Below are 70,357 nucleotides of genomic sequence, written 5' to 3'. Positions count from 1 at the left end.
CCCGGCTGTTACGCTTATTTCTTCGTTTCACACGCAAAGTGATCTCAGGATTTTACACACCCCGCACAAAATGGTGGAGCGGCTCCTTTAAGACGCCCCCCACACCCCCAGTAGCACGGAGAGGGCGTGGCTTGGAGAGACGGAAGGCACTCAGGGGCCCGAAGCGCGTCCGGGGTTGAGTGACAGCGCTGCGGCCCAATCAGGCGCGGAGGTTGAGGAAGCGGGGCGGGCCTCCCGGCGGGAGCGCTGCGGCTCCAAGGGAAGCGGGGGGGCGACCGGCGGCGACGTGATTAAGAAGTTTGACCAGAAGGACGAGGAATCCGGTCCGGGGCTGGCGGCGGCGGGGAGGGAGCGGGGGGCGGGCTCAGGGCGGCCGTGGTGGCAGCGCCCTGAGGGGAGCGAGCGTTCGGCCGCCCGGCGCGGCCCGTACCGGCCGCTGAGGGGAGTGGCGGGAAAAGCCGCTGAGAGAGGAGCTCCCGCCTCTCCCCGTGTCCGGGCTCCCCAGAGCCTCCTCTGGCCCTTCAGGATGGTCCGCGGGCTGCGGGGCCCGGGGGTGGGAAGCAGTTCCTCGCCTCCTGGGGGCCGCGGCGGGCGGGCTCTTCCCGCCCTTTCCGTGAGGACATAAAGCTACTGGAGAGTGTCCAGAAGAGGCTGCGGAGCTGGTGGAGGGTTTGGAAAGGAAGAGATACGAGGAACGGCTGAAGTCACTGGGTTTGTTCAGCCTGGAGAAGACTGAGGGGAGACCTCACGGCGGCTGCAGCTTCCTCACAAGGGGAGGAGGAGGGACAGACACTGAACTCTTTCGTGACCAACGACGGAACCCGAGGGAAGGACAGGAAGATGTGCCAGGGGAGGGGCAGCTTGGACATAGGAAAAGGTTCTTCACCCAGAGGTGCTGGGCAGTGGAGCAACTCCCCAGGGATCTGGGGCTCTGGAGCTGGAGAAGAGGAGACTGAGGGGTGACCTCCATTCATGGTGATCAGTATGGAAAGAGGCAGTGTCAGGAGGATGGAGCCAGGCTCTGCTGGTGACAACCAGTGACAGGACAAGGGGCAATGAGTCCAAACTGGAACACAGGAGGTTCCACTTAAATATGAGAAGAAACTTCTTCCTGGTGAGGGTGGCAGAGCCTGGCCCAGGCTGCCCAGGGAGGTTGTGGAGTCTCCTTCTCTGCAGACATTCCAACCCGCCTGGACACCTTCCCGTGTAACCTCATCTGGGTGTTCCTGCTCCGGGGGGATTGCACTGGGTGAGCTTTCCAGGTCCCTTCCAACCCCTGACACTCTGTGATTCTGTGAGGTGAAGGGCAGACAGTGCCAGCCCTTGGGGTACCCTGTGTTTTGAAGGCACCACGGGAAACAGATTCTTCGTGGGGCTCTGGTGAGAACCATCCCCCGAGGAACATATTTTGGTGCTGGGGCAGGGAGGAGTGTGGACAGGCAGCCCGGCCCCTGGGTCCTCTGCCCTGCTCGGGGAGGGGAGGTTGTTCCCTGTACGATGGGCTCAGCACTCCTGGGCTCACAGGAGATGTCACCACCTCCAGAAGCCATCTGCTGTTCCCAAGGCCACCAGTGCAGCAAGTCAACATTTATTTGATGCAACCAGTCTGCTACAGCCAGTAATCCTGTGTAAAATCGATGGAAATTACCACTGTGCTTTATTACAATGTGCCATATAACAACCAGGCATGACAAATTCCTCTGTTTGCCCTGTGAAATCACATTTGTGGCACTTAGATTGTGACGTTGTTGCATTGCAGAGTAAAATAAGAGAACTGGAAAAGGAGGTTGAGATTTTACAGGATGCAAAGGCGATCGCGCAAGAAGTAACTACTGTTCAAGCAGACGGTGCTATGAGCTGCAGGATAATGCAGACCGGCTGCTGGCATCTATTGCTAAGGAACAAAAGGAAAAATGTGCCAAAAGTGAGTTTTTGTGTTCTCAGGTTTGTACTCTTACCACAAACCACACTTGGAATCCCGAGGAATGGGATGGAAATATTTGGAGTGGATCCTCAGACTCCAATATTGAGTCTGAACTTGATCCTGACTTAAATGGCAGGGAGGTGGCGGGAGCACAACCCCCCATACAAATGATGCTGCAGCAGGAACAAGCAGATGAGGGGGCGGATCGCACATACTCACTCTCCGAAGGAGTTAACGGCATTTTCAGAGATCTCTCAGCAGACAAGTGGGGAAGGAATTCCGGCACAGATTTTGCCAGCTTAGGATAGTGGAGCTGTGTCTATCCATTTATCGGCAGATGAGCAAGATTTCTTAAGCCCTATAGCCTATGGTGATCAGATACAACAACGATATGCTCAGCTGCAAACTGTCAGAGGTCCGGACAGGCAAGATATTATTGCACCTACGCTATATCAATGTTTGTGTGCAGCAGTTTTAACAGCATACGCTGTGTTGTCCCGTGGAAATTGGTGCACAATGGAGGAAAGTATTGATTTAGATTGGGGTGGTGTATGTATTGATTATGGATCCGATTCGGACAGGGTAGCAGTGCCAAGTGCTACAGGTAATGCCCGCACTCTGGCAAATGCCTTGAGGGGAACTGGGGCTGTAATTTCAGGACCCTCTGTTTGGGTGGTGGAGAATGGAAATCCGGCAACACTGAGCAGAGTTACAGCACAGGCGAGTGTTGGAGCGATAAAGGACTCAGCAAAACAAGTCGATTCAATGTGAATCACGCCAAAGCCATTTATTACAGAAACAAGCCTCCTTATATATGCAACTATATTCTAATCACGCGTCCATGCTCCAAGCATGGATTCGCTAAATGAGTATCGTGGGCTGTCCGTGCGCTGGAGTCTCACTGATGATGCGCCCGATGATTCACGCCACGCCACGCCCGCAGATTGTGGAACGGCCCTCTTTCTCACAGCAGGTTCTGTTCTCAGCTTCCCAAAGCGGCCTTGAGATTCCTTTGAGCCAGACTAATTCAGCAACAGATCTTTATCCATCAAAACCCCACCACAGGCGATGAGAACACTAGTGTGGGATGACTTAGTACAAGCTGGTATCCCACCATCAGAAATAAGCGGGATCATACCATCACAAAGTTTTTGCCGCTTGTAAAAGTTTATGCTTATGCAAAAAAGCCAACCAGCCCCAGCCCCCCTGCCCACACTGCACCCCCCCTCCACCCCCCCTGCCACCCCAGTGCGAGACCAGTTTGCCTTTACCTGGCAACAAAGCCATAGACTTGCCGAGTATTGTCTCAGAGATACAAACACGGTCCCTCCGTTTGCCACCAGATGATAGTAGCTGATACAGCACTATGGTCGGGTACTGTTACTGATTGCCATGATATTGATGATCTGTTGATTGTGGCAGCATCACAACAAGAAACTGAAGCAGCCGCTGAATTTTTGAAGGTGCTTTTGCAGGACAAGGGCTGGGCAATTACTCTGAAGAAAATGCAGGGCCCTTGTGCTACCGTACTATTTTTAGAAATAGTTTGGCATAGGCAGTTTAGAGAAACACCAGCTAAAGTACAGCACACAGTGCAGCAGCTTTCTTACCAGCTCTAATAAAACAATTACCTGCCTTTTTAGGATTTTTAGGGCATTGGAGAATTTTCATCCCTACATCTCCTGCGGAGGAGGAGTCCCCTTGTGAAGGGTTAATAGCAGAGCACAATAAAGTTGATTCATTTGAGTCCCAAACCAGTAAGAAAGCAGATAATGTGACCTCTGCTGAGCTGCACGCTCAGGCTCTAAATGTGCATATAGCTTGTGGACGTGGATCAGCTTATGCTGCACACGCATGGGACACTGGTCACAATCAAACCCCTTCGCTGTTGTATACTTGTAGAACATGCTCACATCATTGTGCTGCTTGTACACAGCTGCATTTAAGAGCATGGGGAAAGGTAAAACGCTGTCAGTGGGCCTTGAATACCTGTCAGGTTGATTATATTGGCCACGTACCCCATCTAGGGCCTGGCAACATGTATACACTTCCGTGGATACAGTGTCAGCACCAACTACAGGGGAAATGAAATTATTCCCACCAATGCATTGTGAAGTGGGACTGCAGCCTATTGATCTAGATGTAAAAATTCATACGACTCCAGAGAATGCTGTGTGGTTTTGTACCCTGACCTCCTCCTATGTTACATCCTTTGCTAACATCAGATTCTCGAGCTCCTGTATGTCAGGTATCTTCAGTGAACACCTGTGTTTTATCTAGAGGAGACAGCTCTGGAACAATGTTATTGGTGTCAAAGACTCACCATCCGACTGAAGTCCAATCTGAAAAAGTGCAGGCCACGACTTTCCAGTCTGTGTAGGCAATGAGCCCACAGCAGGTTGTTAAACCCAGAGTGACACCAGCTGACGGAGCTGGAGCAGCAGCGTGTGTATTACTGGAAGGTGACATCATCTCACATCTTTGGAACTAATGCGGCAAGTGAAACCATCTACTGATAATGCCTGGCTGAATAGCTCGTGTAACTCCTTGGCAAGATGAATGGGACACCTGATTATTGCAGAAATATGTTTTTTCCTTTTTCTGTATGTGTTTATTGTGTGCCCCTGTAAATTGCTCTGTGCTACACCTCACAAGCACAAATGAACAACGCTGGCTTCGTTGGCCCCAGCAGAAGCAAGAACCTGAGCGAGGGGGTGGAATATATGGGGAGATAGCGAAAGATTTGGCAAGGTGATTAGTTAAATGTAAATACACTCCAGTGACTTGCACCTGCCTGTAGAAAGGGATCACACAGACACTTTTAAATTAGCCAGTGTCACACGCTGCCTGTAAAACATCTCCACCTACAGACACACTCACCCATCCTGCGCAGCACTCAGAACCTCCTCATCCACCACAGCTCAGGTGGGAACAAAACGAATCCTCCTGCTCTCCCCACACCGAGAGCAGCCAGTTTTCCCTGCAAGCACAACAGCAGCTCGTGCGCTGCATCTCCCAACCACGCTCGGTACCGCAGAAGCTTCGGCAGCGCTAACCAGGACAGTCTGTACTTGTGCAAGTGATGAGCTCGGTCTCAGCACAAGGGCCGGGACGGCTGCAGCGCACAGGGAGAGCGTTGTAGCTGTTTCTCCTGGAAGGCAGGGCTGCAGGAAAGGAAATAAATTAGTTTTTCAGGAACAAGAAGAACACATTCAAATCACCAGGGAAAATCTGGAACAAAACACTAAAAGCCCAGGTTTTGCAGGGAGCTGGAAAAAACACCTAAAACCTGTCCCCGGACTCTTCCGTTTTCCGTCTTGCAGACAATTTCCTCACTCATCGACAAGGGCACGTGAACACTCCAGGGGTCTGTCTGTCTACTGCGGGTAAACACAAACACCACCTTTTCAGCTGGTCCATATATCCCCAGATAGAAGCAAATGAACTCAAACGCTGTCGCCTGCCAAGAGCTTTGTCACCTCAAACATTATCTGCAGGGCCCGCTGGACAACTGCAGAGCGGGCGACTCACCCATCCTGGGCCACAACCTCGGCTGCCTGGAACCTTCACGGCTCTCTCAGAAATCTGGGCAGGAGTCAAAACCATTCTGGTTCAAGAGCAAGACCAGCTCGAGCTCAAGTTTCCTTTTGCATTCTCACACCTGGAAGCTCAATCATAAAGGCTCCACGGGTCCACACCAACGGAGCTCTCCCAACAGGCACTTCCAGTCATTCATGCCCAAGCCAACACGTCACTGGAACCTGGCTACGCATTTTCAAACAATGTCCTTCTGGAGTCCAACCGATGCTGGGGTCGATTTTCTCCTTCAGAAACCCACAAAAATCCAAGCAATACAAGACGTGCTCCTCTCTGCTCCAACAGCTCTCAACCTCCTGCACTTCAGCTTTCATGGCATTGCAGAAATAACAGAACAAACCCCAACGCAAAAGATTCAAGCAGAGCACCCTCCTTAAAAAGCAAATCCCAACATGAGTGCTCATTGCAATCAAAGGAAGCTGGGACACCGCCCTTCAAACGCTCTGGCTGTGCAGCCTGGACGAGACGGTGTCTGCGGTTCAGCAACATCCACGCTCGTCACGACCGGCTGGTGCCGTCACCCCCAAATCTCAGCAGCAGCTTTTGTTAACTCCGGTTAACAGCTTTGGGTACCCAGAGCTGCCTTCAGCTCATGTGAAAGCGTCTCCTCGTAACGCCCAGTGTGAGCCCAAGAACGACGCCTCCCTAACGCACACACTGAGGAACCTCAAACAGTGCCCCCTTCTCCATGGGCTGCGTCACAGCCTGTGACAGAAAGGGGATTCCACAGCCTGGAAAAGCTCCCCAAGGAACTGGAGATTCCTGGGTCTCAGAGTAATTCTAGAGCTCAAGTGGTGACAGACATCAGCTCCAGCTCAGATAATACATGCCAACACCCATCACTGACCCAAGAAGGCAGCTCCTCCCGTCCTGCCCAATGGCTTCAAATCCAACACACTTTGTCCCTCCAACAGGACGCAGCTTATTTCTCTGTCTTCCTTGAGATGAACTAGAGATAACTGAAAAAGTCTCTGTCCCGGCTCTGAAAAAAACCCCAGCCCGAAGATCCCAACTCTCCTTAAAGACACAGCATGACGCTAATGGAATAGTTTCATTGACCAGTCTGGGTGTCAGTCAAGCTCTGCCCCATCCATCCCCTCTTCCCAGCTCCTCACACCCGCGGGCAGAGCTCAGACCTTGGCTCTCAGACACCAACAACTAAAAACTTTAACTCTGTCCCTGGTGTTCCTCTTGTTCTCAAACTGAATCCAAACAATGACTGTGCCAGCTATGAAAAAGAAAGGCTTCTAACTACATGGAGAAAATTGACTCACTTTCCAGGCGTCTCACCTACACAAACCAGATTCTAAAGGCTGATGCACTTCCCCGGGCACAAACCAGCCATGTAGCCAAAGCATGAAAACTCTGCCCCATTGCTGCCATGGTTGTTACCTGAAAACGATTCACCTGTGCTGCTGGTGCTCAAGGGAGACAGAACACAGAACAGCATCCACCACCTCTGACTATTTCTTGGAGCTTAATCCAGCAACAACCACAATTCTCAGCTGCCCAGTGCTTTACATGGAAATGCAAATGCAACAGGCAGTGCTAGAATCTGGATCACAGACATTTTGGGGTTCTTTGAGCTTGCTTTCACAAGCAGAGCAGAATTGGCTCCAACTAAAGTGGTATCTCCCCTCTTTGGCTAAATATCTAGTTTGAGTTAGCCAAAGGCCAGTGACCAATGAAGACTGAACACTTACCCCTGGGATTGCCCCCAGGCTCAGGAACAGGATTACACCAAGAGGCTTGATCACCATGGACTGCAGGAACCAAACAGGGAGTCAAACATGGGTGAGGAGCTTCCATGGCATGTTGTGATCTCCTTCTTCCTCAGTCACCTGCAGTGATGGGAGGGGGTGAGGTAATGACACAAGACACATACAAAGGTGTACGTTCCCACAGCTAGATATGGAACATGGGTGACCTTTTTGCTGAGACCTAGCAGGTTTGCAGGCAAATAGTATTTATGACTTGTCTGTGTAACACCACCAAGGCACAAAAAGCTTTTGAAAAGCCTCTGAGATGATCTTGGGTACAATCACACGTGAATAACCTATTAAAATATGAGTGTTTATTCCCTCAAGCAGACAGACAGTGACAACTTACCTCTGAGACAGCCCAAGGCTCATAACCAGGATCCAGCTGAGAAGCTCGATCAGCTCTGCCAATGCCATGGCTTGGAGTCAAGTACAGATCAGAGAGGTTTCCAGGCTCACAGAGCAATACTCCTGCATTTCGAGTAAAAAAGGACATAAAGAAGAGAGAAAAAACAAAAAAAAACACAGCACAACATATTTAGGACAACAATGCCCATATATTGCAGAGAAATTGCCCTATTTAGGGAGAAAACTGGAAAAATGACTAAATACTCCAAATATTTGGGGGCTAAATTGGCCAATACAGGCAAAAGATTCTGAGTATTTGGGCTAAAAGTGGCCAAAAGAGGCAAAAACATCCACATTTGGGAGCAAAAATGCTGGCAAAGGTGAAAATATTCTGTATTTGGGAACACGGCACCTCCATTAGGGGAAAAAAAGGGCAAAAGCACCTGAGTATATCCGGTAAAAAGAGCCAGAAATAATAAAGCACCACTAGATTTGGATCAAAACTGGCCAAAAAGGGGTATAACATCCCCAGATTTGGAGTGAAATTGGACCAGAAAGTCAAAGTATGCCCAGATTTGAGTAAAAAGCGGCCAAAAGTGGCCCAAACATCCCCAGATTTGGGTATAAACTGGACTGCAAAGCCAAAGAACTCCCAGATCTAGGCAGAAATGAACCCAAAGGGCACAAATGTGCCCAGATTTAGCTCAAAACTGGCCCAAAGGGCCAAAGCAATCCCAGCTTTGATTTGCAACAGGCCCAAAGGCTCAAAGCGTGCCCTGGGATGGGGCCGTGTGGCACGACGCTGGGGGACAGGGAGGGCCCCACAGGGACTCAGTGCTGGTTTCTGGCCCTGTGCCACCACTCCCAGCCCCTGCTTGCCCAGAACTTGCCCCTGAAGCAGCCGCAGCCCCTCTCCCCTCCCTGCGGGGCGTCTGCCCCCTGCCCACACCCTGGTGCTGCCTGGCTCGCCCTGCCCAGCCCAACCCGGCTGCTCTCCCGGCCCCGGCCCCAGCCCTGGCCCCACTGCTGCCCTGCTGAGCTGCTCGGGGCTGGTGCTGGCACTGCCCGCCCACCTGCTCCCTGCGCTCGGCTGGAGCAGCCTGGGCGTCCCGGGCTGGCAGGGACACCAGGAGGAGGAGGAGGGTGAGGACCATGGCCCCCACGCTCGCACCATGATGCTGCTGCTGCCAAGACACAGCACAGCACGTCACCGTGGGGCTGTGACTTCACAGTCACATTGGAATCACTAAATCTGCACACTACTGCATGGCCTTGTTCTACACGAGCATGGAAGGAACAGAAGTGGAGAAGGATGCACCTATTTGGGAGGCAGCACTGCCTATGGGAGTGCACAGGCTCTCACTTCTTGCTTCCCAGAAATCAATCAATCAATCGATCAATACCAAAAGCTCCATATTAAGACTAAATTAGAAAAAAAAAAGCGAACTTCAAGGGTCTTTACTTGTAACTATTTTTGTCAGGCAGCTGTCTAGGAAGAAACGAGCTTTTCCTGCTAGTTTTACCACAGCTTCAATGCCTTTAAAGCCACCACTTCTTACCTCTGCTGCTCCAACACAGCCTCACAGCCCAGCAAAGTCATAGTGCAGGCAGAAACCTTCATCATAAAAAGAGGGAGAGTCAGAAACACGTTACTCTCAAAAGCAGACACTGTCAACTACTCTTGCTCTTGCTTACCAAATTCAGATAGTGTTAGAAAACAACAACAAGGAAGCGAGATTCTTATTCTATGGACCCCATTATATGGACCATTCAACATCAAGTCCAACCAGAGTCTGAAACTCCGAATAAGAAATATCATCTTAAAATTTCTAGGAAAATGAAGGGCTTTCAAGTGGCGACATCAAAAAATGTTCATAAAAGCACCGCCATGCAAGTGCACAGCCCTGATCACAGACCACCTGCCCTGGTACCTAAGGCAGTGATGTTCTCAGCTGATTCGCAGTCACTGACGTCTGAAAAACAGCACAAAGTCTCATTTGTTTTCGTGCCAAACATGTAGTTTGGAACTGAAACAGGCAAGAAAACCATCTACAGTCAGTCTGGTTTCATTTGAGGACATCAGGACAAGTTGAGTTCACATTCACCAGGAATCACAGCAGGTCCCACCCGTCCCTGCAGACCCCAACACCGCTCCTGTGCAGGGTCCCGAGGAGCAGTAAGCACAGAACAAGAAACCTCCCTTCCAAAGAAGGCCCACAGCTGCTCTTCCAACAAGCTGCATAAGCAGCAGCTGAGAACAACTTCTGCTGTAGCTGCACCCAGCTCTGCTGTCTGCAGAAGGAGACCAGCTCCTAAATGATCCCCAGCCCTACAGACACAGATCTTCCCCAGGGCAGGGATGAGGAAACACCAGAGTGCACGGACACCTGGTCATTCAGTTGAAGCTGCTGGGGAGAAGGACAGAGGACTAGAGAGAGACAAATCAGACAAGAGAGAAGACAGAGGAGCCCAGAGAGAAAGAAACACACAGGGAAAAGGATGGAGAGATGGAGAGATCAAGGCAGAAAGGGTCAAGGAGCTGATGAGACAGGGAGGAAGAAACAGCAGCGCTGAGGAGCAGGACAGAGGGATGGGGAGGCGGGAGGAGAAGAAGCAGGAAGGGGGTAGAGAAAGACAGGGAGGGGGATATACAGATGGAGAGACAAAAAGAAAGGCAGGGAACAGAACAAAGGGACTGAGAAACAAAGCAAAATTCAGATCAAAATGAAGAGACTGGAAAGGGAAAACATGCAGCAATGAGCTGGAGGAAGAGGAAAAGAGGGCTGAGGAGCAGGAAAGAGGAAGAGAAGACAAAGAAAAGGCAGAGCCAGCTGGACAGGGGTGATATAGTGAGAAGGGATGGGGCTGGGAACAGGCAAGGAAGACAGAAAGAAAACCAGGACAGAAAGACATCAAGAAGGCAAAGGGGCAGTAATCTGGACAGAGATGGAGAAAGAAGAACAGGGAAAGGGAAGACAGGCAGAAAGACAGAGAGGGAGCAGGAGAGACAAACAACAATAAGGGCTGGGGGCAGGACAGAGATTGGGGAAAAAATCCTGGGGTGGGCAGCAAGATGGAGAGGAAGTGAAAAAGAAGAGGGGCAGGAATAGATGCAGGGAGCAGGACAGAGGGATACGGTGAGAAATGATGGGGCACAGAGCAGGACAGAGCAACAGACCAGAATGACGACAAAGAGAAACCAGGGATGATGAGAACACAGAGGGGTGGAGACGGAGAGGGAGATACGAGAAACCCTGCACAGAGATTCAGAAGGGTGGAGGAATAGGTGAGGAAGCAGCAGAGGGACAGAGAGAGAAGAGATGAAGAGGAAGAAGGGTACAGCAGGAAAGAGGAGGGAGCAGGGAGGGACTGGCACACAAAACAGGGTGAAATGTCCCCAAGGGCCCAGGAGTCACCACACTTTCTGCTCTCTGCACTGCCAGGCAAGCTGTGGAGTTCAGGCACTTCTGTCTGTCTGTCTTCTCCTCCCCTCCTATTCTGTAGCTCCAGTCGCTCGCCCATCCTGCACCTAAGAGAACACATCGGTGTTCTACAGCTCTTACACCACGAGGCTTCCCAGATACACACCACACACACACACTCTATGGCCGTACAGTAATTTTCCTCACTGACACAGACCCTGCGGGGCACGTTTGTGATCTGCTCTGCTGAGGCTGCTCACAGGGACTCTTCCTCACCCAGAGGGGCAGCTGTCTCTGTGCAGCTGGAGCAGCAGCTGTGGGGATCCCCTGCACTTCACCCTCCAGCTGCTTCCCCTTCTCCTGCTCTCTCCAGCTCCAGCCCCAGCAGCTCCTCTCCAGCAAGTGCCCCCTGCCCCCGCCCAGGAGAACAAGGCCAGAGCAGCCCACGCACACCTGAGCCAGAGGCAGCAACAACAGCCCCAGGGCCCCAGAGGGAGGAAAAAGGGCCCCAGGGCTGGGCCGGGGGCTGCTCAGCCTTGGGGCAGCTCCACGGCCCCCACGGCAAAACTCACCCTGGCCGCCCGCAGAGCAACCACCTGGGCTGCGCCACCATTGGTCGGGAGGGCTGTCAGTCTCCTCCCTTGAGCTGATCCTGCAGCTGATTGGCTGCCTGGGCTGTGACTCTCTCCTGGTTTGGGGCCCACCCTGCCCTGAGGCGATGCTTTCTCTGATTGGCTGCCTGAGGGGTCACTCCCTCCATAGTGTCTGCCTTCCCTGAGGCACTGTTTCCTCTGATTGGCTGTCTGGGATTTCCCACTTGCTCTCCCCACCAAATGATTGGTCAGACTGTTTGTCAATCATCCATGTGCCGCACTCCCACCAGGTGTGATTGTTGCGCCAGCACAGCCTGCCCCTGATCACTGCCCAGTTTGTTCCACTGTCACCAACTGTCCTGCAGGTCTCAAAGCTTGATTGGCTGCTTACATTTCAATCACATGACTTGCCCTGCCTCCTCAAATGTGATTGGCTGCATTTCATCCACTGACTGTCCACAGACTTCCGGGCGGTTGTTGCCGGGCAGCGAGCTCCACCTGAAAATGAGGCTGTGGGCCCTGAGCAAAGGCCATGGGTGATGAAAGACACGTGGGGACCCTAAACATGAGGATTTGGCCCCAGGAAGGAGGCTCTGGGCACTCAGAAGGACGGGCAGATGCTACAGATGGCGCTTTGGGCCCTGACCACGAGGGGACCCTCTTGGTTCCCACCCGAGCTGGGTTTGGTGCCCGTGACCCCACGTTCCAGTGTCTGCTGTGCTGTCTGACCGCAGGGGCCTCTTGTCCTGCCAAACTTCTGCTGCAAATCCTGCTGTAGGAAACAATCGCCTTGCCAAGAGAACAGCCCGGGCAGGATCTCTCAGCAAAGCGTATTTTATAAACCATTTGGCAAGACCAGGTGTTCTACCCAAAGACAGGCACCGGGAATAGGACAAAACCCCCCGCTTACATATCCACCGGTCCAGCTGCACATCCCTTCCCTGCTCCCCATTGGCTGGCACTGCAGGGTTACAGACCACCCACTGCTTGCCTCAGTCTACCTGTCTCATTCATCTAACTCTAACAACCCTCTAACCTTACTGATTTATTCAAAATATGGATTCCTGGCTCTTTGGTTACCCTTCCCCCTAGATTAACTTTTAAAATACAGTAATCAGTTTGGATTCTGGGATTATTTCAAATGGACTTTGTTTTACGTTACGGATTCGTAGGCTGATGTCTCTGAGTCCTTCCCCTGCTGGGGTCAGGTGCCAGATCAGTTCCAAAAACAACATTCCCCCTTCCAATGGCTCCTTACAACTCCACATTGAAACAGAAGAGACATCAAGATGGGCACACACAACACACAGCTCCCAAAACCCACCACAGAGACTTCTCAGAATGGGGATTTCTCCAATTGCCTCAAAACCCACAGAGAAGCAAACATCCCATAAATGAGACACACGAGGCCACCAAGAGTTTGTTTTTAACCGTGTCTTTGGCTTTTCTGCCCGCTGGTGCCCAGTGAGTGTTTCTGAGCAGCGATCCCAGCCGTGGCACGCAGGTTGCAGCTCTTCCTCCAGGGGCCTGTGGGCAGGCGGGCCAGCAGCAGAGCTGCCCGTGGCTCTGGAAGGGCTCTCTGAGCTCTTCCTGCCACAGGCAGCACTGGCTGCTGGTGCCCTTGGGGCAGCTTGGTCCCTGATGGGGCAGCTTTGCTGCTTCCTGGACTCTTCCTCCTCCTCTTCCTCCTCTCCGGCATCACAGGCGTCAGATGCTGTGTCCTCCCTCATCCAGGCTGCAATCTGCCCCCGTCACCACCGACCGCTTTCCTCATCTGCATCTCCAGGGCACTGAAGCCTTCCTGCTCCTCCTCCTCCTCTGTGCTGAGGGGTCACAGTCCGTGATCTCCACAAATTGCCTGTGGAGATCATAGCGGCGCGGCGGTGATCTGCTCCGCTCCCTCTGCCTCAGCTGGGTCTGCCCCCGAGCAGCTGTGGGTGCAGAACGACACCGGGAGTTGCCGCTGGAGGGCCCTGGAGCTGCATCATGCCTTAGGGCTCGGTCACACCGTGGAGGACTTGTTCTCCAGCTCCTCGTCCTCCTTGCTGAGCGATGCTGGTCTGTGATCTCCAGAAACCGGCTGCGGAGATCATAGTCCCACCGCGGGGATCTGCTCCGATCTCTCCGCCTTGGCCGGGTTTGCCCCTGAGCAGCTCTGGTGGCAGGAAGAGACTGGGAGCTGCTGGTGGAGGGCACTGGAGGTGCTGGTGCAGGCTGGGCGCTGCCATCGGAGGGTCTTGGAGCTGCCTCGTCCCTGTGAGTGGGATCACAGCTCAGGGGACTGGTTCTCCCCCTCCTCCTGTCTGAGTGTTCGTAGTCCCCGGTCTCCACAACCCAGCTGCGGAGATCCTTGCCCCAGTGCGGGGATCTGCTCCTGGGCCGCTCCCTGGCACCGTTCTCCTGGCAGTGGGCAGAAGGGCTGAATCCCTGCTCCTCTTTGCTGCTGTCCTCTCGTGCAGAGTGGAGCACACGCTCACGGGGGTGACAGCGCAGCGGGCACGCAGCTTTCCTTCTGAACACCAGCCTGAGAAAGCCGTGGAAGAAGTGACGCAAGCAGGAGCCCACGGAGGAGCTGCTGTTGATCCTGCCTGGCCAGATGGGCCACGACCAGCCTGCAGCTGCCTCCTGCGCTCCTGCCCGGCTTTGCTGGCTGGTGATGGTTGGTGCGGATGAGCTGCTGTCCTCTGGAGAGTCCTCCATGCCCCCCACCATGTCCTGCAAAGAGAGCTGTGAGAAGCTCCTGCCCTTTCCTCCTGACAGGACCCACCAGTGGGGAACCCCCAGAAGCTGTGAGGGGACAGATAAGGGCTTCTCAAAGGCTCCTGGAGGCTGCAGAGGGGCCAAGGAGGACAAATGGGATGGATCCAGGTGGATGCTGGGCGTGGGAGCCGTGCTGCAACTGTGCAGAAAGCTGCCATGTGGGAGGGAAAAGAGAGTGCTGCCAAGATTCCCAAAAGAAACCCGCTGTCCATCTGGTGCCCTGACCACCTCCTCACAGCCGCCTTAGTCCTATGGGGCAGATGCTGCGGTCCCACAGAACGCACCTGCTTGCTGCCGGCCGCCCACTGACTGAGGTGGGAACGGGCTTCTGGTGGTGCTGGTGAGGAAGAAGCCCTTTGTCCAACTTCCAAATCAGAGCACCTGGGGAAAAAAAGAGGGATCTCTGTTGAGGGCTGTTCTTGCAGCCTCCTCTGGGTTCCGGCATTTTCTTGGAACAGTTTATATGACAGGGAGAAGATGCAACTAAGACCACAAATGGGAAATGTGGTTGGGCTGAACAATGCAGGTAGTAATTGTCTGCTATGACAGAAACGCTCAGGAGGATGAGAAGAAAAATAGCAAGCCAGGAAAAGGAAATGTGTTCTGAACACAGTTTAAACTTGTGATTACCTGATGTAAAACAGTAAATAGGCTTGCTGCCTGAGGACTGTGTCACTGTTGCAAAGATTCACAGTCTCATCATTCATGTGGTACCACAGTCCATCACTGGCCTGCAAAGAAAAGCGTCGATATCTGGAGATGAATGGCACGGCTTCTCCACAAAACACAGGCCAAAAACTGCCAAACCAGAAGTGTTCAAAACATATGCATTCCAGCCCCTGAGGAAACCTTCTCCCCTCAAATCCTTGGCTGTCAGTAACACGGCCAGGAAAGTCAGTTTTCCCCAGGATACATTTTTCCCTTGTTCAGAAGGAAGTCGCTTTTCACCTTTATGTAGCAGAAGTAGTGTCCTGCACGGCAGCTGTCACCTTCATGCACCAGGACGGCGTATAATGAGTAGAGGAGCGGTTCTCCGGCTGCCTGAGACATGTACGGGCGAAGATCCAGGTACTGTGGGTACTCCACAACCTACGGAGAGACCAGGAGGGCTCAGCAATGACCCTGGAACACTTCAGGACACAGCAATATGTCATGAGTTGGGTGGCAGGAAACTCATCTGGACCAAAGCAGCTCTGTGGGAGCAGAGGACACATTTGTCTTCCCACAGGAACTGTCCCCAGAAGGGAACATGAAAATCTCAACATGAGCAGATTGCGACAGAGCGTCCGGCTTTGGGAAACCCGCTCCAGGAAGAGCACGTTGCACTCCAGTTGTGCACACACCTTGCTGATCTTGTCGCCGGTGAAAGCTTCAAACCTCTTCAGACACACCGTGAGAACCTTGGGCGCGCCATGGACTGTGAACCTCTTGGAGGCGGCAGTCATCTTGTCACACCTTGAAAGCCAGGACAGAGCCAAGGGCTGAAACACACCATTTTTTCCCCCAAAGGCCAGACAGCCTTTCCTGTCTCACACATCCCTGTGCTCTTTTAAGGCTATTCAGTACCATAATGCCATGTTTAAAAACCTGCGTCTCATTACTGTGCCTTAATCCAATGTGAAAAGCTGACTTCTGCTCAATGACACCTTCACACAGGATCCAGTATGAATACATCATCAATAATAGCCTTACTTGCTACATTTAAAGCAGTTTTCACCATCCAGGTGCTCAGGTTTCACAAAGTCTTCCAGAGCTGCGGTGACAGATGCGGCTGCCTGGAGGAGTGAGAAGGGAGAGCCCTGAGCTCTGGGAAATTCCCACACCCAAACAGTTACGAGGAGTTTACGCAAAAAAAAAACAGCTCGATGACCCTGAGGAGACCCACTGTGAACCCGCAAGCAGCGCCCAGGAGGCAGAAAGAGGGTGTGATGCTGAACATCTCCCTCATTTCTCAGGGATTCCCAGGGTTCTCCACCTCTTTGTGGCACCGCACAGTTCAGCTACGATGGTATGGGTGTCACCAGTGATGGAAACAACACCCCCACGAGCCTGGGAGCCAGACGGGTGTTGAGGGGGGGCAAGGGAAGAAGGAGGAGGGTATGTCACAGTGCAGAGAGGGGCACGTGTGCCTGTCCAGCTGAAACCAGCATCGACAGGGAGACCACTGCCATGGCCTCTGCAGAACACAGTCCATTCCACCTCCTGCCCACCACCAACCTCTCTTGTCAGACACAGTCTTAAGCCAACTGTGTGGAATCTGGAAAGCTACAGGGGCCTTGGGACATCTTGAAGCACAATTACAAACTCTCTTACTTTGATATCCAGAGGAACATCCAGGAAGGCCTCGTAGGAATCGGACACCGCTTGGCAGCTCCAGCATGTGACTGGAAGGCAGATGGAAATGCTCAGCAACAGGGGAAGTCAACTGACTGTGCCGGGTTACCCTCTTCACGCCCACTGCACCAATCACACCATCGGCTGTTGTCGCAGGCAGACAGGAGGGCACAGACAATTCCAAGGAGAGCAATAGCTGTGGAAAAGTACCTCTGGATCTCAGAAAGCCCCCAAAGATCTGATGGACGATGGTAGTGGCTTGAGAGGAGATGTCCAAGCTGCAAACCAATGGGAAGGTGGAGTTATCTCCTCCCAGAGTCTGGCTTTGTCTGAAAGCCCTGGGCATAGTTCTCCTTGAGGGGAGGACATCAAGGACTCCAAAGGGCTTGGGAACGCTGGAAACACAATTTGCTTGCTTACTCTCTGTTTCCTCTCAGACAAGCTCTCTGCATGGCATCCACGATGCAGCGTAAGAACTCGTGGGCATCCTCCTGCCTGCCATGCTCGAAATTTTCTCCTATTTCTAAGAAAGAAGAAGTTACTAGTTCTCTCCTACAAGAACGGCATCAATCATGTCACAGCACCTGCACGGACTCACGTGTGAGAACATCGACGACAGCCCAAGGCTCGATGGCACTGGCTGAGGAATGCAGGACCTGTTGAACGTGCTCTTCCATCCTGCACATCACGCAGAAGATTTTCCGGCGACCTGAAGAGGGAGGGAGGAATGGGAGAGGGAAGCTCCTGAGGTTTGCAAAATATCCACAGCGATGGGAAACGTAATTCAGGTCTTGCAGTTTAAGAATTCTCCATTCCTCCCAAGGTGCCCAAGTCCCAACAAGCCCGGGACATTTTAATGCACAGAAAACTTTCTTCAGGGGGATGCTGAACTGACGGAAGCTTTCTGTGCAATAAGCAAAGGAGTTTAACTTGCAGGAACAGGGACCAAGAGCCTGGGATAGAAAGAGGTGCCTTTCTGAAGATGAACACATCCAGATACAACAAGCTGCTTCTAGGCTTGAGTGTTCAGAGAACACCAACTCAGGGAGCTGACAAAGGAGGGCCACTTTTCTCCTAGATCGGCTTCCAGATTCTGGAAGCCCTTGGGCCCTGCTCAACAGATGTACAAGGAATGTTGCCAAAAGTACTCACAGGCCCGGCTGTGCTCCCCAGAGAGCAGGTAGTTGGCCAGAGGCGGGGTGTAGGTCAGGCACTGCAGGACGGAGTTGAGGAAGCACGTGTTGCCCAGGTTGTGCAGTCCCGCTCCAGCTCTCTGGCTGTGCTGCCAGGCCATGCAAATCTTCTCTGGGGGAAAGAGGATCCTCTGCGGCGGAGCCATTCCCTCAGCAACGACTGCCAAGAAACCACATTGGAAGAGAGATGAGTCCATGTTCTTGCACAGAAGCAGATTTAAAAGTTGAGTTCTGTACAGGAGCACCCAGGAAAACAAGCTCTAAGCTCCCACACAGAAAAACTGGGGGAAGCCTAACACTGCTCTTGAAAGTTCCTGGTCAAGGAGCAGTTTTGGAAAACAGCGTGTGCCCCTGCTCACTTTGCCAAAAGTGCAACAACTCTACACTCTGACTTCTGTGCCCTGAGCAACCTTCCTTTCCCTCTGGAGTCTTGACCTGGATCATCCCCCGGCACAGTCTCCCTGTGCGTGTCAGGGCTGCAGGGTGCCCGGCAGACGGGCTGCGATGCTGGAGCCAGGCAGGACGGGGAAAGCCCCCAGTGCAGCGGGTGAGAAACTCGCTTCAGACGGGCAGGAAAGGTCCCCGTCCCACAGCACGGCTGCCTCCTGCCTGCCCAGCTGCCTCTCGCTGCCCGTGCCCTGCAGCAGGAGCTGGGTCCCCTCTGCCAGCACAGGCTGTGCTGGGGCCGGCTCCCAGCTCGGAGCAGCCCTGGACTTCAGGCAGCATCATGGCCAACACCTGTGGAACCCCCCTGCCAGCGTGCAGGGAAACGTGGTCCTGGTGTTGAGCAGGGAGCGCTCGCTGGCCCCCGCCCTGCCCAGACAATCAGGGCCCCTCACTCACCCATCTCCAGGTCCTGGGCCATGCACAGCTCCTGGGGCTCTGCTGGAGAGCTGCTCTCCTGGGGAGCCCTGTCCTCCTCCAGGGCCACCATGGGGCAGGTGAGGTGTTTGTCTGCCATCTCGTGGGTTTGGGGAAAGAGGTATGGGTGAGGAATTGGGAAGACTTGGTGAAACACCACGAGTCTGCCAAGGGCAGCCGGGAAAGACGTGGGCTGCACTTGGGGAGTCCTCAGCACAAGTCTGCCGGGGGCAGAGGGGAGTCTGCCAGGGGCAGCTGAAGTGAGGGTATGGTTGGACTCGATGATCTTAAAGGTTCGCTTCCAACCAGAAAGATTCTCTAAATCTCAAACTCAATGAAAGACGTGGGCTACGCTCGGGGGCTCTCGCCAGCTCCGTGCTCACACCCTGTCTCGTCACCGTCCTGCCGGACAGTGTGGGCTGGGGCTGCAGCTGCGCTGAGCACAGGCAGGGCAGTGGGTGTCACAATGTGAGGTCACAAAGGGCCCCACTGTGACCCTGCGCCTGGGGAGCGAGGGGCAGCATGTCCCGTTGGGAGGAACAGGCCAGTTCAGCCCTGGGCACCTGGGTGCTCTCAGGTGTCTCCAGGTCCCCCTTTGCCCTCATGTCCCCTCGGGACTGCCCTGTTGCCCTGTGGTATGTTCCAGAGCCCCGTGTTCACCTGACTGGCTGATCTGAACAGCAGTGAAGCTGCTCCTTTAGTGGGTTTGTAGAGATTTCTAGGGAACTCCAAGGGTGGGCAGCAGAGGGGATGGGCTTTGTGTGCTGTCTCACTGCTTACAGAAGCTCTCAGTGGCTTGAGGATAAACTGACCATATAACCAAGTGACAAACTGTTGGAGCGGGCAGAGCACAAAAGGAGGAATCCAGGTGGTGGGGGGTGAAAAAGGTGGAAAGGCTGAGGTACTAAATGCTTTCTTCACCTCAGTCTTTAACAGTCAGAACAGTTGTGCTCCAGGTACCCGGCCCCTGGAAGCAGAAGACAGACATGGGGAGCAGAGTGAAGCCCCAATGATCCAAGGGGAAATGGTTGGCAACCTGCTACACCACTTGGAAACCCACAAGTCTGTGGGGCCAGATGGGATACACCCGAGGGTTCTGAGGGAACTGGCAGAGGGGATCACTGAGCCACTTTCCATTATTTACCTGCAGGAGGACAAGAGACACAGAGAATATCGCTGCTTTCCCTTATTAAATTCATCAGTGGCCACACAGTGACTTTGTTTCTCGTTTAACTGTTCCTGCAGTAGTAACAGCTCATTATGGGGCCCTTGAATTGCCTTACAGGTCTGGGCTGAGTTTTGATCTGGACTGTTGCTGTGCTTGGAGGCTGCTGTCCTTGCAGAGCAGATGAACTCACTTCTGCCACCTTGCCTGGCAGTTTATTCCATCCGCGTCACAGCTCTGTCTGCAGCACTGACAGCTCCAGCTCCCCCAGTCAGGTCCCTGGCTGAGGACATTGCCTCACATCTGGGCTGAAACACCCCAGCTGTGGCACCAGCCCAGCTCTGACCTGCCACAAGGAAACCTGGTACCAAGTGTCCAAGAGCCCATGTGTGCAAAGGCATTGAATCAGAGCACAGACATGACATGGCCAAAGATTGATGAATGTCTCTCTAGACCTAGGAGTATAAAACCAGAATAAAATTGCTAAATCCATTCAACTGAAGATATTCCTCCTTCAGCTTGGAGAAATTAGATCCTTTGCTGTAACCTTCCTGGTGTCCTGTCTAATGATGGGACAAGAAGAGATGATTTTCATACCAGTTTATTTTCTAAGAGGAAGAATATAATGCTGGCAAGAAGTGTCTGTGCAGAGGAGAGAGAATCAACATCACTGATTACTTGAAGCTGTTTGAAAGGTTGTGTCCCCGGAGCCCCAGGGACACCTGGAGGGAGCCCAGAGGCGACAGAGAAAGGGATATCATGGGCTGCTCCTGTGCTGCTGAGCTGGGCTGGGCTCCTGGGACACAGGGAGCTCATGGAAGCGGCAGCACTGCAGAGAGACAGCTCTGCCCAGGAGCAGCTCCTCTGCAAAGCGCAGCAGGGCTGAGGGCTCTGCCTGCAGCACCGAGGGCACAGGAGACAGGCAGAGAGAGGTTAAAGACAACATGGGGTGGAGGATGCTGAGAGATCACTGGGAGACAAATCTTCACAGCCCTGAAAAGAGTAAGTCTCTGGCCATAGCCCAATTCAGCTGCAGGTCCTGGAGAGATGCTAAAGCTGGAACATTCCACAAGCTGTGGCATCTGTCAGGAGGGACGTTGCAGTTTCTCCAGTGTAGAGAAAACATGTTATATAGAGGTGAGTTTCTCTGCTGCACCTTCAGAGGGACATTTCTAATGGGCTTTTTCAAGGAGAAGGTAAAGGAAGGGGTTACAGTAAAGCTAAGGAGCTTTCCCAAGTCCTTATTTTCAATTTCTTTCTCTTGGGGAATTTGAGAGGAGAAATGGAAGAGTAGCTCTCATACTTGAACAAATCACTGAGACCACTCAGCTGTAACTACAAGCAGTTAGTAGGTCTGATAGGAGCCTCCTGATGAGCCTTCATCCACTCCTCTGCCCATGGACAGATGCAGCATCGCCTTTGCTGGACCCAGCAGGATCACCCACCTGTCTTTGTTTTCAACCTGCAAACAGGAAGATGCTCCCAAGCAGTGCCCTGCAAACAGGCAGGTGTCTGTAGGGCCAGGGTGAGGGCACAGAGTTTGGGATGGGGTCTGTGAGCACTGACAGGGAAAAGACATGGGACAGGGAATCACCTCCCAGGAGGAAAATCTCCTGGCAGCAGGGACATGATCTGGGAAGGAGGAGAAAAACCAGAGCTCTTGTGGGAGGGAGGATGTAGAAATCTCTGATTGATCCCCTGCAGGTCAGATCCCTCCTGTGAGCAGCCCCCTGGCCTCCTGTCCCACCCAGCAAAGCCTCTGCCCTCAGGGCTGGGGGCTCCAAGGCATGAAGCAGCTCCTGTGCAGCCAGAGCTCCAGTTCCTCTGCAGAGCACAGGGGCTGAGAGCAGCTGCCCGGCAATGTTGGTGTCTGGGAGGTGGCTGCCCAGCTGGGGAAGGGTGACGCTGTCTGAGTGCCCAGCTGCCTCTGCCCTGGCCTCTCTCACACCCACCCTCACCGCATTTTCCTTCTTGCTCCCCTGCTCTGGGTCACTGCTGTTGGGATCTTGTTCTTGCTGTCAGGCTCTCTGGGGATGGCAGTTTCAGCTGCAGAGTCACAGCCTGATCTTGTGGGTCCTTTCCTGCAGGTGTGTCCATGGGCACAAGTGTCCCAGCTTTGCTCTGACCTGTGGAGTGTGGGCAATGAAGTCTGTAGGGTTGAATCTCCCTGAATGAAATGCCATCATTCGGACACTTGGCTATCTGCATGAGGTTTCCATCAACCAGCTGTGAGCTCCCCTCCGGGATGCAAACCCATCCTACAGCATCTCTGTGTTATCTGAAAGTCTCAAGGAGAAGCACAGAAATGGTGTGACAGACAAAATGCTGTTTGGTTTGTGAAATGAGCTACTTGTTCCTTGGGCTAAATGTGGGCTGTTGAGACCTTAGAAAACAGTGAGATGTGTAGTGGTCTGAGGTGGATCCCTCTGCTCTCAGCAGTGTCTGGTGGCTTTTCAGGGTAACATGGGAGTGTGATCACCCTCCATCTCAGAAAGTGCCAGCCCAGGGCAGCTGGAGCAAGACAGAGGGACAGACCAGGTCCCCTCACTCTGCACTGACCCACAGGCATCCTCTTGCCTTGCAGGACTCACTCTGTTCTCCCTGAGTGCAGCAGAAATGCTGAGGGTTTCAGACACCCAAGAACATTCCCCAGGGTGAGAGGGGAGAAGGAGCTGTAAAAAACCCCAAACCTCTCAAACTGCCTTCTGCCATCTCATTTCCTTATCCCTGGGAGTGCAGATGCTGACAGGTATTTCTGGACCAGGAGCAGCTTCATGTGACAAAGCTGAACCCCAGGACTGTTCCCTGCCCCCCGTTCCCATGACCCCACTGCTGCAGAGCAGGGCTGACTCCTCGGCAGCCAGCGGGCACAGGCCCTGCTTCCTCACGGCACCTCCAGCCAGCACCACCCAGGGCTCAGACATGGAGCTGAGGGAAGGTCTCGAAAAGGACAAGGGGGGTGTGGAGCAGGGGGAGGGTGTATGAGAAATGATTTTGACTCTGCTCAGAGAAGCCTCCCCTAACGTCTCACTGTCTTTTCCTTCTGTAACAGTGCCCTATGCTTGGAGGTAGCAAATGTCCAACAGCAGCTCCATCACCCAGTTCCTCCTCCTGCCGTTCACAGACACATGGGAGCTGCAGCTCTTGCACTTCTGGCTCTTCCTGGGCATCTACCTGGCTGCCCTCCTGGGCAACGGCCTCATCATCACCACCATAGCCTGGGACCAGCACCTGCACACCCCCATGTACTTCTTCCTGCTCAACCTCTCCGTCATTGACCTGGGCTACATCTCCACCACTGTCCCTAAGTCCATGGCCAATTGCCTCTGGAACACCAGGGCCATCTCCTACACAGGATGTGCTGCCCAAGTGTTTCTGGTTGTCTTTTTAGCTTCAGCAGAGTATTGGCTCCTCACCATCATGGCCTACGACCGCTGCGTTGCCATCTGCAAACCCCTGCACTACGGGACCCTCCTGGGCAGCAGAGCTTGTGTCCACATGGCAGCAGCTGCCTGGGCCACTGGGTTCCTCTATTCTCTGCTGCACACGGCCAATACATTTTCACTGCCCCTGTGCAAGGGCAATGCCCTGGGCCAGTTCTTCTGTGAAATCCCCCAGATCCTCAAGCTCTCCTGCTCAGACACCTACCTCAGGGAAGTTTGGTTTCTGGTGGTTTCTTTCTTAGTAGTCTTCAGCTGTTTTGTTTTCATTTTTTTCTCCTATGTACAGATCTTGAGGGCCGTGCTGAGGATCCCCTCTGAGCAGGGACGGCACAAAGCCTTTTCCACCTGCCTCCCTCACCTGGCCGTGGTCTCCCTGTTCCTCAGCACTGTCATGTTTGCCTGTCTGAAGCCCCCGTCCATCTCCTCCCCATGGCTGGACCTGGTGGTGTCTGTTCTGTATTCAGTGGTGCCTCCAGCAGTGAACCTCCTCATCTACAGCATGAGGAGCCAGGAGATCAAGGATTCAGTGTGGCAACTAATGAATGGCTGTTTTATGAAGCAATAAACTGCCCATAATCTTCTGCATAGCATACATAATGTAAATCATTTTCTCACTGAGTGGTTGTGCCCATGTCCACTGGACACCCTAGAGAACCTGCTGCAGGTCAATCATCATGGACCAGCCCCTCAGAACCACCATTTCCAGCATTGGCTTTTCACTTCAGCTTGAAGAGGTTCTTTGACCCTCCCTGGCATCACAACTATTGAGTAGGTCAGATGTGGATGTTCGCATTGTGTAGACAAGATGTAAACAAACGCACGAAGTGCTTCTGAGGTGATGAACCCGAGTGAGCAGAAACACCATCAGCTATTCCTTGGGGTTCCATGAAGGTCAGTGGGACAGACAGCATCTTGATGTGACTTCATGTTGAGAGTAACATCCTTTAGGGAACCACCTGAATGTAGCACTGGGATGTGCTTCCTGGAACTGAAGTTCCCATGTCCATTCTTTATGCCATGGGGCATCTCATGTAAGTGCAGAGAAGGGTGACAAATGGCAGGGCTGAGGTGCCTCCCAGCCTCCTGGAGTGGCAGGAGGAGGTCAGAGAGACACAGTGACTCCTGCACCTGTGTGTACAAGGGAAACACTCTGTCTCTCAACATCCATGGGTGCATAAGGAGTCCATGGTGAGGTTACTTTTCTCCGGTCAGGCTAAAGACCACAAGAAGTCTGATGGGTTGGGGTCCCTGCCTGCAGAGCAGTTTCTGAGATAGTCAAGCTTTCCATGGTAGTGGGAAGAGGCTGGAGAGAGGAGAAAAATAATAACTGAAAAGGACAACTTGGGAGGTGCATTCTGGATATCAGGAGGAAGAAACGTCAGTGGAAGGGCAGTGCTGCGGTGCAGGAGGTCACCCAGAGGCAGTCGGGATCAGCCCGTGGCTTTGTGTCTCAACAAACAGCCAGTGAGGGTGCAGTGAATGAGGCACGGACTCTCGGGAAGGTGCAATGAGACACATTTATTACAAACTCAGGCTTGCATTTATACTTGCTATGATTCTTGCTCAAGCATTTGCTGATTTGCAAAGTGAGTCATTACATAAACGATATATTTTGTGTTCCCACCAAAGTTACTGCCATAAACACAGGTTTTGTCTGTCATAAGCTATCCCTCTGTCCTTGATGTATCAATCCTGTATCAGTCCCTCTGTTCTTGATGTATCTGCAGCATACGGTACTTGCTGCTTGTATTTTTCCACTAGTGCTCGTTCTCACACTGTCGACTCTCGCAGTTTCTCACAGGCCCGATCTTAGCACACTGCCACATCTCCCCTTTGTGTTTAATAGTGCATAGCCATAGCAGTATGTAATTGCATAGCTATTACCTGATTAAACCTTTTTTCAATCATTTGTTGTAACTAGATGTCTCTTTAAGACCATTTAAAAACCCAGTTGGAGATTCCTTACAATCCTGTTTAATCTCAGAAAGTTTTAGCATATTTATAGCTTTAGGTATAGTGTGTCTAATCCTGTATAAAATCCGCTGTCAATAACAATTCAGCCTGTTGCTAGATTTAAGAATGTTATGATTCCACCCTGGATCAACCAAGGGACAATTTTGATCTAAGTTCCCTGTATATTCCCTGACAATATCTGCCCTATACAATAGTGTTTCAATCTCTTTCCCTGATTATCCTGTTCAAGGGTCAAAACAAACAGATCTGAAGGGGATAAATATAATGCCTATGTATCCTTATTTATTGTGTAATATACATTATGCAATAGGCAATATATGATTTAAAATACACTTCTTATGATATATTACATATAAGGCATTACTATACTACACATCACAAAGTATACCCACCTAGATCTGTGCAGCATATTCATATTATTTACAGTGGCCTCCATTGATTAGAAAATTCAAACAGATTCTCCCTGGTTGCTGTTCCCCAGGGAGTCAAACAATCTCTTTCCAACGTCACAAAATACAACCCGGGACGGGGAGGGGATTCCTTCCGAATCCCTCCTATCGATTACCCACTACCTATTTCACGATCACAATAACAGACAATTGGTGAACTGTAAGTATTGGACTGGAAAATCACCAAAGACACAAGTAACAACAGCAACAAATCACTAAAGACGCAAACAACGATACAATTACTAATGCATGAACAACAAAGTCACTAAAGGTACCTTTATCAAATTACTGTTTTCTTGTTTTTCTCTTTTATTTAGTGTTTTATCATTTTTCTCTTATTTCCTTACTTTTCTTTTTATTTTTTTTTCTTTTCTTTTTCCATTTTTTAAAGTTACCCAAGTTACCAAAGCTTCCAAAATGCAAAGGCCCAATGCACTGGTATCCCTCCGAAAGACAGACAAGTTCCACATGTGTCACTTGGGTCACCCAAGTATCAATAACCAAAATGCAAAGACTCAATGCGCTGGCAATAAAACCACGATAGCTACTCACTCCCCCCCTTCCCTCGAAAGGGAAAGGAGAAACTTGCATTGAGATAAACAGAGTTTAATAAAATAACAAAATACTAATACACTACTAGTAAATATATATATAATATAGCGATAAAAGCTACGCAGTGCAATTCCTCACAACCTCTGTCTGCACACTACCAGTCCCAGGAAGCAGCACCCTGGTCCCAACAGCTGATCCCAAAGAGAGAAAAAACGCAGAAAAGCGCAGAGGCCTCTCCAAAATGGCAAAAGGCCAAATCAAACGTCCTGAACTGAACTCCCCTGGCTCCCATAAAAAAACTAAGGAAGAACTCACAAGAAAAATAAAAGAGCCCAAGAGCAAGAACGCCCAAGAGAGAGAGGCTGGAAGATCCCAACTCTCCTAAAGATGAAGCGTGAGGCTAATGGGATGGAACACTCTCATTGGTCAGCCTGGATGTCAGTCAAGCTCTGCCCCGTCCCTCCCCACTTCCTCGATGCCTCACACCTGTGGGCAGAGCACTCAGAGTGTCCTTGGCTCTCAGACCAGAGCAATTACAAAGATCAACTCTGTGCTGGGCTGTTATCTCTTGTTCTCAAACTAAATCCAAATAATGACCATGCTTATATGAAAAATGAAGGTTTCTAACTGCATGAGGAAAATCCTTTTCAGTCAAACCAGCACAGACCTGAAGCTCTCCCATGCCAGACCAACAAAGCTAGAGAAGTACTAAAGAAATTATTGAAGGGAAACAGTCTCAGCACAGCAGCTCTGCCAGGGAGCACCAGCCTTGTCCTTTCCAGAGCTGTTCTCCTTCCACTTCCCCACTCTCCTGTGAGCCCTTGTGTTGGTGTAAGATCTGAGCACTCCTGACCCTTGGTTACAGTCCCGCTGCGTGTCAGTCCTGTGACCACAGGCAGGGACAGGCAATGGGCACTTCTGTGACAGAGCTGCCTCCAGAACAGCATCTCCATCAGCAAGGGAATCTCCTTAGCACAGTGCTTGAAGGCTTAAGTTTTTGTCCAGAGTTGCTCTCAAGAATATGCCTAAGGAATAGACTCTCAAAAGGCTTTGTTTTCTGTGTTTTCTGTGGGCTCAGTGGGATGAGATCAGGGTCCCAGTTTGGCTTTCAAGGGACTTAGAGCTGGTGGTTCAGGTTTGGGTTGTTGGTGGCCAGCACCCAGGCAGATGGTGGATAAGGCAGGGCAGCTCTGAGCACCCTCTATGGCCACCTCAGAGCTCGTGTGGGAGGCCGTCACAGTGACAGTGACCAACATCAGCTGGGTCTGTCTCTCAACCTGACCACTATGTCCCTGCAGAGTCACCACAGCCTGGGCATCACAGCTCACTCACTGCACAGAGCAAAAGCCTCAGCTTGGGGGCTGTGGGGAATGTGGGAACAGGGTGCAGGAACAGCTGGCCAGGCCAGTGCAGATGTGCTCTCCTTGGGGAAAGGCTCTGTGGGGAGATGGGATGTCCCAGGAGAAGATCAGGGCACCATGTGTGTGCAGACACGGAAAGAGAAACCCTTTTCTGCCGTGGGTGCCAGTTTGGGGCAGGCTGCCCTGTCCATGGGGCAGCAGGAGCTGCCTGAAGAGCCCCAGGGCCAGGACTCGGTGCTGTCCTGGGGAGCGGGGCTGGCACAGGGTGCTGAAGGCTGCCGGGCATCGGGACATCCTGAGCATGGCAGCCAGAGAGACACTGTCACTGACCTGTTTCTTCCATCTCACTCTACAGGGCCTGCCCAGACTGGGCTTTCCTGCTGGGCTGGGCTGGGCTTGAGTGGGAGCAGGATGTGGGGAGAGCTGGGGAGGAGCTGGGCTGGAAAATGCCCCAGAGAGGAAACCACCCGTGAAAAGATGAAGTGAGTGTGCATGGTGGGGGCACACAGCAATGTTCTCACACAGCCAGGCCTCCTGGGAGAGACATGAAAGACCAGCAGAGCAGGGTTTGGTCTGTCCCCACGCTCCTGGACAACATGGAGCACCTACTCCAGGACAATTGTCACAGACCAGCCCCTTGCAACCACCTTGTAGGTCATTGTCCTCTCACCACAGCTGAGAGAGATTGTTCTTCCCTCCATGGAAGGACACCAAGTGACTAGATCAGAAGTCCAAATTTTCAATGAGGCAAGATGTGAGCATGCACATTGTGAGATGGGGGAGATGAACCTGAATGACCATAAATGCCATCAGTTATTGCTGTGGAGGCCATGGAGGCTTGTGGGACAGTGTATCGAGGTCACTTCATGTTGAGAGTAACTTCCTCAAGAAACCACCTGAATGGAAGAGTCATGCACTGGATGGTCTGTCTCCAGAAGGCACCTGCGCCTTGGCTATGGGGATTTCTATTCTCATAATTTCATTCTTGCCCTAGACAGAGTTCTGTGACCTCAATGGAGTTGATAACTTCTGCGATTTTGCCACGTTGCTGGAGAGTTCCTGCAGTAATACTGTGGCACTCATGTTTTCATAATCTGCATTTTAGAGCCAGTTTTCCTCTTCCCATTCACATGGGCATCCTGTGAATGCATTGCTGCTCTTCACCCCAGTGCAGACAGGCAGAAGACCTTCTCCACCTGGCCCTCTCACCTCACCAGTGCCACTGTTTTCTACAGCACTCTTATGCTTGACTGCATGATGCCAGAACAGCAATCCTGAGACAGTTTGACAAAGCCTTTGTACTACACCATCCTCACATCCCTGCTCAACCTGCAGCCCAAGAACCAGAAAGGTTGAGCAGAAGTGAAGCACTGAGAAAAAATGTCAGGAAAGCTTTGAGGTTCACACAGAGACCATCAGAGTTGTTGACCTCCTGTTGTGTTCTGAACAGGCCCAGAAGACCTGGATGGCATTTGCTGTGTTCCAGAAACTCACCTGCAAGGACAGGATATAGAGAAAGCCTTTGGTGTGGGAAGGGGCAGAGAGTTGCTGGTGGAGCTGGCTTGGTGTCTCTGTGACACGCCTCTCAAACACCTCAGAAAAGTTGTGGCTATCAGGGAGGTTCCATGGTTCTCTGAGAAATAAAATCACAGTATCACAGTATCACAGTATGTTTGGGATTGGAAGGGACCTCAAAAGATCATCTAGTCCAATTCCCCTGCTGGAGCAGGAACGCCTAGGTCAGGTCGCACAGGAACTTGTCCAGGCGGGTTTTGAATGTCTCCAGAGAAGGAGACTCCACAACCTCCATGGCAGCCTGTTCCAGTGCTCTGTCACCCTTACCGAGAAGAAGTTTTTTCTCAAATTTAAGTGGAACCTCTTGTGTTCCAGCTTGATCCCATTACCCCTTGTCCTATCATTGTTTGCCACCGAGAAGAGCCTGGCTCCATCCCCATGGCACTCACCCTTTATATATTTATAAACATTAATAAGGCCACCCCTCAGTCTCCTCTTCTCCAAACTAAAGAGACCCAGCTCCCTCAGCCTTTTTTCATAAGGGAGGTGCTCCACTCCCTTAATCATCTTGGTTGCCCTACGCTGGACCCTCTCCAGCAGTTCTCTGTCCTTCTTGAACTGAGGGGCCCAGAACTGGACACAATATTCCAGATGTGGTCTCACCAGGGCGGAGTAGAGGGGAAGGAGGACCTCTCTCGATCTACTAACCACCCCCCTTCTAATACACCCCAGGATGCCATTGGCCTTCCTGGCCACAAGGGCACAGTGCTGGCTCATGGTCATCCTGTTGTCCACCAGGACCCCCAGGTCCCTTTCCCCTACACTGCTCTCTAATATGTAATCTCCCAACCTATACTGGAACCTGGGGTTGTTCCTGCCCAGATGCAGGACTCTACACTTGCCCTTGTTAAATTTCATTAGGTTATTCCCCGCCCAACTCTCCAGCTTGTCCAGGTCTCGCTGGATGGCAGCACAGCCCTCCGGCGTGTCAGCCACTCCTCCCAGCTTAGTGTCATCAGCAAACTTGCTGATAGTACACTCTATTCCCTCGTCTAAATCGTTAATGAATATATTGAATCATATTGGCCCTAGTACTGACCCCTGAGGCACTCCACTAGATACTGGCCTCCAACTAGACTCCGCACCATTGACTACCACTCTCTGGCTTCTCTCCTTAAGCCAGTTTGCAACCCACCTCACTACTCTATTGTCTAGACCACACCTCCTCAACTTAGCTGTGAGGATGCTGTGGGAGACTGTGTCAAAGGCTTTACTGAAGTCAAGGTAGACCACATCCACTGCTCTGCCATCATCCATCCACCTTGTTACATTCTCATAAAAGGCTATGAGGTTGGTCAAGCATGACTTACCCTTGGTAAAGCCATGCTGACTGCCCCTAATAACCCTCTTATCCTTGATATGCCTTGAGATGGCACCAAGGATAAGCTGTTCCATTACTTTCCCAGGGACAGAGGTGAGGCTGACCAGCCTATAATTACCCGGGTCCTCCTTCTTGCCCTTTTTGAAGACTGGAGTGACATTTGCTTTCCTCCAATCCTTGGGCACCTCTCCCATTTCCCAAGACCTGGCAAAGATGATGGAGACCGGTCCAGCAATGACTTCAGCCAGCTCCCTCAGCACCCGTGGATGCATCCCATCTGGACCCATGGATTTATGGATGTCCAGACTATTTAATTGTTCCCTAACCCAGTCCTCATCAACTAAAGCAAACTCCTCCATTGACCTGGCTTCATCCGGGGTCTCAGGGGTACAGGGCTTCCCAGGGCAGCTTCCGGCAGAGTAGACAGAGACAAAGAAGGCATTCAGTAATTCTGCCTTCTCTGTATCTTCTGCCACCAGGGCACCCACCCCATTCCTCAGTGGGCCTACATTGCCTCTGGTATGTGTTTTATCTGCTATGTATTTGAAAAAGTTCTTTTTGCTGTCCTTGACCCCTCTTGCCAGCTGTAATTCTAAGGAGGCCTTGGCTATCCTAGCTGCCTTCCTACATCCTCTAACAGCAGCCTTATATTCCTCCCAAGTGGCCAGCCCCTGCTTCCGTGACCTGTAGACTCTCCTCTTCTGCTTGAGCATACCCAACAGATCCCTATTCAACCACGCAGGCCTCCTGGCTCCCTTCCTTGACTTCCTACGTGTGGGGATGCTCTGATCCTGAGCGTGGAAGAAGCAATCTCTGAATGCAATCCAGCTATCTTGGGCCCCTTTTCCTTCAAGCAGTCTTGCCCGTGGGATTTCCCCCAGCAATTACTTGAAAAGGCCCGAGATAGCCCTGCTAAAGTCCAGGGCTGCAATTCTACTTGCTATTCTGTTCCTGCCACACAAGATGCTGAACTGCAACCCAGGCAGCCCTCAACCTTTACTGCTTCGACCAGACCCTCCTTGTTAGTGAGGATGAGATCCAGCAGTGCACCTCGCCTAGTCGGCTCCTCCACCATCTGCATGAGGAAGTTATCATCAATGCACTGGAGGAACCTCCTGGACTGTGGCTGGCTGGCTGAATGGTCCTTCCAGCAAACATCAGGGAAGTTAAAATCCCCCACAACAAAATATCAAAATTGTCTTCAAGCAGGTTACAAAGGAAGATGATTGGTAGAGTTACAGGTTGGGCAGCTTCACCTCAGTCCCTGGGGAAGTGATGGGGCAAATGCTCTTCCAGACATCTCCAGGCACTTGAAGGAAACAAAAAAGAGTGCAGAACCTGCATGGGAGGGGAAAGTAGGGAATGTTGTGTACCTGGACTTTAACAAGGACTTTGACATGGTCCACCATAGTCGTATTAGTGATATCTGGATGGAAAATAAAGATGAGAATGTGTGTGGGAGTTTGGCTGGATGGTCAGGCCCAGATGCCATCAGTGGAATGGACTCCTCCTGGAGGGCAGTCACTGTTGGCATCCCTCAGTGGCCAGCACTTGAGACAACACCTGTGAACATTGTCATTATCTCCATCTATGATGGGTTAGAGCTCACTTTATGGTCCCTTGTGGATAAAGGCAAACTGCGGGGAGCCCTTGAGCTACCCCATCGAGTTCACCTGCCTCAAGCAGCACAGTCAGACAAGATGACATTCAGGTCTCTTCCAATCTGAGTTATTCTATGATGCAAGGAATCTGTCTTTGAAGACAGAATAGGGAGAGGATGAAAAAAAGCCAGTGAAACAGAAGTACATAGAGAGAATGTTGCACTCTAAATACAGAAGAAAAATTGTTTTCACAAGTGGCTGCCTAAAATTATTCACACAAATCAAGAGAACATGATCAACTGCTGGTACATGGCCTTAGTGTTGTTAATAAAAAAAAATAAAAATCTGAAAGTTCGTAAAAAACTAAGCATGCTGGAAATGAAGACTTTTTCAGTGACTGCCTTGAGTTCTTTTCTGCAAAGGTTTCAGCTTTTTCCTACTCCTAAATGCTCCCCTTCACCTTGAAAGGAATCTATTACTCTAACCCTTAACCTCAAACCTTACCTCTAAAACAAAGCCCAAACCCCTAACCTCTCACACTTGCCCTACCTTTGTCCTTACTTACCCCACACATGAAAATACTGGCCTTCAGCCTAGCCCTGACCCCAGGCCTGACAAAACCCTAACACTCAAAGCCTGCCTATACCCTAAACACTAACTGGACGCCCTTAGCAGAGCTCCAAACCCTTCTGCTAAACCTTTGTCTAATCCTGAACCCTGGAAGGTGAGCTCTAATCCCTAACCTGAAAGCCTAATACCCAAAGCCTTCCTTTCCATGCTCTCAATTCCTCACCTTCAGTCCCTTTCCTAACTTGGACTTAGGCTGCTTGGCACCTTGGGGGCAGGACATGAGGTCCCAGAGCAGTCTCAGGGTGTGGGAAAAGGAATGTGAGGTGACCTGTATCTGATCAGGTTGTAAACCAAAAGGAGGAGACAGGTGAGAATGCTGTGCTGAGCTCAGCTCTGCCTTAGAAACTCCTACTCCAGCAGGCAGCATGGGACTGTGAAGGTGGCTGTGAGGTCAGTTCTGTCTCTGGAGTTGAACGGCATGTGGCTTGGAAGATCCTGGTGAGGTTACTTTTGCCTGGTCAGCTGGTGCAGCTAGTCTTGCAGAACTCATCTCTAGAAGGGTTATCCCATTTCGCTCCACTGATCATATTCATTGTTTTCTTACAAGGAAAAATAATCAACTCCTCATTTCTACTGGCCCTAAAAGAGGCTCTTCACATGTGAATTTGTTGCTGCAGTTTTACATAAAGATAAGGACATGCAGTTGGCCTAATCACTGGCAGCAGGTGGGAGCTTCCTGCAGACTTCTCTGTTGCAACCCAGTCTATCCTGCAACTCGCAGAACTGTGTGCTCATCACAACACAGACTAAAGGCCAAGCTGTACATGGGCACAGCCCTGCGTCTACTCTAGTTTACTGTTATGTGGACGTCTAACTCTCCATGTACAATGGTGTTCTGGTCAGGATCACTGAATCTCCTGATGAAGGTTAGGGAGAGAATGAGTTGTCCCTTAGACAGCTGGAGGAAGCCTCACAATTTTAGGCCCTGGTAGTCATTGGGGAGTTTGAATACCATAGACCTCTACTAGAAGTCTTTGGTTTAAGGGAAGGTAGAAGGTATTCCTTGATCCAACACGGTGGGAATGGTCTCCTGGATATGTTTTTCAGAAGAAGACAAAGCAGGACTGCTGGAAGATGTGGAGGGGCTAGAAAACCCTGAGGGAAGTGAGCGAGACAAATTGTAGCAGTACTGAGTAGAGATGAAGGATGACCTCCCTCAACCCTCTGGCAGTGATGAGTCAAGGGGGATGACAACTCCCTTGTCTGGCTGGCCACACTCCTATTAATGCAGCCCATTGTGTACCTTTACTTCAAAAGTGAAAAGCCAGGAGAGGATGAGGCTTTGGGAAGACATCTAAACAGCCTTCCCATACCTTCTTGGATACCAGCAAGTTATCCTCCCTGGCCTGAGTTTGGCTTCCTTTGTATTCTCATTCAGTCTTTCTTAGCATTTGACCTTGGGGATCCTTCTTTGGTCAGCTATTTAATTAAACTAGTACCTCCTTAAATCATCTGGAGTGCCTTGTAATGCCTGATACTCTGATCTTGTTAGGGGCACCACAAATCTGATAGGCCATCTATATGGACTGGCAAAGCAGAGCTTCACTCCAAGAGAACCTTGAGAAACTTTGGGATTGGGCAATAAAAACCTCATGAAATTTTAGAAGGAGAAGTTGCCGGTTCTTTACTGGGGGCAGAATAACCCCACACATGAGGGCAGGCTGGGACCTGAACAGCTCAGGAGTGATTCTGAGCAGAAGGGGCTGGGCATGACGAGGGATGCCACACGAGCCAGTGGTGCATGCTCACCATGAGTAAGGCCAAGGGCATGTGGGGCTGCGTTAGGAGGAGTGTGGCCAAACAAACAACAGAATTATAATCTACTTTGAATCAGCGCTGTGGTGGCCACATCTGGGCTAGTGTGTCTGGGTGTGGGACTCCCTGTTCTGGAGGAATGGAGGGGAACCAGAGAAACTTCAGAGGTCTGCCAGGGTGGGGTTTGGGGCCTTTGAGAGAGGCTGAGAAACCTGGGCTTCTTAAGCCTGGTGAAGTGGAAGCTCAGGGCACTACAGCAGTAGCCTGCAACTGCTTGAAGGGTGGTTTCAGAGATAATGGAGCTTTTCTTTGTAGTAGAAAGAGAAGGAAACCTCCACAAATTGCAACTTGGAAGGTTCAGATTGGAGGTTCAGAAAAAGACATCTCAGTCCAAGGGCAGTTTTGTGGTACAAGAGGTCACGCAGAGGGAGCCTGGATCAGCCCATGGCTTTGGGCTTCGAGGAAAGAGCAGTGAGGGTGGAGAGACATCAGTGAAAGTATGGAAATGCTGGGATGAGAGCTAGGTAGGAAAGCAAGATGGATGTCAACAGCCTGAAGGGACAAAGGTGTCTGAAGGGGACAGTATCAGCAAACATGAAGTAGACATGGCCAAGGGCTCTGGTGAGGCTGAAAGGCCACACAGGACCAAGGTCTTTGTCCGCCTGGCTATGGCAGTTGTATCTGTCTCTGAGACCTACCAGGAAAAACTGTTTTGAGGCTCTGGACTTTGATTCTCGTTGCCCCTTTTTGGGGAAGCCGGGAGGGGTTGTACAGTTTCCTACACTTGACCTTGCTCAAACTCACACCCCACTGCTCCAGGAAGAGCCCTGAGCCAGGCATGAGGGATCTGCCTTCCCAGGGCCTGGGGTCAGGGTTTGGCCTTTAGGCTGGTAAAACAAACCAAGGATTTTCTCCATAGCAGAACGACCTGTACAGTGCCTTTTCCTACCTGCAATCACAACCTTCAATTATCTTCTCTAACGAGTCCATGGAGAGTCTTTGTCAATAATGACCCTCAGTGGGGTCAATCAATGTTTCAAGGTACTTTGAGTTGCGCTTCTGACTTCCACCTCTTGAGCGATTTGTTCAGTCTCCTTTCAGTTTCTGTAGTTCATGGACTAAGGGCCAAATACACTATGGGGCTCATTAAAAATACAGAAAGTATTAAAAATACAGAAAGTATTAATGAACTATTTCCCTTCCTGTAATTTTCTTCAAGTCTTCAAGACACTACAACTAATTTGAGCTGTTTCATAATGTAGCTGAGAAGGAAGATTTCAAAAAGCACCTAGCAGTAATTATTCTGTATTTTGAAGGGCATATTATGTTCCTTTTCAGCTCAGTGAAGAGGTGATAGTACCGTTCTCTGGTTGATAATGATCCAGAATGTCTCCTCAGTAGGTCTGGACAGGTAGGAAAAGCAGTCCCTTGAGGTCCAACATGGTATGGACAATGCTCCTCCTCACCTGCCCAACCTTACCCTTTCTCTCGTTGCCCCCTGGGACTTGTTCTCACTTTTTGTTACATCAGATTTGTCCACATTTCTCTGCAGCTGGATGTTACAGCTCCTTTGCACCATCTCCCAAATGCTCTACCTAGAAAGCTGGCTACACAGAGACACCGAATTATTTTTCCTAATTACAAACAAAGAAAAGTGAAGCACAATCAAGCTTCAAAAATAATAAAACACAGTCCTCCACCATAAGTTAAGTACAAGCTGCCTCTAATGAGGTTGTCTTTCAACAAGGGATAATCTTATGAGAAATGTTTTAAATAAGCAGATAAAAGGATAAAGATACAAACATAATTAAAGAGTTGACTAAGGAGATAATTAGACTACTGCAAAACAGGCAAACATTTAACTACCTGAAGTTCAAAACAGCAGCTGGCAAGTTGAGAGCAATCTGAATGAATAAAGAATAAGAGAAAGAGAAAACTGGAGAATAATGGAAATGTCTAGAGAGTCTGCAACTGAAAATGGGACTTTAGAAACAGTCATTATATCAGGACAGGTGAAAATACGTGAAAGATCACAGAAATTAAATACACCATATGACAGGCACAATAGTGACAAGGATGTTGCAGGAGATCAACACATCTTTGGAATATCCCTTTTGAAAGGTCACAGGATTGGTAGAGGTCTCTTGTGAGTGAGAAAAACCCAATGTTGCAGTCAAAAGTGCCAGCCAGGGAACCGCAAGCTGTACAAGAACACTTTGGTGAGGAGTGACCTGTCCAATGAGTCCTCTTGGGTGACATTTCTGGGCACCTAAAAGAGAAAAATGTGTCCGAAAACCATCAGCATGGACTTAGCAAGGGTAATTAATGTCTCACAAACTTGATTGCCTTCATGATGAAGTAACTGCATTTCTGTGTGAGGGCAGAACAGTGGATGTCATTTACCTGAGCTTCAGCAAGGCTCTTGGCATGGTGTCCCTCAATGTTCTTGTACCCGAGGTAGGCCATTACGTTCGGATGGGTTGACAAACAGATGGGTGAAAACAGTTGGATATGAGGCTGACAGAGCAGTGGTGAAGGGGTCTCATGCCCAACCTCGAGACCACTGGGACTTACTGGGGGCTTGTGGGGCAGCACAGGGGACTCTGCTGAGACCTCGGCAGTTTAATACTTTGATAATCTGTGACCTTAAGGAGACAACTCTCACCACATTTGTTGATGATGCTAAATTGGGAAACCTCATAGGCAGGAGGGCTGTCCTGTCAGGAACATCACGACAGAGAAGGACAAAGGGCAGGTCCTGCACCTGGCATAGACTAACCTCTGAAGATGTTGATAACTGGGAGAGAGGTCAGTGAAGGGCTGCTAAGATGCTCAGGGACTGGGACACTTGCTGGGAGGAGAAACTGAGGGAAAGGGCCTTGTTCAGCCTGGAGAAGGCTTTGGGCACCTTGTAACAGCCTCTCTGTCCCTGCGGGGAGGTTTTCCCAGAAGGTGGAGCCAGTCTTGTTATGGAGACGCTTGGCAGGGGGATAATAGACAATAGTCAGATGTTGAAATGAGGAAGGTTCAGGATGTAGATAAGGAAAATATTCTTCTCCGTGAAGGTATCAAAGCATTGGAGCAGCTTCCCCAGCTTTGTTTTGCTGTCTCTGTCCTTGGATGTTTTCCAGCCCCCACATGGTAAAGCCTTGAGCAACGTGGTCTCACTCCACAGCTGAACGTGTTGTGGGGAGGAGGTCAGACCTGAGACCTCCTGAACTCCCATTCAGGAGAGTGGAAACCCGAATGGTGTTGTGGTGTCTTCCCCTCTGAGTCTTCCCCTGAACACATCAGGGAATGTTCTCAGGTTCCCCATGACCATGGAAGTCAGTCAGTATAGTCAGACCAGCTGGAGCTTGCTTGTCCTCTTGCGATGCTCAGCAATAAAAGCCATGAGAAGGACCGAGGTGTGCAGGGGGGATTCATAATTAAGGCATTTGCCTTCTGAAGCAACTGCTACATGAACTGATGCCCAGTTTCCCAGGAAAGGGTTGGACATCACCTGCTGATGGCAAGCAGAGAATAAATCCTTTTGCTTCCACAGGCAATCTGTGCTTTTCTTTATTAAACTGCCTTTATCTCAAACAATGAGTTTTTCTTCCCCGTGTCCTCTCGAGCAGGGGAGTGATTGAGTGGTTTGCTGGAAACTAAAATGTGGCAGCCAGGTTAACCCATTACATGCCTTTTTGTGCCCAATGTGGGGCATGAGACAAGGGCAGTTTTGTATTAATGGTGCTACAGTTATAGTAGCTATTTGGTGGAGAGTGTCTGCGCAGGTCACTGAGTTTTCTGTCTGTGCTACTTATCTCCTGATTTTGCTGAGCTTGGGAACATGTTAATACAAACAAAGTCTACGCTCTTTGCCCTGGTATTGATGTCTTTACTGTGTTGGGGTAGGTATTCTCTCTTGTGGAGAGGATAAGGGAACACATCTCCCTCTTCCCTTAGAATGATTTGGGTTGGAAGAGACCTTAAAGATCATCTAGTTCCAGTCCCTCTGACCCACATCTTCTTCTAGAAAAGGTTGCTCAAATCTCATTGTGTTGGTTTGACTGAAACTGAGTTAATTTTCTTCATGCAGTTAGAAACTTTTTTGCAGCTAGAATGGTCATTGTTTGGATTTAGTTTGGGAAAAATCAGATAACACCCCGGGACAGAGATAATGTTTTTCTCCAAGTAACTTTCCAGTGGTTTTGAAGTGGAACAAAGAGAATACAAGAGCCTATTATCTTTTTGCTGTCTGGGAGCCAAGGTCTTTCTGAGCTCTGTGCCCACAGGTGCGAAGCAGCTGGGAAGGGAAGCATGGATGGGACAGAGCTTGACTGACAGCCAGACTGACCAATGAGAATATTCCATGACATTAGCATCAGGCTTCATGCTGAAGGAGGGCAGGGTTTTCTGGATGCAGAGATTGAGACCTGTTTCAGTTCTGCTGTGTTTCGGTGGAGTTCCATTTGGGAGCTTGTTTTGGTTTGACCTTTTGCCATTTTACCATTTTGCAATGACCTCTGGGCCTTTCTGCACTTTTCCCTCTTCCCCTGGGATCAGGTGTTCACGACCAGGCTGCTCTCTCTCTTTCTTGGACCAGCTGCTTGGTGCAGGCAGAGCTTGTGAGGAATTGCATTGAGTTTCTTATTTTATATTCCATTTTCCATTTTATATGTGTTACTAGCCGTGGTGGTATATTAGTATTATTTTGTTATTTTATTAAGCTGTGTTTATCTCAATCCAGGAGTTTCTCCCTTCGCTTTCGATTCTCTCCCCCATTTGGGGGTGGGGGGTGGGAGTGAGTGAGCAGCTATCGTGGTTGTGATTGCTAGCTCGGGCTAAACCGCGAGAAGGGGCTAAACAGAAATGTTTTCACAGTCTGTTTTCACAAGAACATCGCCAAAACATCATCTCTTTTGGCAAAGTCTCTCTCCCTTCCCCCAAATCTCCCATCTCTCTTGCACAGGTTCCCCCTGACCTCCCTACATGTGTCATCTTGTTGGGGGAAGCTTTCTGATGACCTTCATGACCTCAGAGTGTCTCTGTCCCCTGTGCTGACCAGTCAGAAGTGACCTCTCAGCCAGCATCCAAAGGCACTCATTGTACTTCTGTGCTGGAGAAGCCTCTTCACAGCCCACCCAGCAGCACTGGAGGAAGGTCAAGCCCTGCACCACCCCAGAGGTACCGTGCCTGCAAACCAGCGCATGAACCAGAAGGGATCCTGGCTTATCTTTCCCTCCTGGGTGCCTCAGTTACCCAGAGTATCTTGGAGACAGTGGAGACCTCTGTGTGGACAACTGAATCAAGCCTAAAATGTAAATTTTATACAAACCTATGCAGAAAAAACAAACAAACAAACAAACAAACAACAATCTCTATGAAATAGTTGAAAAAGTCTTCATTTCCAGCATTGTTAGGCTCTTAAGCCATTTTTGTGTAATTTTTGTGGTCACTGAGGGATGCTGATAGTATCTGGCTCCATCAGTACCGCTGATGGCATTTGTTCCTGATCAGCCAGCCAACTTCCCTCCCATCGCATCATCCAGATCTTCAGTTCAGACATCAGAAACCTGCTCTAAGACTTTGGGATACCACATTCAAGGACTGGCAAAAGTCCAGGTACACAACATGCCCTTCTTTCTCCTCTCACGCAGTTTCAGCCGTCCCTTTCTTGTCCTTCAATGGCCTGGAGATGGTTGCAAGAGCATTTGCCTCATCACCTCCCCAGGGACTGAAGTGAAGCTGATCTAAATGTAATAGTCCCAGTCTTCTTTCTTGTCCTTCTGGAAGCCGGCTTTGTTATTTGCCTTTTCTGAGGATCTTGGAATCTCCCTGCTCTCTCTGGATTTTCCAAGATGTTTGGGAGAGATCTCACAATGACTGCAGCCAGCTCTAATAGCACCTCTCTGGCCCTTCCTACATCAAAAGTTTTCTCCATATCTCACAGTTCCAGGGGAGTGCCAGGGGCACAGTAAACACCTGTCTAGCTCATCAGGCACTGTTTGGAAGAGAATCAGAAGTGAATTCTTCCTGTGTGCCCATGACTCCAATGGGGCCTCCGTGCCACTCACAGCTTTCCTGAGCATTTTCTAAGTGTCTCCCTCTCTGCAAACTTTCTGGTCCTCGGTCTGTAGATGGGGGGATTGAAAAGGAGCATGAGGATGGGCTTCGTTAAACTATTCAAAAGGGTTGTTCTGGGCATCACAGAGACAAGGATGAGGGTGTTGTGGAAAACAGCAGCATTGGTGAGGAGAAAGGAACAGGTGGAGAATGTCTTCTGCCTACCCACGGAGATCTAATACACACAGAGGGTAACCTTGAGAACAGGAAGAGGAGAATGGGAATGGAGAGAGCCTGAGTGTCACGGTGTCACTGCATGAGAGCTCCAGCAATACGGTAAATCACAGAAGAGGTCAGCTCTGCTGGGGCCACAGAACTGTACACAGGACACGACTGAAACGATTCCTGTAGATGACAGAGGAACCCCTAGTGTGTCTGCCACTGGAGACAGGTGTCCCAGGTCATGAGTCTTGTACAGGGCAGGGGATGACACACAGCCCAGTACTGATCGTAGGATGTGGTCACCAGTAGTGAGCGCTCTGTACAAGGACAAGGTGCAGGAAACAGCACTAACACAATGATGAGCAGGGATGGTGCTGTCCCCAGCCACAAAGCTGCCCATCAGCTGGGATAGGGGAGTGGATATGCAGAAGGTCTCCAGGGAGAACAAATGTCCCAAGAAGAAGTTCATGGGGATGTGAAAATGCTGTTTTGTCACCACCTGCACAATAATGAGGGGTTTCCCAAACAAAAACACCATGCAGGCCATGAGGGAGAGAAGGGTTTTCTAAGGGATGGGAACATTCCCCATTCCTGGTAGGAGGGCACCTCCACGACTGCCCCGTTGCATTTTCGCCGTGGAAGGTTTTAGGTCCCTCTTTTCCCCTTGCACGTGGTAGGGAACTTGCAAGGAAGGAGTTTTGGTTCTTTTGTAGATACTTGGGTATCAGTCAGAAAAACAAGTCATTACAGGTACATTTATTTTTTTTTTAACTAAAAATAGAGTAGAGCCCCATGTTCACATAGTCACAGGGTCACACTAGCGAAAGTAGATAATGAAGTTGAAATGGGCTGTCCACATTCCTTTGTGGATAACTTTATTAAAGTTAAAAAAAAAAAAAAAGGCACAACAAAAGACAACACAAACATAAAACTGATGACAACAATAACAAACTAATGAGAAAGGATGGACCTGTAATGAGTTACATTATGAGTCATATGTTGAAAGAGATGGACAGTCTAGAGGTTCTGGAAGTCATCCAGGCATCAGTTTCCACACTGCATTCTGGAGCTCCTGGTTTCTCAGGGTGTAGATGAGGGGGTTCAATGTTGGAGGCACCAATGAGTACAGAACTGCCACCACTAGATCCAGGGATGGCAAAGAGATGGAAGGGGGCTTTAGGTCGGTAAACATGCCAGTGCTGACAAACAAGGAGACCACGGCCAGGTGAGGGAGGCAGGTGGAAAAGGCTTTGTGCTGACCCTGCTCAGAGGGTATCCTCAGCACGGCCCTGAAGATCTGCACATAGGACAGCACAATGAACACAAAACATGCTAAAAAGACAACAGTACTGAAAACAAGAAGTTTAAATTCCCTGAGACAAGCATCTGAGCAGGAGAGCTTAAGGATCTGGGAAACTTCACAGAAGAACTGTTCAACGGTATTACCTTGGCAAAGTGGCAGTGAAAATGTATTGGCCATGTGCAGCAGAGAACAGAGGAACCCACTGGCCCAGGCGGCTGCTGTCATGTGGACACAAGCTCTGCTGCCCAGGAGGGTCCCGTAGTGCAGGGGTTTGCAGATGGCAACATAGCGGTCATAGGCCATGACTGTGAGAAGAAAAAACTCCACTGAAAGGCAAAAGACAAAGAGCTGTGCAGCACATCCTGCATAGTAGATGGCCCTGGTCTGCCAGAGGGAATTGGCCATGGACTTGGGGACAGTGGTGGAGATGGAGCCCAGGTCAAGGAGGGCGAGGTTGAGCAGGAAGAAGTACATGGGGGTGTGGAGGTGCTGGTCCCACGCTATGGTGGTGATGATGAGGCTGTTGCCCAGGAGGGCAGCCAGGTAGATGCCCAGGAAGAGCCAGAAGTGCAAGAGCTGCAGCTCCCGTGTGTCTGTGAACGGCAGGAGGAGGAACTGGGTGATGGAGCTGCTGTTGGACTTTTGCTGTTTCTGGTCATGGGGACCTGTCCAATGAGGAAAAGGCAGTGAGAAATTAGGGCAGAGTTCTCTGAGCAAAATGTGTTCCAGTTCTCATGGAAATCCCCTAGACTGACTTACCCTGTTCAGGTCCCTTTTACGAGCTGTGGTTCGTGCTGGCTGACGGTGTCATTGAGAAGAGGCATCTTTGTTGTGGACTATACTGAATTCAGTCCTGCCCTACAGCAACAGGAAAAGAGAGAAATGGGGTGGTCTCACATTATATCAACTCGTGATATCAAAGTCCATTTGAGCACCGTCTCTCCCATTTCACTTAATGGCAGAGCAGAGCTGTAGAGATCTTGTTTTCCTTATTTTATTCTAACTACCCCACCACGGCTGAGGAGGTTTTGTTTGTTTGTTTGTTAAGGCAAAAATGCTTTAACGATGTTTTCACTGCAAGTGAAACCTTGTGGATGCTGACAGACAAAGGGACTGTCCCTTAGTGCAGAGTGGGGACAGCTGGTCTGTCCATCAGTCCTGGTCTCAGCTGCCCTGTGCCAGCATCTCTTTGAGCTGGAGGATGATCAGCCCCAGATGTTCCCCTGAGTAGAAACCGGACACTGCTGAGAGCAGAGCAATACGGTTTCCAAGGGCTGATCTCCAAACCACTGACCGCTCTCATTGTACATGAACAGGATCTCAGCTCTGCCCTCCCAGCCAAGGACACTCCAGGCTCAGTGTTGTTGGGCTCTCCCCGGGCAGGCTGAGCGCTGACCCTGGCAGGCGGCAGAGTCCCTGCCCAGCACAGCCCTGGGGTGCAGGGACCCTGCTCTGCAGGACAGTTCTGGGCACCCCTGCCTCCGCACTTACATTTACACCCCACAGCCATCCTGGGGAGAACGCAGCATTCACGTCTTGTCACTCTGACAGTGCAGAAGGCAACCCCTGCTCTGCAGCACATCCTCTCCTCTGCATCAGGGAATCTCTAAGAGTTGTACTTATGTCTCTTATAGGCTCTGCAGTGTGACAGCTATCAGAGTCTGCCATGATTTGCAGATGCAATGTCCTGCAGCCACAGGCTTAATATTTATGAAGATTTCTCTCCCAGTGGTCTCTCAGCATCCTCCACCCCATGTTGTCTTTAACCTCTCTTTGCCTGTCTCCTCTGCCCTCGGTGCTGCAGGCAGAGCCCTCAGCCTTGCTGCGTGTGCAGAGGAGCTGCTCCTGGGCAGAGCTGTCTCTCTGCAGCGCTGCCGCTTCCATGAGCTCCCTGTGTCCCAGGAGCCCAGCCCAGCTCAGCAGCACAGGAGCAGCCCATGATGTCCCTTTCTCTGTCCCCTCTGGGCTCCCTCCAGGTGTCCCTGGGGCTCCGGGGACACAACCTTTCAAACAGCTTCAAGTAATCAGTGATGTTGATTCTCTCTCCTCTGCACAGACACTTCTTGCCAGCATTATATTCTTTCTCTTAGAAAATAATCTGGTATGAAAATCATCTCTTCTTGTCCCATCATTAGACAGGACACCTGGAAGGTTACAGCAAAGGATCTAATTTCTCCAAGCTGAAGAAGGAATATCTTCAGTTGAATGGATTTAGCAATTTTATTCTGGTTTTATACTCCCAGGTCTAGAGAGACATTCATCAATCTTTGGCCATGTCATGTCTGTGCTCTGCAGCAAAGCCTTTGCACACATGGGCTCTTGGACACTTGGTACCAGGTTTCTTGTGGCAGGTCAGAGCTGGGCTGGTGCCACAGCTGGGGTGTTTCAGCCCAGATGTGAGGCAATGTCCTCAGCCAGGGACCTGACTGGGGGAGCTGGAGCTGTCAGTGCTGCAGACAGAGCTGTGACGCGGATGGAATGAACTGCCAGGCAGGGTGGCAGGAGTGAGTTCATCTGGTCTGCAAGGACAGCAGCCTCCAAGCACAGCAACAGTCCAGATGAAAGCTCAGTCCAGACCTCTAAGGCAATTCAAAGGACCCATAACAGAATCACAGAATCCCAGAATGCCAGGGATTGGAAGGGGCCTCGAAAGATCATCCATTATATTTCCCCCGCCGGAGCAGGAACACCCAGATGAGGTTACACAGGAAGGTGTCCAGGCGGGTTGGAATGTCTGCAGAGAAGGAGACTCCACAACCTCCCTGGGCAGCCTGGTCCAGTCTCTGGCACCCTTACTGAGAAGAAGTTTCTTCTCAAATTCAAGTGGAACCTCTTGAGTTCCAGTTTGAACCTATTACCCCTTGTCCTATCATCGGTTGTCACCAAGAAGAGCCTGGCTCCATCCTTGTGACACTCACCATTTACATATTGATAAACATTAATGAGGTTAACCCTCAGTCTCCTCCAAACTAAAGAGCCCCAGCTCCCTCAGCCTTTTTTCATAAGGGAGATGCTCCACTCCATCATCTTTGTTGCTCTGCGCTGGACTCTCTCCAGCAGTTCCCTGTCCTTCTGAAACTGAGGGGCCACAACTGGACACAATATTCCAGGTGTGGTCTCCCCAGGGCAGAGCAGAGGGGCAGGAGAACCTCTCTGACCTACTGACCACCCCCTTCTAATCCCCCTCAGGTCCCACTGGCTTCCTGACCACAAGGGCCCAGTGCTGGCTCATGGTCACCCTGCTGTCCCCAGGACCCCCAGGTTCCTTTTCCCTACACTGCTCTCCAGCAGGTCCTTCCCTAACTTATACTATAACCTGGGGTTATTCCTGCCCCGATTCAAGACTCTGCACTTGCCCTTGTTATTTTTCATTACGTTTTCCCTGCCCAACTCTCCAGCCTGTCCAGGTCTCTGGATGGCAGCACAGCTTCCAGTGTCACCCACTCCTCCCAGCTTGGTGTCTTCAGCAAACTTGCTGACAGTCACTCTATTCCCTCATCCAAGTCGTTGATGAATTTATTGAATAGTACTGGCCCCAGCACTGCCCCCTGAGGCACTGCACGAGATCCAGGCCTCAACTGGACTCTGCCCCATTGACCACGACTCTCTGGCTTCTTCCCTTCAGCCAGTTCCCAGTCACCTCACTACCCGATCATCGAGACCGCACTCCCCCAGTTTAGCTGTGAGGATGCTGTGGGAGACTGTGTCAAAGGCTTTACTGAAGTCAAGGTAGACCACATCCACTGTTTTGTCATCATGTATCCACCTCGTTATGTCTTCATAAAAGTCAGTGAGGTTCGTCAAGCACGACTTCCCTTTGGTGAAGCCATGTTGACTTCCCCTAATGACCCTCTTATCCCTGATACGCCTTGAGACGGCACCAAGAAGAAGTCGTTCCATCAGTTTCCCAGGGATGGAGGTGAGGCTGACCGGTCTAGAGTTCCCCGGGTCCTCCTTCTTGCCCTTTTTGAAGACTGCAGTGAAATTTGCTTCCCTCCAGTCCTCAGGCACTTCTCCCATTTGCCACAACTTAGCAAAGATGATGGAGAGTGGCCCAGCAATGACCTCAGCCAGCTCCCTCAGCACCCGCGGGTGCATCCCATCTGGACCCATGGATTTATGGATTTACCTTCAAGTAGCCTTGCCCATGGGATTTCCCCCAGCAATTGCCTGAAAAAGCCAAAGTTTGCCCTGCTGAAATCCAGGGCTGCAATTCTGCCTGCTATCCTGCTCCTGCCACACGAGACCCTGAACTCCACCATCTCATGGTTGCTGCAGCGAAGGCAGCCCTCAACCTTTACCGCCTCAACCAGCCCCTCCTTGTTAGTGAGGATGAGGTCCAGCAGCTCCTCTCCTGGTCGGCTTCTCCACCCTTTGCATCAGGAAGTTCCCATGGATGCACTTGCTGAACCTCCTGGACTGTGTCTGGCTGAGTCGTCCTTCCAGAAACATCAGGGGAGTTCAAACCCCCACGACAAGCAGGGCCTGCGACTGAGCCCGCTCTCAGCTGCTGGAGAGGCCTCGGCAACGTCCTCACCCTGAGCTGGTGGGTTGTGATGGACACCCACAGCAGTATCACCCTAATGCTCCCAGTGCTCCCAGTAACCCTCCCACTGACCCCTCCAGTGCTCCCAGTAATGCTCCCACTGACCCCTCCAGTGCTCCCAGTAACCCCTCCAGTGCTCCCAGTAATGCTCCTACTAACCCCTCCAGTGCTCCCACTAACCCCTCCAGTGCTCCCAGGAACCCTCCCACTAACCCCTCCAGTGCTCCCAGTAACCCCTCCAGTGGTAACAGCAACCCCCACTAACCCCTCCAGTGCTCCCAGTAGCCCCCAACTAACCTTTCCAGTGCTCCCAGCAGCCCCCATTGTTCCCAGTAATCCTCCAAGAACGCCCAGTTAACCCCCAGTGCTCTCACTAACTGTCCTTGTGCTCCCAGCAGGCCCCCACAGTGCTCCCAGTAACCATGTTGTGTTCCCAGTAACCCCCCACTAATCGTCCTACTGTTTCCAGTAATCCTCCCAGTAAACCACCCAGTGCTCTCAGTAAACCTCCCAGTGCTCCCAGCAACCCCCCCAGTGCTTGCAGTGAGCCCCAGCAACCCCCTCATTGCCCCCAGGAATCCCCCGCTAGCCCTCCCAGTGATCCCAGTAACCACCTAGTGCTTTCATGTGAGCCCTCAGCAACACCCACTGTTCCCAGTAACCCCTCCCAGTGCTCCCAGTAACCCCCCACTAACCCCTCCAGTGTTCCCAGCAACCCCCATTGTTCCCAGTAATCCTCCAAAAATTCCCAATAAACCCTCAGTGCTCCCAATAACCCTCCCAGTGCTCCCAGCAACCACCTAGTGCTCCCAGTAAACCCCCACCAACTGGAATGTTCCCAGTAACCCCCACAATGTTCCCAATAACCCCGCACTAATCCTTCTAATGTTCCCAGTTACACTCCCAATAACCCTCCCAGTAAAGCCCCAGCAACCCCCCACTAATAAACCTACTGTTCCCAGTAACCTTCCCAGTGCTCCAGTAACCACCTATTGCTCCCAGTAACTCCCCAGCAACCCCCAGTGTTCCCAGCCACCTCCCCAGAGCACCCAGTGGCCCTCACTAAACCCTCCAGTGCTCACGGCAACCTCCATTGTTCCCAGTAATCCTTCAAGGACTCCCACTAAACCCCCAGTGTTCCCAGTAGCCCTCCCAGTGCTCCCAGTAACCACCCAGTACTCCCAGTAACACTCAGGCAACGCCACATGCTCCCAGTAACCCTCCCAGTATTCCCAGTACTCCCCCACTAATATTGCTAGTGTAGGTACTAACCCCCACTATCCTATCCAGCGATCCCAGCAACCCCCATTGTTCCCAGGAAACCTCCAAGACATGCCAGTAAACCCCCAGTGCTCCCAGTAAACCTCCCAGTGCTCCCAATACTTCCCCACAAATGTCCATCCTGGGGCCCTGGGCAGCATCCTCTGGGCACTGTGGGGCAGGGGCAGGGTCGGTTGTACAGAAGTGGGTCAGCTCTCCACTCGGGTGGGGAGATCTGCTGGGTGAAGCTGCCGGCCTGGCTCGCGCAAGCCAGATAAGACCTTTTCTGGTTATCAGCATCGATGCATCCAGTCTTTCCTGTCACTGAATCCTAGAATCACAAAGTAGTTTGAGTTGGAAGTGACATTCACAGCCCGTCTGGTCCAACTCCCCTCGGCGATCAGGGACATCTTCAGCAGCTCAGGCTGCTCAGAGCCCCGTCCAGCCTGGCCTGGGATGTCTCCCGGATGGTTCATCCACCACCTCTCTGGGAAGCCTGTCGAGAGTTTTACCACCCTCAGTGTAAAAAATCTCTTCCTCATTTCATTCCTTGACTCTCCCTTCTTCTAGTTTAAACCATCACCAGCACATTTCTTTACATCAGATTCTGCACTGAAGTTTGCACTGATTGTTACAGCTTCTTTGCAGGAGTTGCTTCATGTTTCCTTAGAGAACTGGATGTAAACAGGCACCGGGGAATTTTTAATTAGAGGAAACAAAAAAAGGAAAAAAAAAAAAAGAAAACACAATAGAACTTAATGATGTTTCTCAGTTCTGTGGTTAAATTAAGTAGTTTCCAGCAATGTCCATTGCCATAATTGAAGAGTTGCCTATAGGGAGTACGAGAGCAACTGCTGAAAGACTTTACCTGCCTGAAGCTCAAAGCAGAGTGAGAGCTGAGAGGTTCTGAATGAGCCAAGAGTGAGAGGTGAAGAACCTCTGGGGAGCGATGGAAAGTGCAAATGTCCAGACAGGCTTCTGAAGAGATGAGTTCAGACACGGTGAGCTGGGTAAGGACAGGTGGAAACTCCTGGATGTCCAGGGGATTAAATACACGTAGTGATAGACAGAGTTCTGGCACTGCAAGCACAGGGAAAGGCCAATGTTTCATCTCCCACAGTCCATACACATTCTGAAAATTCATATTTTGGCTGGATAGAAATTCCACAGACATTTTATTGGAAATATTGAATTATTTCATCTGATGAAAAAAAGAGTGTGTGGTTTTTTGTTCTTTTTGTTGTTGGTGGTGGTGGTTTGGTTTTTAGGTTTTGAGGGGAGTTCTCAGGTTTTCGGGCTGAGCTCCATGGTCTCACTATCAGCACCCAGTACAAACCTCGAGAGGCCCCCGTGTACCTGAGGTGTTTGCCTGGGACTGGCAGGTATCAGACCAGACTGATAGAGCGATGGTGCTTTCATCATTTACAATTAGTATTCAACACTTGTGCATTTAATTAGATAAGTTTCAGGACTGTAGGTATAGAGGCAGATATGTGAAGAGCACTTAGAAGATGTGATAGAAGAATATTCCAGTTGATAATAGAGAATCATAGAATTATTTCAGTTGGAAGAGACCCTCACGACCATTGATTCCAACCACAACCTAAATCTAAAACTAAACTGTGTCCCTAAGAACCTCGTCTAAACATCTTATAAACCCCTGCAGGAATGGTGACTCCACCACTGCCCTGAGCTGCCTGTTCCAATGCCTGACAACCCTTTCCAGGAAGAATTTTTTCCTAATATCCAATCTGAACCTTCCCTGGCACAATTAGAGGCCATTTCCTCTTGTACTATCACTTGCTACCTGGGAGAAAAGACCAACACCCTCCATGTTCAACCTCCTTTCAGACAGTTGTGGACAGCGAGAAGGAACCCACCAGTTCCCTCAGCCGCTCCTCATCACACTTGTGCTCCAGACCCTCAGCAGCTCCGTTCCCTCCTCTGCACTCTCTCTGGTGCCTCAATGTCCTTCTTATGATGAAGGGCCCAAAACGGAACACAGGATTCAAGATGCGACCCCATCAGCGCTGAGAACAGTGTCACAATCACGCTACTCCTGCTGGCCACACCATTCCTGATACAAGCCAGGATTCTGGTGGCCCTTTTGGTCATCTGGGCACACACAGCTCATGTTCAGCTGCTGTCAATCAACACCCCCTGATCCCTTTCCACCAGGCAATTTTCCAGCCACTCTTCCCTGAGCCTGGGGTTGTTGTGACCCAAGTGCAGGACCCGGCACTTGGTCTGGTCAAACCTCATACAAATGGCCTCAGCCCAATGATCCAGTGGGTCCGGATACCTCTGCATGGCCTTCCCACCCTCCAGCAGATCAACACTCCCACCCAACTTGGTGTCATCTGCAAACTTAATGAGGGTGCACTCGATCCCCTCATCCACATCATCGATAAAGCTATAATAGAACTGAGTCAAATACTGAGCCCTGGGGACACCACTTGTGACGGGACGCCAACTGGATTTGGCTCTGTTCACCACAATTCTTTTGGTCCAGCCCTTCATTGCACATACACCATCCAGGCCACGAGCTGCAGCTTCTCCAGGACATGCTGTGGGATATGGTATCAAAGACTTTACTGCAGTCTAAGGACACAACACCCACAGCCCGTGTGGCAGATTCACTCCCCATGACTGACTTTCCCTCATCTGCTCAGCCTGTCACCTTGTCATAGAAGAAGATCATGGTGGTCAAGCAGGACCTGCCTTTCATCAAGCCATGCTGATTGGGCCCGATTGCTCGTCTCGTGTGTGTGACCTCACAGTCCTTTCTCAGCCATGTTCCTGCTGTTGGCCAATCCCCTGCAGAGGCAGAAGTGACCTCACAGTCCCCTCCACACCCATTGGCTTCCTACTGGACTATGAGTTCCTGAGACACAAGTGACCACATGACATCGTACCCACCATCACCCTCCTTGTGATCCAGTGTGTGAGCAGATCAAACTAAGCTGGTTGCATCAAATGTATCTAATAGATTTCCTATCAAGGTTTTGAGTGGAGAAACATTCCTCAGAGGGGCTACTGTATTTACTCTGGGACATTTTATATCTCTGCTTCTGCCTTTGCTTTTTTTCTCCTTCTTCTGTCTATTCTGACATGAAAGAGCTCTCCAAGGAAAAGATTCATGGAATCCTACAATAACACAGGATGGAAGAGACCCCCGAACACCATCTGTGTCCCACTGACATTTATGGCACCCCAAGGAACAGCTGATGGCATTTGTGCTCCCTTGGGTTCATCTCACCACATGCACACAGTGGACATGCACATGATGTGTATGTTTACATCTCATCTGTACAATGAAACCATGGACTTTTGACCTAGTGTTTCATAGAATCATAGAATGTCCTGAGTTGGAAGGACCCACCAGGATCATGGAGTCCAACTCCTGTCCCTGCACAGGACACCCCACAGGTCACCCCGTGTGTCTGAGGGCGTTGTCCAGTCTCTTCTTGAACACTGTCAGGTTGGGGCCGTGACATCTGCCTGGGGAGCCTGCTCAGTGTCCAGCACTTCTGGGTGAAGAACCTTTTCCTCATGTCCAACCTGAACCTCCCCTGGCACAACCTTCTTCCATTCCCTTGGGTATTGTCGTTGGTCACCAGAGAAAATAGATCAGTACCTTCCCCTCCTTCTCCCCTTGTGAGGAAGCTGTAGCCACCATGAGGTCTCCTTTGAGTCTTTTCTTCAGCTTTGATGCTCAGAAACCCCTTGGTTTGCTTTCTGAAGCAGAAAGGAGAAGCCATGACCTCCAGGCAATGGGAAGGGGGATCCTGTCCCTCACACACGGCTCAGGGCTCTTCCTGGGACCGTGGGATGTGGGTGTGCGAGGCCGAGGGAAGGACAACACTGGGACAACAACCTCCAGCTTCCCCATGGGTCTGCAAGGAGGCAGCGAGGCCCCAGTGCCATGAGGACAGCATGTCTTCTCCTGGGCCTTAGTGGCAGAGACAACTGCCCTGGCCAAGGGGACACAGACCTGGGTCCTGTGGGTCCCTTCCAGACTTACAGCGCCCTTGCCACCACAGGCTGTTCTACACGGTCCTACCCCTGCCCCTCTTTCCCTGCAGGCTGCAGACACCCATCTCGCTTCCCCACCTGCTCTCACCCCAGCATTTCTGCACCTTCACTGCTGTGTCTGCACCCTCACTGGCTGCTCTTTGGAACACAAACCATGGGCTGATCCAGGTCCCTCTGAGTCACCTCTTGCACCACAGCACTGCCCATCCAGTGACATTTCTTCCTCCTGATATCCATTCCTCACCTTCCAAGTAGAATTCTTTTTTCTCTTTCCTGCTTCTTCCCACTATTAAGAAAAGTTCGACCATCTCATAAGCTGCCCTTCATGCAGGGAACCCAACCCGTTAGGCTTCTTGTGGTCTTTTACCTGACCAGAGAGAAGCAACCTCGCCATGATCTTCTAATTCCCATGAGTGCTGCTGGCCTTTCAGCTTCTCTGACAGACACGACCACGTCCCTGCCGATGTCCCGTCATGTTCTCAGGTGGAATGGACATGACAACCCGTCTCTCTTCCTGGGTAAGACCTGTGGGCCCTTGGGCAGAGGTTCTTTCCCAGTCATGTCCCTGCTGCTGGGCTGTCACCTCCAGACACAGAACTGAACGCACTGTCCCCTTCACAGCTAAAGCCTTTCCACTGAATTATGAGTTTTGGAGACTCAACTGCCATTATAATCCCACACCCATCCATCCCCCTCCCTATGGGCCACGACCTGACTAGATAAAACTATGCTTGTTTTCTCAAACTGATCAAATCTATTTCCTACTAAAGATCTGAGAGGAGAAGCATTCTTGACAGGAATGTGAAATGTTGAAACCTTTTCTATGTCCTCTCCTACCTCTTTTACTTTTTATTGTTTTCCTTCTTCCTGCTTGCTCATGGTGAATTCGCTACCTGAAGTGCAAAGCCAATCCCACACCCAGAGATGAGACCTTGTTTATTCCAGAGTTGTGCAAGTCTGGATGCTGGAATGAAACCAGCACAACAGATAGAGAAGGAACATCTATTATATACAAATGTTATCCCTACATTCAGACCCTCCTGGCAGTCCTAAAGAGCCAAGTGTTCACACATTGGCATATTGGTTACATAATCATTTTACCACTACACATGCTTGTTGAGAGAAGGTCCCAGGCTGAGCCTGGGGCTCCCATCCTGGGGATGTGTGTTTTAGTATTATAATGAGCGTAAAAGGAGCAAAGTTCAGCTAAAGGACGCTTCATGTAACTGTCCTGAGACAGATGTTAAAACAAGACTCAGCTAATTGTGCAGGCTCCAGAGTGTCTGCACTGCAAGGACAGTATTCTTTGCAGGTTCTGATTAGGTGTTTTAAAGGTCACTTTTATCTTTGTTAGAGCAGCAGACTGACCAAAACTGAGAGGATTTACATATTTTAGCTTAGGTTAGCAGAGGATTTACATATTTTAGGTAGGGTGGTGGTTTTGCTGACTCAGGTTCATGTGACCTCACATACATGATATGCATGCTCACATCTCATCTGTACAATGCAAACATGAACCTCTCACCTACTCATTCAGTGTAATTCCATAGAGGGACAAAGACCTCCGAGCTGGGGTGAGAGGCCAGAGCTGGAAATGGTGGTTGTGAGGGGCCAGTCCATGGTGATTGACCTGGGGCTCCTTCCACGGGGTGTCCAGTGCACAGGGGCACAGCCCAGCCCCTGCTCTGCTGGTCCTGCAGGTCTCTGGCAGGAGCCTGGCTGCAAGAGGACACTGCTGTGTGCCAGCCCTGCACACACGCACTGTTCAGCTGCACACTGAGGTTTCATCTGTGGCCACCTCTGTAGGAATAAGTTTGAGAGGAACTTTGCAAGAAGATATAAACCATCATGCACTGCCCAAAGAAGATCACTTTTCCTTGTGCAAGTACTGTTACTGAGGCCAGCTCTGTTACAGCAGTGCCCACTGCCTGTCCCTGCCTGCGCTACAGGACTAACACACAGCAGGACGGTGACCAAGCTGCCAGAGCACTCAGGCCTTGCACCAACACCAGGGATGAGAAGGAGAGTGTGGAGTGGAACCAGAACAGCTCTGGAAGAACAAGCGCTGCTGCTCCCTGGCAGTGCTGTCATGCCAGAGCTGTTTTCCCTTCCACCCACACACAGGAACTGTCTCTGCAGCTCCAAAAAGCCTTTGCAGGAAGGATATAGTGAAAAACAAGTCACTAAAGAGCCCATTATTCTGTTTAGAGAGAAGGAGAGCACTGCTGCTCATTTAAGCAACCAACAGTTATAAAAGAAAAGCCAGCAGTGAATTAGAAAGGGGTTGACAACATTATCACAATAAGAAAAGAACCAACAACACCAGTAAATCCAGTTGACAGGTTGGGCTTGTAATTAGCTACATAAAAAATCTTATATAGAAGAAGATGTCCAGTTTATTGCTTCAGAAAACAGAAGGATATGAGTTTGCACAAGGCATCCTTCATCTCTTGGTTCCTCATGCTGTAGATGAGGGGGTTCACTGCTGGAGGAACCACAGAGTACAGAACAGACACCACCAGGTCCAGGGATGGGGAGGATATAGAAGGGGGCTTTAGGTCGGCAAACATGCCAGTGCTGACAAACAGGGAGACCACAGCCAGGTGGGGGAGGCAGGTGGAAAAGGCTTTGTGCCGTCCCTGCTCAGAGGGTATCCTCAGCACAGCCCTCAAGATCTGCACATAGGACACCACAATGAACACAAAACACCCAAATACTACTAATATACAAACCGCAAGAAGCCCAAGTTCCCTGAGGTAGGAGTGTGAGCAGGAGAGCTTGAGGATCTGGGGGATTTCACAGAAGAACTGGCCCAGGGCATTGCCCTTGCACAGGGGCAGTGAAAATGTATTGGCCGTGTGCAGCAGAGCATTGAGAAACCCAGTGGCCCAGGCAGCTGCTGCCATGTGGACACAAGCTCTGCTGCCCAGGAGGGTCCCGTAGTGCAGGGGTTTGCAGATGGCAACGTAGCGGTCGTACGACATGATGGTGAGGAGAGAATATTCTGCTGAAATGAAAAAGGAAAACAGAAAGACTTGGGCAGCACAGCCCATATAAGAAATGGCCCTGGTATCCATGAAAGAATTGGCCATAGACTTGGGGACAATGGTGGAGATGCAGCCCAGGTCGAGGAGGGCGAGGTTGAGCAGGAAGAAGTACATGGGGGTGTGGAGGTGCTGGTCCCAGGCTATGGTGGTGATGATGAGTCCGTTGCCCAGGAGGGCAGCCAGGTAGATGCCCAGGAAGAGCCAGAAGTGCAAGAGCTGCAGCTCCCGTATGTCTGTGAAAGGCAGGAGGAGGAACTGGGTGATGGAGCTGCTGTTGGACATTTGCTTTTCCTGAGCACGGGGCGCTGTCATGAGAAAAAAAAAGACAGTGAGAAGCCAGGGAAGAGTCCTCTGACAAAAATCAAACCAACTCCCATAGACCCTCCCCTGTCACACACAGACACTCTTTTGTTTTTCTAGGAGTACCTTTTTCAGCACTGTGGCTGCAGCCCTGCTTGGGGCTGGAAAATGTGCAACCAAGAGCAGGGCCTCTGCCCATGGGCCGTCGATAAGTCAGCCCAGCTGGGCAGAAGTGGGGCCACGGGAACGGTGGGGACTGTCCTGGTTCTGCTACCACAGAAGGGCTGTCAGCACTTGCTTTCCCAGTGATAGGGAACAGAGATGGTGAAGGCAGTTTAGGAGTTCCAGGTTTTTTTACACCTCCCCCCATATTCACTGCAGAGTGTTGTTGGGTGTCAGAAACCCTCAGCATTTCTGCTGCACTCAGGGAGAACAGAGCGAGTCCTGTGATACCAGAGGATGCCTGTGGGTCAGTGCAGAGTGAGGGCAGCTGGTCTGTCCCTCTCTCTTGCTCCAGCTGCCCTGGGCTGGCACCTTTCTGAGATAGGGTCTCATCACACTCCCATGTTACCCTGAAAAGCCACCAGGCACTGCTGAGAGCAGAGGGATCCACCTCAGACCATGACAGGTCTCACCCTTTCTGAAGGTCTCAGCACCCCACGCTTAGCCCAAGACACACATGGCTCATTCCCCAGCCCCACAGACTGCATTGCCCACAGCCCACAGGTCAGAGCAAAGCTGGGACACGTGGGCCCATGGACACACCTGCAGGAAAGGACCCACAAGATCCGGCTGTGACTCTGCAGCTGAAACTGCCATCCCCAGAGAGCCTGACAGCAAGAACAAGATCCCAACAGCAGTGACCCAGAGCAGGGGAGCAAGAAGGAAAATGTGGTGAGGGTGGGGGTGAGAGAGGCCAGGGCAGGGGCAGCCGGGCACTCAGACAGCGTCACCCTTCCCCAGCTGTGCAGCCACCTCCCAGACACCAACACTGCCGGGCAGCTGCTCTCAGCCCCTGTGCTCTGCAGAGGAACTGGAGCTCTGGCTGCACAGGAGCTGCTTCATGCCTTGGAGCCCCCGGCCCTGAGGGCAGAGGCTTTGCTGGGTGGGACAGGAGGCCAGGGGCTGCTCACAGGAGGGATTTGCACTGCAGGGGGTCATACAGAGTTTTCTCTCTTTTCCCTCCCATAACAATTCCGGGTTCGGTTTCCTCTCATTTCTGATCATTTCCCTGCTGCCTGGAGATTCTCCCCTGGGAGGTGTTTCCCTGTCCATGTGTCTTCCCTGTCAGTGCTCACAGACCATCCCACCCTCTGTGCCCTCCCCCTGGCCCTACAGATCCTGCCTGTTCACAGGGCACTGCCTGGGGGCATCTTCCTGTTTGCAGGCTGGAAAACAAATTACAGATTAAGCGTAAGGTGTCCAGCCAAGGTGATGCTGGTTCTGCATAGACAGAGGAGAGGCAAGGCATGTCAGGATTCTCTTGAAGACCTACTGCAGTTTATGTGTCTCAAGTATTTGTTTAAAATTAAGAACGGCCTTAATCACCACCCATTCCCCAGAGTAGGAGACTGAAAACACAAACTCAGGGAGGTTCCTTATCTTTGTAGTACTCTTTGTCTTCTTCTTCTTCTCCTTGAAACCTCCTCTTGTCAATATTCTGGAATGAGCTGGAGCTGTGAGCAGCCCCGATCCATGGAGAACCCAGCAGCAGAAGGACCCTGCCCTGCCGGGGGTTGCTCCTTTCCCCCACAGCTTCTCCCCTCAGTGTTGTTGGGCTCTCCTGGGCAGGCTGAGCGCTGACCCTGGCAGGCGGCAGAGTCCCTGCCCGGCACAGCCCTGGGGTGCAGGGACCCTGCTTTGCAGGACAGCCCTGAGCACCCCTGCCTGCACATTTAGATTTACACCCCACAGCCACCCTGGGGAGAATGCAGCATTGACATCTTGTCACTCTGACAGTGCAGAAGGCAATCCCTGCTCTGCAGCACATCCTCTCCTCTGATCAGAGAATCTCTGAGATCTGTACTTACATTTCTCGCAGGCTCTGCAATGTGACAGCTTTCTGAGATCCTACCAAGATTTGCAGATGCAATGCCCTGCAGCCACAGGCTTCATATATGAGAAGATTCGGTTTCTGCTGATGTCTCAGCATCCTCCCAGCCCAGACTGTGTTTCCCTCCCTCTGCCTGGCTCCTGTGCCCTCGGTGCTGCAGGCAGAGCCCTCAGCCCTGCTGCGTGTGCAAGGAGCTGCTCCTGGGCAGAGCTGTCTCTCTGCAGCACTGCCGCTTCCATGAGCTCCCTGTGTCCCAGGAGCCCAGCCCAGCTCAGCAGCACAGGAGCAGCCCATGATGTCCCTTTCTCTGTCCCCTCTGGGCTCCTCCAGGTGTCCCTGGGGCTCCAGGAGCACATCCTTTCAAACAACCTGAAGTAATCAGTGATGTTTATTCTCTCTCCTCTGAAGAGACACATCAGTGTGTTCTTTGTATTAAACAATGAATTAGTATGAGAATCAACTTTTCTTGTCCCATCATTAGACAGGACACCAGCAATATTACAGCAAAGGATCTAATTCCTCCAAGCCGGGGGAGGAATAGCTTCAGTTGAATGAGTTCAGGCATTTTGATCTCGTTTTATACTCCTAGGTCTAGAGAGACATTCATCAATCTCTGGCCATGTCATGTCTGTGCTCTGCAGCAAAGCCTTTGCACACATGGGCTCTTGGACACTTGGTACCAGGTTTCCTTGTGGCAGGTCAGAGCTGGGCTGGTGCCACAGCTGGGGTGGTTCAGCCCAGATGTGAGGCAATGTCCTCAGCCAGGGATCTGACTGGGGGAGCTGGAGCTGTCAGTGCTGCAGACAGAGCTGTGACACGGATGGAATGAACTGCCAGGCAGGGTGGCAGGAGTGAGTTCATCTGCTCTGCAAGGACAGCAGCTCCAAGCACAGCAACAGTCCAGATCAGAACTCAGTCTAGACCTGGAAGGCAATTCAAGGGCCCCATAATGAGCTGCTGCTACTGCAGGAACACTTAAAGGAGAAACAAAGACACTTTGTAGCTACTGATGAATTTAATAAGGGAAAGAGGTGAGAATCCCTGTGTCCTCTTGTCCTCCCTCTTCACCAGGCATGTGTCCCAGGCCTCTGTGACGTGAGACGGGAATCTGCAGAACAACCAGCAGTGGATGTGGATCAAGTCAGGGTCACTGGAACTAGCACAATCCTTTCCAGTCTATGGGACAGCAGGGGCAGCATCCCAGGAGCTGGGACAGCAGGACGATGTCACAATGAAGCCACTCTCCACCATCTTGGAAAGCTCATGGAGACTGGGGGGACTCCCTGACCACTGGCTCACACAGTGTGTGCACTTTTCAAAATGGCCAATGGGTGAGCAGGGAAACTAAGGGCTGTGCCCCAGAGCATGTCCACTGGGACCCCATTTCTGGGTGTCAGGAAGAGAAGGTGACAGGGTTTACCCAGGGCAGGTTGTGTCTGTCCATCCTCTTTGCTTTCTGTGAGGAAAGGACAGGGTTGTGGACGTGGGCAGAGCAGTGGTGGTCTGTTACCTGGAAGTCAGCAAGGAATCCAGCATCATCCCCCACAATATTCTTGTGTACAAGGTGGGATATTATGGTCTGTGTCAGTGTGCAAGTAGATGAGTAAAAAACAATCTGGATGTTTGGGCTTGGAAAGGTGCTGTAGAAAGGGAGAAACTTTCCAGTCATGAGGACAGTCAAGCACTGGAAGCTGTTTCCCAGGAGTGCGCACTCACTCTGTCCCAGAAACTGACCAAGATGTGTTTGGATCAAGCCCTGAGTAATCTGGTCTGACCCTGCTGTGAGCAGGAGGTTGGTCAAGACACCTCATGAGGTCCCTTTGAGCCTGAATGACGCTGTCCTTCCTTCTCCTTTATGTTTTCAGTTTAGACAAAGCTCTCAGGTTCTCCCTGAGCACATGAATCATTCACATGAGGTGCAGGGCTGCTTTAACAAGTAATCATAAACAGTTCTGACCACATCTTTTCCATCCCTTTTCATTTGCCCCAACCGAGGGACTTTTTTGCTGTCCTAATACCCTTGCAGAAGGAACACACCACCTTGTTCATCCTTTCAGAGCAGGTTGTTCAAGAGGTGTCAGCATCCATGTACAGAGTCTGCACATCAGCCAGGCTGAAAAGCCACCGTTACAGAAATGGAGATGAGACACTTGACCAGCTCCTTGACCCCAGATATCAGCGTGACATGTCTGCTGAGATTCCAGTGAACACCTAAAATTGAAGAGCAGGACGTGTGAGTCCTCATTGGGAATCCTGGCTCAAATTCTGACCCTTATGGTGCTTCAGGTTGTGAAGAGAATCAAAAGCAATGTTTTGATGGGGTTAGTTTATTTTACATGTGTCACACAGGGCAGATGAAGAGAGCTCGCAGCTCCAATCTTTGCTGCACTCTAAGGTTTGATGGGGTCATCCATAGGGATATATCTAAGTGGTTCTGATAAAGTGTGGTCTGGCAAAAGTCACCCTTTGTGTCCCCAGGTGCATGGACACTGCTCATGTGCCTCTGCAGAGAATGACAGAGGCTGAATCCCTTTCTCAGGAGAAACTCCTTGCTGGAAAGATACAGCTATGGGGCTGGCTCAGCCAGGTTTTATTGCATTTCACTTGCTATCAGATTTTTATATATTGGATGCTTTTCTGTGGTAACACCTGCACAGATGATCACAAAAAGATGGCCATTTCATAAGAGATGGTTACAAAGGGCCTGTCATGAGCAAGAAATCTCACCATGAGCTCTGGAGGGAGCGAGGAGGATTATAACAAGCACCAGGGAGAACCAAGAACCATGCTCGAGGCCTCTATTGAAGAGCGAGAGCCCCTGAGCAGCAGTGACCGGCCATGTGTGGTGTGGGTGAGGGTCAGGGGATGTGGGGTAGAAAAGGGTGATGGCTGATGACTTCAGCAAATCCTCACAACCATGTCTGAGCCACAAGTGGAATGTGGCTGATGTTTGTGGGTGGAGGGGGAATAGGAGGAGGATTTTTGGGGGTAGGGTTCCTTCAGACTAATCATATATGGCAGTGCCATTTGCATGCTGTGGGTATGGCTGTGCCTGGGAGATGGGGAATGGCTGCTGCTGGGGTGGCTGTGCTCAGTCATGGCCCATGAGCTGACCCTGCTCTGCTCCTCTCTTACACTGCCCACACTTGGATGGTCCTCAGGAATCATCCATGAACCTGGAGGAAGCACCAACCTCCTGGAGCGCTGGCCCATTACAGAACAACAAGAGTGAAAGGTTTGTGAGACACATGGGAGTGCAGGAAGACAGTAGTCTATGCGTAGCAGAAACTGCGTTAAAGGCAAGAAGAGGACCTGGAGAGCATGGGCTGGTCACGCTAATGTGGAATAAGCTGATTTTTTTTTTTTATTTTAGGGCAGCAGCAGAAGGAACGTGTGCATTTCAATGCTGGGGCATGGATCCAAATTGAGGATTTGAGCAAATTTGGGACTGGGACAGCTCAGGTGATTTGTGACCATTGCCAGGTGTTTGAAAGAAGGTGAATGAGTTTTGAGGACCTCACAGGCATTGCCAAATCCTCAGAAACCAGAGCCTTGTGGTTAAAGCAACAGCACTTGGCACCAAATGCACCCCCAAAACACAAATACCCTCCCAGTGACCACAGGCAGAGCCTGAGAAATGTAAGAGAGAAGGGGTCTCCTTTGCCTGGTCCTGGGGTTAGGGCTCAGTCATCCTGATGATAGACATGAAGGGCTGACATGGCATCAGAGCCACCTCCACATCCCCTTCACCACCTGTAACCAGTGTCTCCAAGTCTTTCCTTCACCAGCCTCCAGGGACAGGGACATGCACTGGTTGTTTCCTTCACAGCTGTGTCAGTGATGATCCTTCATGGGGTCCCAAACACCCTCAGAAACTTGGGGTTTGCTTCTGCCTTTCACTTCATTAGAGGTTTGTTCATTCTTTCAGCATCTGCAATTCAGGATAATGGCACCAGAGGGCTCATGAACATCGAAAATGCTCTTACAAGCCAAGGCTCTGTGCATCATTTTCCTAAAGACTGCAAGTTCGGTGTGGATGACTAGAGAGACTTCAGGAATAGCCAAACAGAGACCATTTCTAAAATAAATAGCAATAGAGCCAAATTTCTTCTATTTCCTTCCCTGCTCGCCCTTCCCTCTCTTTCCAGAACAGGTGGAATCAGCAGCCTCCAGTTCACATTGATGTGGAGTGTCTCCTAGTAGAGACTGAATTTGTCAGAAAAATGCGTAACTAAATCACCATATGAGTGAGGAGACAGGCCAGGACACCTCAAGAGGAGTTACACTCCTCTGGACCAAGAGGTGGGCATTCCTGGCAATCTCAGGTGCCACAGCACAGCGATACTTGTGTTCAGGGAGCTGGTCAAGTGACCCATCTCCTGTTCTGTAACGGTGTTTGAGTTTGCTCAGGTCACCCATGACTTGAGCCCCATCCACTGCTGGGTGTTCTCCAGACTCCTGCCTTCAGGAACCAAGTCCCAGGAGACCTTGCTGGTGAAGATGGAGGCAACGAAGCCATGAAGAACCTCAGTCCCGTCTGATTCTACTCTTATGAAGTTCAGCAGCAGGCCCACGTTCACCCTGTCTATTCTCTTACTGCAAGTGAAGCTCTGTCAGCTCATCTTGCTGCCCTTCCCGTGCAGGTATCAAGTCCAGAGCAGCTTTGGCATCATCTCCACATCCATGGACAAGGTTTCTAAATTCCTCCTTTGCAGCTTCCCCTGCTCCGACCTCCTGTGTGCTGCCTTTTTGCCCTGCAGCTCCATCAGGTCAGACAAGCAGCCTCATGAGATAAATGCTTCTGTTCATGGGTACTTGGAGAGATCATTCTTGTGCTTGGAGCAGCCTGTCCTTTAAGGATTATCAGATTTCCTGAGCTCCTTCACCCTTCAGATCCACTTCCATGTCACCACTTTGCCCACCATCCCCCAGTAAGTCAAAGTCTTCTCTTCTGGATTCTACCAGCCTGTGCTCTGCTGCTGGCTTTCCTCCCTCCCCTCTGGTGCCTGGGACCCCTCTGTGTCCTGCTCACAACAGCCAAGGTGGACACTGATGTTCACATCCCTCACCAGGGTTTTCTTGTTTTCCAGTTCCAGATCCAGACGAGCATCACCCTTGTTGGCCCATCAGGCAGACGTGTTAAGCAGTTGGCCCAAGATCCTTTGGACTGTTGGCACCTGCAGCTTTTCCTGGCCAGTGAATGTCAGGGCAATTACAGTTCCCCATAGGAACGTACTCATTCACTGGTGATTTGCTCGAGTTGCTGACAGAAGATCCATTTCTTCTCCATGATCAAGTGATTTGTAGCACACAACATGTTGTCACCCTGTACTGGGCTTACATGGCAAAGTCTTGGAACTGGGGGTGAGTGTTGGTGTGCTACAGTTGTCACCTCTCTGAGAAGACAACAGGAGTTTGACCAACGTCAGACAGAGCCGATATCAGCTGCTCCAAGATGGACCCACTACTTGCCAAATCTGAGCCACTCAGTGATGCTGGCAGCACCTCTGGGATATTGTATTTGAGAAAGGGTAAAAAACGCTGCACCACAGCAGGTGGGAGAGAGGAGGGAGGAGATGTGAGAGAAAAGCTCTGCAGACACCAAGGTCATATCCCACATGACCCAAGCAGGTCCCTCAGCAGGCCAAAGCTTGCTCTCCTGAAATCCTGCTCTTGGCCTTGTTCTCATCTCCCAGGAGCCTCAGCTCCACTTTCCCATCCCTGACTGTTCCATCCTGACCAACTCTTTCTGGTTTGTAAGTGTGAAGTCCCACAGGGCACCTCACCCCACTGACTCCTCAGTCACCCGTGTCAGGAAGATGTTGTCAATGAGCTCCAAAACCCTCGTTGTCCCCAGCCAGGAACCTGGGAGGTGTGGGACCATAGTCCTGCCCTTGGCCTTGCACAGCCCCACATCACACTGTCCCAGGAAGGGCCCTGGGCAAAGTGGGAGGGACAGGATCTGACTCCCCAGGGTTCGGGGTCAGGGCTTAGCCCTTTGGTTAATGAAACACATCCAGGTTTACTGAGCATCACAGACACCTTTACATTACTTTTCCTGACCTGTCATCACTGCCTCCAGTTTTCTGCTCTAAACAACCTCTGGGGTGAGTTCTTCAGTTGTGTCCCTCAGTGGGACCCATTAATATTACAGGAAACTTTGGAGTTTGCATCTGAGTTTGACTTCCTGAGAAGTTCCTTCAGCTTCTCCTCAGGGTCTGATGTCCATGGACTCAGCACCAAACCCACCAGAGGGGTCATTAAAGTGCCTTGGGCTGCTCCTGTGCTGCTGAGCAGGGCTGGGCTCCTGGGACACAGGGAGCTCATGGCAGCGGCAGCGCTGCAGAGAGACAGCTCTGCCCAGGAGCAGCTCCTCTGCACACGCAGCAGGGCTGAGGGCTCTGCCTGGGGATCTCAGGAGACGAGCAAGGCAGAGAGAGATTAAAGGTGGTCAGGACTGGGAGGATGACTGAGAGCTCACTGGAGGAGAAACCTTTGCAGCCCTTGCCATGGTAAGTCTCTGGGTGCAGGGCAGTGCAGCTGTAGCTCCTGAAGGCATCTCCTGAAACTGGCACAGGCACAGCTGGTGGGATCTGTAAGGACGGGGCTCTTGTCAGGCCATGTTGAACAGCTGTGAAGCCGGGTGAGCACCCAGGGGTGCCCAGGGCTGTCCTGCAGAGCAGGGTCCCTGCACCCCAGGGCTGTGCCGGGGCAGGGACTCTGCCGCCTACCAGGGTCAGCGCTCAGCCTGCCCGGGAGATCCCATGGCAGCAGCTGTAGGTGGAAGGAGCGACCCCCGGCAGGGCAGGCAGGGAGCTTGTGGGGTTGAAGGGGGCTGTGTGGGTCAGGGCTGCTCAGAGCTCCAGATCCCCCCACAGACATGGCAGAGGGTCCTTCTGAACAATGACATTGATACAGCAACAGCTGCAAGGGAAGGAGTCTGTGCTTTCAGTATTCCACTCTTGGTTGGCTGGGTGTGCAGTGGGAGATGGGGATTTATTTTTCTCTTTGGAAAAGACACTGAGACCCCAGTTCTGGTTAGGACTTGTCTGAGCTGCTCCTGAGCCCCTGTATACACAGAGCGGCCCCTGGGCAGTTCCAGGAGGTGTGAGCAGGACAGAGCTGAGCACACAGCGGGTGGGGTGGGGTCTATGACACTGACAGGGAGCAGACCAGGGACAGAGACACAGCTGCAGGCAGCACAGACATGGGCAGGGAGAGAGAGCTACAACCTGAAATGCTGGGGAGGGGATTCAGGACCCCGTCTTCCATCACCTGCAGTGCAGACACATTTCCCAGTGCAACCCCTGGTCTCCTCTCCTCCCCAGCAGACCCTCTGCCCCAAAGCCATGGGGTCCAGGTCACGAGTCTCCACCTCAGCAGCTGGACCTCCAGGTGAAGGGTTCCTGCAAGGTGGTACACAAAAAAGGTGCTAAAAGTACTTGCTCTACAGTGTCACCATGTTAGTGGCAGCAGCACAGCTGGGTAAGGAGAAGGTTCCACAGCATGCCCGTCTGCCTTTCTGTCCTTGCTTTGTTTTCTGGTAGCACTGCAGTGTCCTTCCCTGTTTCTCCACCTGTCCCTGGTGCTCTTGCTCTCTGGGCTTGGGGTGCGAGTGTGGGTCAGTTTTTGTTCTCACACCAACTCAGGGGGTCTTGCCCTGGAGGTGTGTTCACGGAAAACAGATGCCCAGGCTGCATTTTAAACTGTGATGAACTGTTTTTCTCAGCTGGTAGAAAGAGAGAATGTGCAGAAACATCCCTCCATCGGGCAGGTGGTTTTCCATGGGAAACAGCCTGCTCATTTTCCACAGAGAAGACACCCCTAACATGTAACTGTCTTTTCCTTTTTGCACAGGTCCTCATACCACAGGCAGCCAATGTCCAACAGCAGCTCCATCACCCAGTTCCTCCTCCTGCCATTCACAGACACACGGGAGCTGCAGCTCTTGCACTTTTGGCTCTTCCTGGGCATCTACCTGGCTGCCCTCCTGGGCAACGGACTCATCATCACCACCATAGCCTGGGACCAGCACCTCCACACCCCCATGTACTTCTTCCTGCTCAACCTCGCCCTCCTCGACCTGGGCTGCATCTCCACCACTGTCCCCAAGTCCATGGCAAATTTCCTCTGGGACACCAGAGCCATTTCCTATTCAGGTTGTGCTGCGCAGGTCTTTCTGTCTTTGTTTTTCATTTCAGCAGAGTTTTATCTCCTCACCATCATGTCGTATGACCGCTATGTTGCCATCTGCAAACCCCTGCACTACGGGACCCTCCTGGGCAGCAGAGCTTGTGTCCACATGGCAGCAGCTGCCTGGGCCACTGGGTTTCTCAATTCTCTTCTGCAAACAGGCAATACATTTTCACTGCCCCTGTGCAAGGGCAATGCCCTGGGCCAGTTCTTCTGTGAAATCCCCCAGATCCTCGAGCTCTCCTGCTCACACTCCTACCTCAGGGAACTTGGGCTTCTTGTGGTCAGTGCCTGTTTAGCTTTTATGTGTTTTGTGTTCATTGTGGTGTCCTATGTGCAGATCTTCAGGGCCGTGCTGAGGATCCCCTCTGAGCAGGGACGGCACAAAGCCTTTTCCACCTGCCTCCCTCACCTGGCCGTGGTCTCCCTGTTCCTCAGCACTGCCATGTTTGCCTACCTGAAGCCCCCCTCCATCTCCTCCCCATCCCTGGACCTGGTGGTGTCTGTTCTGTACTCGGTGGTGCCTCCAACAGTGAACCCCCTCATCTACAGCATGAGGAACCAGCAGCTCAAGGATGCCCTGAGGAAATTGATGACTGGATGGTTTTCTGAATCAATAAACTGCTCATCTGCTTCTGCATAGTTGTTTCAATGTAACTACAGACCCAGCCTGTCATCTGGATTATCTGTTGTTGTTAGTAGGGTTTTTATTGTGATAATGTTGACATCCGCTTTCCTAATTCTCTGTCTGCTTTTCTTTTATGGCCACTGGTTGTTAAAATGAGGAGCTGTGCTCTCCTTGTCTTTAAACAAAATAAAGGGCTCTTTAGTGACGCGTTTTTCACTATATCCTTCCTGCAAGGGCTTTTTAAAGCTTCAGGGATGGTTCCCGTGATGGGTGGAAGGGAAAAGAGTCCATCATGGCAGCCCTGCCAGGGAGCAGCAGCACTTGGTCATCCAGAGCTGTTCTGGTTCTACTCCCACACTCTCCTTCTCATCCCTTGTGCTGGTGCAAGGCCTGAGTGCTCTGGCAGCTTGGTCACCTTCCTGCTGTGTGTCAGTGCTGTGGGCGCAGGCAGGGACAGGCAATGGGCACTGCTGTGACAGAGCTGGCCTCAGAACAGGCTTTCCAGATAGAAAGGTGATCTCCTCAGTGCAAGGCCTGAAGGTTTGACTCTTCTTCCAAACCTTCTCTCAAATATATGGGCAAGAAAATGGTCAGAGATGAAACATCAGTGTACAGCTGAACAGTGTGTGTGTGCAGGGCTGGCACACAGCAGTGTCCCCTCACAACCAGGCCTCCTGCCAGAGACCTGCAGGAACAGCAGAGTGGGGGCTGGGCTGTGCCCCTGTGCACTGGACACCCCATGGAATGAGCCCCAGGTCTATCACCTGGACTGGCCCCTCACAAACACCATTTCCAGCTCTGGCCTCTCACCCCAGCTCAGAGGTCTTTGTCCCTCCATGGAATTACACTGAATGAGTAGGTGAGAGGTTCATGTTTGCATTGTACAGATGAGATGTGACCATGCACATCATGTATGTGAGGTGACAAGAACTTGAGTCAGCAAAAACACCATCCTACAATTCCTAAACTAAAATATGTAAATCCTCTCAGTTTTGGTCAGTCTGCTGCTCTAACAAAGATAAAAGCGACGTTTAAAACACCTAATCAGAACCTGCAAAGAATACTGTCCTTGCAGCGCAGACACTCTGGAGCGTGCACAATTAGCTGAGTCTTGTTTTAACATCTGTCTCAAGACTGTTACATAAAGTGTCCTTTAGCTGAGCTTTGCTCCTTTTACGCTCATTATAATACTAAAACACACATCCCCAGGATGGGAGCCCCAGGCTCAGCCCGGGACCCTCTCTCAACAAGCATGTGTAGTGGTGATTATGTAACCAATACGCCAATGTGTGAACACTTGGCTCTTTAGGACTGCTGGGAGGGTGTGAATTTAGGGATAAGATTTGTATATAATAGATGTTCCTTCTCTATCTGTTGTGCTGGTTTCATTCCAGCATCCAGACTTGCACAACTCTGGAATAAACAAGATCTCATCTCTGGGTGTGGGATTGGCTCTGCACTTCAGGTAGCGAATTCACCATGAGCAAGCAGGAAGAAGGAAAACAATAAAAAGTAAAAGAGGTAGGAGAGGACATAGAAAAGGTTTCAACATTTCACATTCCTGTCAAGAATGCTTCTCCTCTCAGATATTTAGTAGGAAATAGATTTGATCAGTTTGATAAAACAAGCATAGTTTTATCTAGTCAGGTCGCGGCCCATAAGAAGGGGGATGGATGGGTGTATGATTATGATGTCAATTGAGTCTCCGAAACTAATAATTGAGTGGAAACACTTTGGCTGTGAAGGGACAGTGGGGTCAGTTCTGTGTCTGGAGGTGACAGCCCAGCACCAGGGACATGGCTGGGAAAGAACCTCTGCCCAAGGGCCCAAAGGTCTTACCCAGGAACAGAGACGGGTTGTCATGTCCATCCCACCTGAGAACATGACGGGACATCGGCAGGGACATGGTCGTGTCTGTCAGAGAAGCTGAAAGGCCAGCAGCACTCATAGGATTTAGAAGATCATGGCAAGATACTAGTGGTGTAAGTGCTGTGGTGCAAGAGGAAGGTGAGGAATGGATATGAGGAGGAAGAAATGTCACTGAAAGGGCAGTGCTGTGGTGCAAGAGGTGACCCAGAGGGAGCTGGATCAGCCCATCGTTTGTGTTCCAAAAAGCAGCCGGTGAGGGTGCAGACACATCAGTGAAGGTGCAGAAATGCTGGGCTGAGAGCAGGTGGGGAAGCGGGATGTGTGTCTGCAGCCTGCAGGGAAAGAGGGGCAGGGGTAGGACCGTGTAGAACAGCCTGTGGTGAAGATGGCAAAGGGCGCTGTAAGGCTGGAAGGGACCCACAGAACCCAGGTCTGTGTCCCCTTGGCCATGGCAGTTGTCTCTGCCACTGAGGCCCAGGAGAAGACATGTTGTCCTCATGGCACTGGGGCCTCGCTGCCTCCTTGCAGCCCCATGGGGAAGCTGGAAGTTGTTGTACCAGTGTTGTCCTTCCCTGGGCCTTGCACACCCACATCCCACGGTCCCAGGAAGAGCCCTGAGCCGTGTGTGAGGGACAGGATCCCCCTTCCCATTGCCTGGAGGTCATGGCTTCTCCTTTCAGCTTCAGAAAGCAAACCAAGGGGTTTCTGAGCATCAGAGATGAAGAAAAGACTCAAAGGAGACCTAATGGTTGCTACAGCTTCTTCACAAGGGGAGAGGGAGGGGAAGGTACTAATCTGTTCTCTGTGGTGACCAATGATAGAACCCGAGGGAGTGGAAGAAGGTTGTGCCAGGGGAGGTTCAGGTTGGACATGAGGAAAAGGTTCTTCCCCCAGAGGTGCTGGACACTGAACAGGCTCCCCAGGGAGGTGTCACGGCCCCAACCTGACAGTGTTCAAGAAGATACTGGACTACGTCCTCAGACACACGGGGTGACCTGTGGGGTGTCCTGTGCGGGGACAGGAGTTGGACTCCATGATCCTTTGGGTCCTTCCAACTCAGGACATTCCATGATTCTATTAAATACTAGGTCAAAAGTCCATGGTTTAATTGTCCAGATGAGATGTTAACATACACATCATGTGCATGTCCACTGTGTGCATGTGGTGAGATGAACCCAAGGGAGCACAAATGCCATCAGCTATTCCTTGGGGTGCCATAAAGGTCAGTGGGACAGAGATGGTGTTCAGGGGTCTCTTCCAACCTGCGTTATTGTAGGATTCCATGAATCTTTTCCTTGGAGAGCTCTTTCACGTCAGAATAGACGGAGGAAGGAGAAGAAAAAAACAGGGGCAGAAGCAGAGACGTAAAATGCCGCAGAGTAAATACAGCAGCTCCTCTGAGGAACGTTTCTCCACTCAAACCCTTGATAGGAAATCTATTAGACACATTTGATGAAAGCAGCTTAGTTTTATCTGCTCACACACTGGACCACAAGGAGGGTGTTGGTGGGTACAATTCCATGTGGTCACTGTGTCTCAGGAACTCATAGTCCATTAGGAAGCCAATGGCTGTGGAGGGCACTGTGAGGTCACTTCTGCCTCTGCACGGGATTGGCCAACAGCAGGAACACGGCTGGGAAAGGACTGTGAGGTCACACATACGAGACAAGCCATCGGGCCCAATCAGCATGTCTGGATGAAAGGCAGGTCCTGCTTGACCACCCTGATCTCCTTCTGTGACAAGGTGACCGGCAGAGCAGATGAGGGAAGGTCTGTCGTGGGAAGTGAATCCGCCACACAGGCTGTGGGTGTTGTGCACTTAGACTGCAGTAAAGCCTGTGACACCGTATCCCACAGCATCTCCTGGAGAAGCTGCAGCTCATGGCCTGGATGGTGTATCTGCGATGGGTAAAGAACTGGCTGGAAGGCATTTTAGAGCCATTTGTCCCCTTCCTGTTCACATGGGCATCCCATGAATGCATCACTGCTCTCTACCCCAGTGTAGACAGGCACAAGGCCTTCTCCACCTGGACCTCTCACAAATGCCACTGTTTTCTCCAACACCCTCATCCTTGACTGTGGGATGCCCAGAACAGCCCTCCCAAGACAGTTTGACAAAGTCTTTTTTCTACTCCTTTCCCACATCCCTGATCAATCGCCTCATGTACAGCTCAAGGACCAGGAAGGTTGGGTGCAAGTGGAGCACTGAGAAAAATGGTCAGGAAAGCTTTGAGG

General features: G+C 51.1%; 5 protein-coding genes and 1 long non-coding RNA gene across 6 annotated transcripts; 2 read left to right on the top strand and 4 right to left on the bottom strand.

Moving 5' to 3' along the window:
• Nucleotides 1-13,646: 13,646 nt before the first annotated feature.
• Nucleotides 13,647-18,077, bottom strand: LOC309451935 (ubiquitin carboxyl-terminal hydrolase 42-like; the record flags this gene model as incomplete). Its single annotated transcript, XM_082076631.1, has 11 exons — nt 13,647-13,724; nt 14,689-14,785; nt 15,035-15,135; nt 15,353-15,493; nt 15,748-15,859; nt 16,097-16,179; nt 16,718-16,788; nt 16,949-17,016; nt 17,159-17,261; nt 17,337-17,447; nt 17,891-18,077. The coding sequence occupies 11 exons, from the start codon at nt 18,075-18,077 to the stop codon at nt 13,647-13,649; spliced, it is 1,152 nt and encodes a 383-aa protein (XP_081932757.1).
• A 4,955-nt stretch (nt 18,078-23,032) lies between these two features.
• Nucleotides 23,033-23,965, top strand: LOC309451934 (olfactory receptor 14C36-like; the record flags this gene model as incomplete). Its single annotated transcript, XM_082076630.1, has 1 exon — nt 23,033-23,965. The coding sequence occupies one exon, from the start codon at nt 23,033-23,035 to the stop codon at nt 23,963-23,965; it is 933 nt and encodes a 310-aa protein (XP_081932756.1).
• Nucleotides 23,966-29,262: 5,297 nt separating this feature from the next.
• LOC309451926 lies at nt 29,263-32,363 on the bottom strand. The gene is made up of 3 exons (XR_014186359.1): nt 32,242-32,363; nt 31,889-31,970; nt 29,263-29,367 (listed from the first exon to the last, which is right to left on the bottom strand). It is a non-coding gene; the product is annotated as an uncharacterized lncRNA (long non-coding RNA).
• A 9,558-nt stretch (nt 32,364-41,921) lies between these two features.
• On the bottom strand, nt 41,922-43,701 carry LOC309451933 (olfactory receptor 14A16-like; the record flags this gene model as incomplete). Its single annotated transcript, XM_082076629.1, has 2 exons — nt 41,922-42,856; nt 43,683-43,701. The coding sequence occupies 2 exons, from the start codon at nt 43,699-43,701 to the stop codon at nt 41,922-41,924; spliced, it is 954 nt and encodes a 317-aa protein (XP_081932755.1).
• A 10,727-nt stretch (nt 43,702-54,428) lies between these two features.
• On the bottom strand, nt 54,429-55,361 carry LOC309451925 (olfactory receptor 14J1-like; the record flags this gene model as incomplete). The annotated part of the gene is made up of 1 exon (XM_082076624.1): nt 54,429-55,361. One exon carries the CDS (start codon nt 55,359-55,361, stop codon nt 54,429-54,431), a length of 933 nt encoding a protein of 310 aa, XP_081932750.1.
• Nucleotides 55,362-65,311: 9,950 nt separating this feature from the next.
• LOC309451931 (olfactory receptor 14J1-like) lies at nt 65,312-66,268 on the top strand (the record flags this gene model as incomplete). The annotated part of the gene is made up of 2 exons (XM_082076628.1): nt 65,312-65,605; nt 65,966-66,268. The coding sequence occupies 2 exons, from the start codon at nt 65,312-65,314 to the stop codon at nt 66,266-66,268; spliced, it is 597 nt and encodes a 198-aa protein (XP_081932754.1).
• Between the last annotated feature and the right edge of the window lie 4,089 nt (nt 66,269-70,357).

The sequence above is a fragment of the Streptopelia decaocto genome (genome assembly GCF_964273445.1).
Source record: "Streptopelia decaocto genome assembly, contig: HAP1_SCAFFOLD_51, whole genome shotgun sequence".
NCBI classification, from domain to species: Eukaryota; Metazoa; Chordata; class Aves; order Columbiformes; family Columbidae; genus Streptopelia; species Streptopelia decaocto.
Note: the sequence above shows the minus strand (reverse complement) of the source record. Positions and strands in the feature narration are given on the sequence as shown.